We start from the raw sequence: 72,089 nt of genomic DNA, 5'->3' as shown, positions 1-72,089 counted from the left end.
TCATAAGGTACCTGTAAATACAGTAGTTAATCACCTTTCATAAGGTACCTGTTAATACAGATAGTTAATCACCTTTCATAAGGTACCTGTAAATACAGGTAGTTAATCACCTTTCATAAGGTACCTGTAAATACAGGTAGTTAATCACCTTTCATAAGGTACCTGTAAATACAGTAGTTAATCACCTTTCATAAGGTACCTGTAAATACAGTAGTTAATCACCTTTCATAAGGTGCCTGTTAATACAGATAGTTAATCACCTTTCATAAGGTACCTGTAAATACAGTAGTTAATCACCTTTCATAAGGTACCTGTTAATACAGATAGTTAATCACCTTTCATAAGGTACCTGTAAATACAGGTAGTTAATCACCTTTCATAAGGTACTTGTAAATACAGTAGTTAATCACCTTTCATAAGGTACCTGTAAATACAGTAGTTAATCACCTTTCATAAGGTACCTGTAAATACAGTAGTTAATCACCTTTCATAAGGTACCTGTTAATACAGATAGTTAATCACCTTTCATAAGGTACCTGTAAATACAGGTAGTTAATCACCTTTCATAAGGTACCTGTAAATACAGGTAGTTAATCACCTTTCATAAGGTACCTGTAAATACAGTAGTTAATCACCTTTCATAAGGTACCTGTAAATACAGTAGTTAATCACCTTTCATAAGGTACCTGTTAATACAGATAGTTAATCACCTTTCATAAGGTACCTGTTAATACAGTATTTAATCACCTTTCATAAGGTACCTGTAAATACAGGTAGTTAATCACCTTTCATAAGGTACCTGTAAATACAGGTAGTTAATCACCTTTCATAAGGTACCTGTAAATACAGTAGTTAATCACCTTTCATAAGGTACCTGTAAATACAGTAGTTAATCACCTTTCATAAGGTACCTGTAAATACAGTAGTTAATCACCTTTCATAAGGTACCTGTTAATACAGTAGTTAATCACCATTCATAAGGTACCTGTTAATACAGTAGTTAATCACCTTTCATAAGGTACCTGTTAATACAGTAGTTAATCACCTTTCATAAGGTACCTGTAAATACAGGTCGTTAACTTCTTTGGGGTAGGGGGCAGTATTTTCACGGCCGGATAAAAACGTACCCGATTTAATCTGGTTACTACTCCTTCCCAGAAACTAGAATATGCATATAATTAATAGATTTGGATGGAAAACACTCTAAAGTTTCTAAAACTGTTTGAATTGTCTCTGTGAGTATAACAGAACTCATATGACAGGCCAAAACCTGAGAAGATTCCATACAGGAAGCGCCCTGTCTGACAATTTGTTGTCCTTCTGTTGCATCTCTATCAACATTACAGCATCTGTGCTGTAACGTGACACTTTCTAAGGCTTCCATTGGCTCTCTAAAGCCGCCAGAAAGTGGAATGGGGTGTCTGCTGTCTCTGGGCAAAGTACAGCAGCAGAGTTTGTAAGTGGTCAGCCTGGGGACAGTGAGACTGGAGATGCGCAGTCACGAGAACTCGCCATGTTTTTCTTTCAGTCTTTGAATACAAAGTTGCCCGGTTGGAATATTATCGCTATTTTATGAGAAAAATAGCATAAACATTTATTTTAAACAGCGTTTGACATGCTTCTAAGTACGGTAATGGAATATTTTGCATTTTTTTGTAACAAAATGCGCTCGCGCATCACCCTTCGGATACTGACCTGAACGCACTAACAAAACGGAGCTATTTGAATATAACTATGGATTATTTGGAACCAAAACAACATTTGTTGTTGAAGTAGAAGTCCTGGGAGTGCATTCTGACGAAGAACAGCAAAGGTAATCCAATTTTTCTAATAGTAATTCTGAGTTTAGGTGACACCGAAGTTGGCGGATGTCAAAATAGCTAGCCGTGATGGCCGAGCTATGTACTCAGAATATTGCAAAATGTGCTTTCGCCGAAAAGCTATTTTAAAATCGGACATAGCGATTGCATAAAGGAGTTCTGTATCTATAATTCTTAAAATAATTGTTATGTATTTTGTCAACGTTTATCATGAGTAATTTAGTAAATTCACCGGAAGTTTTCGTTGGGTATGCTAGTTCTGAACATCACATGCTAATGTAAAAAGCTGGTTTTTGATATAAATATGAACTTGATTGAACGGTCCATGCACCGGCAGAACAGAGATGCTACCTCTGGTAAGACGAGGGGTGGGGGGTGTCTATTTGTCAATAACAGCTGGTGCACGATATCTAATATTAAAGAAGTCTCGAGGTATTGCTCGCCTGAGGTAGAGTACCTCATGATAAGCTATAGACCACACTATCTACCAAGAGAGTTCTCATCTGTATTATTAGTAGCCATCTACTTACCACCACAGACCGATGCTGGCACTAAGACCACACTCAACCAACTCTATAAGGCCATAAGCAAACAAGAAAATGCGGAAGCCAGAAGCAGTGCTCCTAGTGGCCGGGGACTTGCCTAATGCAGGCTTAAATCAGTTTTACCAAATTTTTACCAGCATGTCACATGTGCAACCAGGGGAGTGTAAGGGTGCGTGCTGGTGGCAGGAAAGTCAGGCGCAGGAGATCGAACTTGGTATAAAACGGAGCAGTTTAATAAGTGCCCAAAAACTCAGAAAACCAAAATATGCAAAATAATACAAGTGGGTACAAAACCCGTCGCACACCAGAACATATCTTGCACATAGCTTACAAACAAACAATCACCGACATGTAATGAATGAGATTGGAACCAGGTGTGATACAAGACAAGACAAAACCAAAGGAAAATGAAAAGAGGATCAGCGATGGCGATGGCGACTTCGACCGCCGAACGCCGCCCAAACAAGGAGAGGGACCATCTTCAGCGGAAGTCGTGACAGGGAGAAAAGAATCCTACAGAACCTTTACTCCACACACAGAGATGCATACAAAGCTCTCCCTCGCCCTCCATTTGGCAAATATGACCACAATTCTATCCTCCTGATTCCTGCTTACAAGCAAAAACTAAAGCAGGAAGTACCAGTGACTCGCTCAATATGGAAATGGTCAGATGACGCGGATGCTACACTACAGGACTGTTTTGCTGCACAGACTGGAATATGTTCCGGGATTCATCCAATGGCATTGAGGAATACACCACCTCAGTCATCAGCTTCATCAATAAGTGCATTGATGATGTCGTCCCCACAGTGACTGTACGTACATATCCCAACCAGAAGCCATGGATTACAGGCAACATCCGCATCGAGCTAAAGAGTAGAGCTGCCGCTTTCAAGGAGCGGGAGACTAATCCGGATGCTTATAAGAAATCCCACTATGCACTCAGACGAACCATCAAACAAGCAAAGCGTCAATACAGGATTAAGATTGAATCCTACTACACCGGCTCTGACGCTCGTCGGATGTGGCAGGGTTTGAAAACTATTACGGACTACAAAGGGAAATCCAGACGTGAGCTGCCCAGTGACACGAGCCTACCAGACGAGCTAAATGCCTTTTATGCTCGCTTTGAGGCAAGCAACATTGAAGCATGCACGAGAGCACCAGCTGTTCTGGATGACTGTGTGATAATGCTCTCGGTAGCAGATGTGAACAAAACCATAAAACAGGTCTACATTCACAAAGCTGCTGGGCCAGACGGATTACCAGGACATGTACTCAAAGCATGCGCTCAAGTCTCTTCAATGACATTTTCAATCTCTCCAGGACCGAGTCTGTAATGCTTGTTTCAAGCAGACCACCATAGTCCCTGTGCCCAAAGAAGCAAAGGTAACCTGCCTAAATGATAGCCAACGCATGGCACTCACGTCGGTATCCATGAAGTGCTTTGAAAATCTGGTCATGGCTCACATCAACAGGATCCTCCAGGACACCCTAGACCCACTCCAGTTCGCATACCGCCCCAACAGATCCACAGATGACTCAATCTCAATTGCACTCCACACTGCCCTTTCTCACCTGGACAAAAGGAACACCTATGTGAGAATGCTGTTCATTGACTACAGCTCAGTGCTCAACACCATAGTGCCCACGTAGTTCATCACTAAGCTAAGGACTCTGAGACTAAACACCACCCTCTACAACTGGATCCTGGATTTCCTGACAGGTCGCCCCCAGGTGGTAAGAGTAGGCAACAGCACGTCTGCCACGCTGATCCTCAACACTGGGGCCCCTCAGGGGTGTGTACTTAGTTCCCTCCTGTATTCCCTGTTCACCCACAACTGCATGGCCAAACATGACTCCAACACCATCATTAAGTTTGCTGACGACCCAACAGTAGGCTTGATCACCGACAACGTTGAGACGGCCTATAGGGAGTAGGTCAGAGAACTGGCAGTGTGGTGCCAGGACAACAACCTCACCCTCAATGTGAGCAAGACAAAGGATCTGATTGTGGACTACAGGAAAAGGCGGGCCTAACAGGCCCCCATTAACATAGACGGGCCTGTAGTGGAGCGGATTGAGAGTTTCGAGTTCCTTGGTGTCCACATCACAAACAAAATATCATGATCCAAACATACCAAGACATTCATGAAGAGGGCACTACAAAACCTTTTCCCCCACAGGAGACTGAAAAGATTTGGAATGAGCCCCCAGATCCTCAAAAGGTTCTACAGCTGCACCATCGAGAGCATCCTGACCAGCTGCATCACCGCCTGGTATGGTAACTGCTCGGCATCTGACCGTAAGGCACTACAGAGGGTGGTGCGTATGGCCCAGTACATCACTGGGGCCAAGCTTCCTGCCATCCAGGATCTATATAATAGGCGTCAGAGGAAAGCCCATAAAATTGTCAGAGACTCCAGTCACCCAAGTTATAGACTGTTTTCTCTGCTACCGCACGGCAATCGGTAGCGGAGCACCAAGTCTAGGACCAAAATGCTCCTCAACAGCTTCTACCCCTAAGCCATTAGACTGCTGAACAATTCATAAAAATCGACACCGGACAATTTACATTGACCCCCCCCCCTTGTACACTGCTGCTACTCGCTGTCTGTTTGTTACCTATAATAGTCACTTCGCCCCGACCTACATGTTTATTATTATTTGTATTTTTTTTCACCAGGTGGCCAGTTGAGAACAAGTCCTTTATTTAACCAGTTAGGCCAGTTGAGAACAAGTTCTCATTTACAACTGCGACCTGGCCAAGATAAAGCAAAGCAGTGCGACAGAATCAACAACACAGAGTTACACATGGAATAAACAAGCGTACAGTCAATAACACAATAGAAAAAAAAGAACATCTATATACAGTGTGTGCAAATGGCATGAGGAGGTAAGGCAATAAATAGGCCATAGTAGCAAAGTAATTACAATTTAGCAGATTAATATTGGAGTGATAGATGAGCAGATGATAATGAGCAGATGATGGTGTGTAAGTAGTGATACTGGTGTGCAAAAGAGCAGCAAAGTAAATAAAAACAATATGGGGATGAGGTAGGTAGATTGGGTGGGCTATTTACAGATGGACTATGTACAGCTGCAGCGATCGGTTAGCTGCTCAGATAGCTGATGTTTAAAGTTAGTGAGGGAAATATAAGTCTCCAGCTTCAGCGATTTTTGCAATTTGTTCCAGTCACTGGCAGCAGAGAACTGGAAGGAAAGGCGGCCAAAGGAGGTGTTGGCTTTGGGGATGACCAGTGAGATATACCTGCTGGAGCGCGTGCTACGGGTTGGTGTTGTTATCGTGACCAGTGAGCTGAGATAAGGCGGAGCTTTACCTAGCATAGACTTATAGATGACCTGGAGCCAGTGGGTCTGGCGACGAATATGTAGCGAGGGCCAGCCGACTAGAGCATACAGGTCGCAGTGGTGGGTGGTGTATGGGGCTTTGGTAACAAAACGGATAGCACTGTGATAGACTGCATCCAATTTGCTGAGTAGAGTATTGGAAGCTATTTTGTGGATGACATCGCTGAAGTGGAGGATCGGTAGGACAGTCAGTTTTACTAGGGTTTGGTGGCGTGAGTGAAGGAGGCTTTGTTGCGAAATAGAAAGCCGATTCTAGACTTGAATTTGGATTGGAGATGTTTGATATGAGTCTGGAAGGAGAGTTTACAGTCTAACCAGACACCTAGGTATTTGTAGTTGTCCACATATTCTAAGTCAGAACCGTCCAGAGTAGTGATGCTGGACGGGCGGGCAGGAGCAGGCAGCGAACGGTTGAAAAGCATGCATTTGGTTTTACTTGCATTTAAGAGCAGTTGGAGGCCACGGAAGGAGTGTTGTATGGCATTGAAGCTCGTTTGGAGGTTAGTTAACCTCTACGGGCCACGGGGGCAGTATTGAGAATTTTGAAAAAAATATGTGCCCATTTTTAACTGCCTCCTACACCAACTCAGAAGCTAGGATATGCATATTATTAACACATTCGGATAGAAAACACTCTGAATTTTCTAAAACAGTTTGAATGGTGTCTGTAAGTATAACAAAACTCATATTGCAGGCAGAAACCTGAGAAAAATAGATAAAAAAAAATGAGAATTTTGTGGCTGTACTATTTAGTGTCATTGTTTTAAAGATACCACAGTGAGAAAGGATTCAGTTCGCAACTCCTACTGCTTCCACTAGATGTCAACGATCTTTAGAAAGTTGTTTGAAGCATCTGTGATAAATACACACCGAATTAGAAAGCTTACAAGTTGACACGTCATCACTTCATTTTTTGCGCCTGCGCATGAATCTGAGAAGAGTGCCTTTGTCATTATCGTTTATTCTAGACACTTGATAGGTTGTGTGAAAATATTACTGATGTTTACTGATGTTTCACGTTAAAAATGGAACAAAAGATTAGTGCTAAACAACGTTTGACATGTTTAAACAAACGTAAATAGATTATTTACTAGGTTTTCTTTAGTTTTTCGACGTGACTTTACACTGCCCACCTCATTTTGTGGGAGCCTACTGAACGCTAACTATTTGGACATAAATTATGAACTTTGTCAAAAGAAACCACATTTGTTCTGGACCTGGGATCTCTGGCAGCGCCTTCTGATGGAGATAATCAAAGGTAAGGGGATATTTAGAATGTTATTATCGATATTAGATGATGCTAATGCTAACGGTATAGCTTAGCTTAGCTTAGCATATAGCTTATTGTTGTTAGCATAGTACCCAGTTTATACAAAATGTGATTTCCCAGTAAAGTTATTTTGAGATCTGGCCCTTCGGTAGCAATTACGAGATGATAATATATTATTCTTTGAATGACAATATTATAATTTACCAATGTTTTCGAATAGTAATTCCGTGATTTGTAATGCTGGATTCACTGGGTGCATTCGAGCCGAAAAAAATTCTGAATTTCACCGCGACTGTAAATGCTGTTATTGGATATAAATATGAACTTGATGGAACTAAAAATGCATGTATTGTATAACATAATGTCCTATGAGTGTCATCTGATGCAGATTGTCAAAGGTAAGTGCATAATTCTAGCTAGTTTTCTGTCTGTTGATGCCCTTCTTTGAATTGGCTAAACATTACACGCAGCTATTGTCAATGTACTCTCCTCACATAACCTAACTTTATGCATTCTCCGTAATGCCTCTGAAAATCGGACAGCGTGGTTAGATTTAGGAGATATATCTTTCAAATGGAGGAAAATAGTTGATTATTTGATTTTTTGAAATGATTACTCTTGCAGTTTTGAATTCCCCGCCATGGTCACATGACAATGAATCCCAATACCGGGATAAGATCGGGATAAGATCCTCAACAGGTTAACACAGTGTCCAAAGAAGGGCCAGATGTATACAGAATGGTGTCATCTGCGTAGAGGTGGATCAGGGATCACCCGCAGCAAGAGCGACATCGTTGATATATACAGAGAAAATAGTCGGCCCGAGAATTGAACCCTGTGGCACCCCCACAGAGACTGCCAGAGGTCCAGACAACAGGCCCTCCGATTTGACACACTGAACTCTGTCTGAGAAGTAGTTGGTGAACCAGGCGAGGCAATCATTTGAGAAACCAAGGCTATTGAGTCTGCCGATAAGAATACGGTGATCGACAGAGTCGAAAGCCTTGGCCAGGTTGATGAAGACGGCTGCACAGTACTGTCTTTTATCGATGGCGGTTATGATATCGTTTTATACCTTGAGCGTGGCTGAGGTGCACCCATGACCAGCTCAGAAACCGGATTGCACAGCGGAGAAGGTATGGTGGGATTTGAAATGGTCAGTGATCTGTTTATTAACTTGGCTTTCAAAGACTTTAGAAAGGCAGGGTAGGATAGATATAGGTCTGTAGCAGTTTGGGTCTAGAGTGTCTCCCCCTTTGAAGAGGGGGATGACTGCGGCAGCTTTCTAATCTTTAGGGATCTCGGACGATATGAAAGAGAGGTTGAACAGACTGATAATAGGGGTTGCAACAATGGCGGTGGATCATTTTAGAAAGAGAGGGTCCAGATTGTCTAGCCCAGCTGATTTGTACGGGTCCAGGTTTTGCAGCTCTTTCAGAACATCTGCTATCTGGATTTGGGTGAAGGAGAAGTGGGGGAGGCTTGGGCAAGTAGCTGCGGGGGGCGGAGCTGTTGGCCGGGGTTGGGGTAGCCAGGTGGAAAGCATGGCCAGCCGTAGAGAAATGCTTATTGAAATTTTCGATTATCGTGGATTTATCGGTGGTGACCGTGTTACCTGGCCTCAGTGCAGTGGGCAGCTGGGAGGAGGTGCTTTTGTTCTCCATGGACTTTACAGTGTCCCAAAACGTTTTGGAGTTACAGCTACAGGATGCAAATTTCTGTTTGAAAAAGCTAGCCTTTGATTTCCTGACAGACTGTGTGTATTGGTTCCTGACTTCCCTGAAAAGTTGCATATCGCGGGGGCTATTCGATGCTAATGCAGTACGCCACAGGATGTTTTTGTGCTGATCAGGGGCAGTCAGGTCTGGAGTGAACCAAGGGCTATATCTATTCTTAGTTCTACATTTTTTGAAAGGGGCATGCTTATTTAAGATGGTGGTCGTTTGACCGCGGACCCATTACGGAAACAGGCAATGAGGCAGTGATCCCTGAGATCCTGATTGAAAACAGCAGAGGTGTATTTGGAGGGCAAGTTGGTTAGGATAATATCTATGAGGGTGCCCATGTTTACGGATTTAGGGTTGTACCAGGTGGTTTCCTTGATAATTCGTGTGAGATTGAGGGCATCTATTTTAGATTGTAGGACTGCTGGGGTGTTAAGCATATCCCAGTTTAGGTCACCTAACAGAACGAACTCTGAAGATAGATGGGGGGCAATGTACAGATTACCTCAACTAGCCTGTACCCCTGCACATTGACTCTGTACCGGTACCCCCTGTACCCCTGCACACTGACTCTGTACCGGAACCCCCTGTATATAGCCTCCACATTGACTCTGTACCGGTACCCCCTGTATATAGCCTCCACATTGACTCTTTACCGGTACCCCTTGTATATAGCCTCCACATTGACTCTGTACCGGTACCCCCTGTATATAGCCTCCACATTGACTCTGTACCGGTGCCCCCTGTATATAGCCTCGTTATTGTTATTGTGTTACTTTTTATTTTAGTCTACTTGGTAAATATGTTCTTCTTGAACTGCACTGTTGGTTAAGGGCTTGTAAGTAAGCATTTCACGGTGAAGTCTACACTTGTTGTATTCGGCGCATGTGGCAAATAAAGTTTGATTTGATTGAGTCTTTGAATGACGAGATAAAACTGTCCATTTTGAGTGTTTTTTTGCATCTCCTTCCAGTCACTTTGCATGATGTGTTGTTGTCTCTACCTTCTTGCCCTGTGTGCTGTTGTCTGTGCTTAATAATGTTTGTACCATGTTTTGTGCTGCTACAATGTTGTGCAGCTGCCATGTTGTGTTTCTACCATGTTGTTGTCATGTTGTGTTGCTACCATGCTGTATTTTCATGTGTTGCTGCCATGCTATGTTGTTGTCTTAGGTCTCTTTTTATGTAGTGTTGTGGTGTCTCTCTTGTCGTGATGTGTGTTTTGTTTATTTTTAATCCCAGACCCCGCAGGAGGCCTTTTGATAGGCCGTCATTGTAAATAAGAATTTGTTCTTAACTGTCTTGCCTAGTTTTTTTTTTTAAACGTGGGAGAGCTGCTCTTTTGTAACACTAAGACTCTGTCTCCATCTTGTGGCCGACTCATGCTAGTACACCTTTATTATGATAACGATAATCACATTTTATTTGTCACAGTGAAACACTTACTTACGGGCCCTTCCCAACAATGTAAAGAGAAGAAATAGAGAAATAACAGAAAAACACAAGGAATAAATACACAATGAGTAACGATAACTTGGCAATATACACGGGGTAGCAGTACTGAGTCCATGTACGAGGTAGCTGATGTAGATATCACTACATGACCAAAAGTATGTGGACACCTGCTCGTTGAACATCTCATTCCAAAATCATGGGCTTTAATATGGAGTTGGTCCCCCCTTTGCTGCTATAACAGCCTCCACTCTTCTGGGAAGTCATTAATAAGGAGTTGGTCCCCCTTTGCTGCTATAACAGCCTCCACTCCTCTGGGAAGTCATTAATATGGAGTTGGTCCCCCCTTTGCTGCTATAACAGCCTCCACTCTTCTGGGAAGGCTTTAATATGGAGTTGGTTCCCCCCTTTGCTGTTATAACAGCCTCCACTCTCTTCTGGGAAGGCTTTCCACTAGATGTTGGAACATTGCTGCTATAACAGCCTCCACTCTTCTGGGAAGGCTTTCCACTAGATGTTGGAACATTGCTGCTATAACAGCCTCCACTCTTCTGGGAAGGCTTTCCACTAGATGTTGGAACATTGCTGCTATAACAGCCTCCACTCTTCTGGGAAGGCTTTCCACTAGATGTTGAAACATTGCTGCTATAACAGCCTCCACTCTTCTGGGAAGGCTTTCCACTAGATGTTGAAACATTGCTGTGGGGACTTGCTTCCATTCAGTCACAAGAACATTAGTGAGGTTGGCCACTGATGTTCACCATCCAACAGGACAACGACCGTAGGAGGTGAGCCAAGCTTGTAGCGTCATACCCAAAAAGACTCGAGTCTGTAATCGCTGCCAAAGGTGCTTCAACAAAGTACTGAGTAAAGGGTCTGAATACTTATGTAAATGTAATATTTCAGTTTTTTTATATATATCTTTTTTTTGCTGTGTCATTGTGGGGTATTGTGATGTCATTGTGGGGTATTGTGATGTCATTGTGGGGTATTGTGATGTCATTGTGGGGTATTGTGATGTCATTGTGGGGTATTGTGTGTAGATTGTGGGGGAAAAATATTTATTCAATTTTAGAATAAGGCTGTAACATAATAAAATGTGTAAAAAGTCAAGGGTTCTGAATACTTTCCCAAGGCACTGTAGGTAGGGATAGTGACTATGCAACAGGATAGATAATAGACAGTAACAGCAGTATACTGTAGGTAGGGATAGTGACTATGCAACAGGATAGGTAATAGACAGTAACAGCAGTATACTGTAGGTAGGGATAGTGACTATGCAACAGGATAGGTAATAGACAGTAACAGCAGTATACTGTAGGTAGGGGTAAAGGATAGATAATAGACAGTAACAGCAGTATACTATAGGTAGGGGTAAAGGATAGGTAATAGACAGTAACAGCAGTTTACTGTAGGTAGGGGTAAAGGATAGATAATAGACAGTAACAGCAGTATACTGTAGGTAGGGGTAAAGGATAGATAATAGACAGTAACAGCAGGATACTGTAGGTAGGGGTACAGGATAGATAATAGACAGTAACAGCAGTATACTGTAGGTAGGGGTAAAGGATAGATAATAGACAGTAACAGCAGTATACTGTAGGTAGGGGTAAAGGATAGATAATAGACAGTAACAGCAGTATACTGTAGGTAGGGGTAAAGGATAGATAATAGACAGTAACAGCAGTATACTGTAGGTAGGGGTAAAGGATAGATAATAGACAGTAACAGCAGTATACTGTAGGTAGGGGTAAAGGATAGATAATAGACAGTAACAGCAGTATACTATAGGTAGGGGTAAAGGATAGGTAATAGACAGTAACAGCAGTTTACTGTAGGTAGGGGTAAAGGATAGATAATAGACAGTAACAGCAGTATACTATAGGTAGGGGTAAAGGATAGATAATAGACAGTAACAGCAGTATACTATAGGTAGGGGTAAAGGATAGATAATAGACAGTAACAGCAGTATACTGTAGGTAGGGGTACAGGATAGATAATAGACAGTAACAGCAGTATACTGTAGGTAGGGGTAAAGGATAGATAATAGACAGTAACAGCAGTATACTGTAGGTAGGGGTACAGGATAGATAATAGACAGTAACAGCAGTATACTGTAGGTAGGGGTAAAGGATAGATAATAGACAGTAACAGCAGTATACTGTAGGTAGGGGTAAAGGATAGATAATAGACAGTAACAGCAGTATACTGTAGGTAGGGGTAAAGGATAGATAATAGACAGTAACAGCAGTATACTGTAGGTAGGGGTAAAGGATAGATAATAGACAGTAACAGCAGTATACTGTAGGTAGGGGTAAAGGATAGATAATAGACAGTAACAGCAGTATACTGTAGGTAGGGGTAAAGGATAGATAATAGACAGTAACAGCAGTATACTATAGGTAGGGGTAAAGGATATATAATAGACAGTAACAGCAGTATACTATAGGTAGGGGTAAAGGATAGATAATAGACAGTAACAGCAGTATACTGTAGGTAGGGGTACAGGATAGATAATAGACAATAACAGCAGTATACTGTAGGTAGGGTAAAGGATAGATAAAAGACAGTAACAGCAGCGTATGTGATGAGTCAAAAGAGTTCATGCAAAAAGGGTCAATGCAGATAGTTAAAAAATAAATCAACTAGCAGACTAACTATTCAGCAGTCTGTTGGTTTGGCAGAAGTTGTTCCTGTTGTTTCCTGCTACTGCTTGCCGTACGGTAATAGAGAGAACAGTCAGTCTCCCAAGGGGGAAGAGGCCTTGTTGAGCCTTCTTCATGACTGTGTAAGTGAACCATGATATTCCTTAGGGACGTGGACACCGAGAAACTTCAAGCTCTGACCCGCTCCACTACCACCCCGCTCCGCTACCACCCCGCTCCGCTACCACCCCGCTCCGCTACCACTCCGCTCCGCTACCACCCCGCTCCGCTACCACCCCGCTCCACTACCACCCCGCTCCACTACCACCCCGCTCCACTACCACCCCGTCAATGTGGATGAGGGAGGAGAGAACAAGGTGGAACTAGAGAGAGGGGAAATTAGAGGAGGGGGGAACAAGAGGACAGGGGAACTAGAAGAGGAGGAACTAGAGGAGGGGGATCTAGAGGAGGGGGAACTAGAGGAGGGGGAACTAGAGGAGGGGGAACTAGAGGAGGGGGAACTAGAGGAGGGGGAACTAGAGGAGGGGGGACATTGGAGGGGGGAACTAGAGGAGGGGGGAACTAGAGGAGGGGGGACATTGGAGGGGGGAACTAGAGGAGGGGGGACATTGGAGGGGGAACTAGAGGAGGGGGGACATTGGAGGGGGGAACTAGAGGAGGGGGACATTGGAGGGGGGAACTATAGGAGAGGGAAACCTTGAAGGGGGGAACTAGAGGAGGGGGGAACTATAGGAGAGGGAAACCTTGGAGGGGGGAACTAGAGGAGGGGGGAACTATAGGAGAGGGAAACCTTGAAGGGGGGAACTAGAGGAGGGGGACATTGGAGGGGGGAACTAGAGGAGGGGGGACAGGGTTCAGGGAGGATTTTATCTGGCGTAGCGACTTACATTAGTAAATGCACTAACGTAAGTCGCCCTGCATATAGTACATGACTAAAATGTACAGTGCAGTAAAAAAGTATTTGCTCCTTTCTAATATTAGGTTTTGGTTGATGATCTGATAACATTCAGTATACATATCCCAAAATAAATAAATGATCTCACTCCAATAGATTTTAATAGTAAGTTAGCAAAAATAGATAAGATCTTGCTACCATGGAAAGGTAACTCAAATCAAATCAAATGTTATTTGTCACATGCGCCAAGTACAACAGCTGTAGACCTTATAGTGAAATGCTTACATACATGAAGGGACGTCGCGTGCGCCATCCGTATGGTTAGTGAGAAAGTCCATGTTGCAAATGTACCCTCCCTTACTAGACGTCCGACCACGTCCGATAAATCCGCGGACGGCGTCGGGCCGCTCGCGGGGGCCGGATCTTCCAGGAAGTCATCGAACGGAGTCTCTCGGACCTTCGGTTTCCGTTTAATTAAATTTTCAAATTTTGGTCATTTCCTTGCAGTCCCGGATTATTCCACGAGAGGGCGTATGGAATCATATTGCAAATGTAACATATATCACCAAATGCGACACGGCTTTTTCTCCTAAACCGAAGATAATTCGAAGACAAAACTCGGTCTGCGTGGGTTTGGCATAATGGGCAGTTGGCCCCGAACAGGATGGAGTCGAGGCCTCGACGCTTTTCGAGTTAAGGCTATTTTTCTGGGATTGAAAGTCAAACAGGAAAATAGAGTGCTGATTTGACCGCTTCACATCAAACTACATGAGCCTACGGTGTCAGGAGAAAAGGAACCATGCATTTACCAATGTTCATTTCAGAGAAATTGTACAATGACACATTGGTGATATTCAACAACAAGAGGTTTTTTTTCAAAAACGTTACATATCCAGTTGCAGCGTGTTCAGATGAGTCCGTTAAGGCAGGTTTCGGAGCTCTGCGAGATTTCTGTGATTTTCTGTGATTTTCTGAAACAACACACACTTGTTCAACCCTCTGTAAATAAGTCAGTTCTTAACAGAAACACTTAAAACTCAATATTCTATAAGAGCCTAACGTTCAGATTCCTGTGTCAACCAGAAATGCCTTATAATGGTGTCATAGGGGCTGTTTTGAAGGGTTAAAAAGGTCAGATCTTTCCACAACTTCATATGTGTGACTAGGCAACCCTCATGAACTGTAAATCAGTCATTTATCCCATCAGATGTCAAAGAAAAGCTCTCTCAAACACACACACAGCAAGGACGGAGTGACACAGTGCGGTGCTTAACCTGTTTGGTATAGGGGGCAGTATTGAGAATTTTGGAAAAAATATGTTCCCATTTTTAACGGCCTCCTACACCAACTCAGAAGCTAGAATATGCATATTATTGTTCAGGTTTGGATAGAAAACACTCTGAATTTTCTAAAACTGTTTGAATGGTGTCTGTGAGTATAACAGAACTCCTATGGCAGGCAAAAACCTGACAAGGTTTCAAGCAGGAAGTACCCTGTCTGACAAGGAGTCGTGCGTCTTACCTCTTTTTATTGAAAAGTAAGGATCTTAGCTGTAACGTGACAATTCCCAGGGCTCCAATAGGCTCTCAGAGCCCGCGAAATAACTGAAGGTTTACGAGGGAACCTCAGGTTGAAATATATTATCGCCTTTTGTAAGTGGATGCTCGGAGGACCTTTCAATGATGCGCGTGCATGAGTCGCTTCTGAGGAGAAATTTTATTCGGCTGTTTAGGCTCAATGCATACTCCCGGTCGGAATATTAACACTTCTCTATGACATAAATGGCATAAAAATTGGTTTTAAACAGCGGTTGACATGCTTCGAAGTACGGTAATGGAATATTTAGACATTTTTGACACGCCAATGCGCCATGCGCGACACCGCGAAAAAGCATTCTAGAACTCACGAACAAAACGTCGCTGTTGGAACATAACGATGGATTATTTGGGACCAAACCAACATTTGTTATTGAAGTAGAAGTCCTGGCAGTGTATTCTGATGAAGAACAAGCAAGGTAAGAACATTTTTCTTATAGGAAATGTGATTTTGGTGGAGGCTGAACTGGGTGGGTATCTAAATAGCTAGCCCTGTAACGCCGGGCTATGTACTTACATTATTGCAAAATGTGCTTCATCCGAAAAGCTATTTTAAAATCGGACATATCGAGTGCATAGAGGGGTAATGTATCTATAATTCTTAAAATAATTGTTATGCTTTTTGTGAACGTTTATCGTGAGTAATTTAGCAAACTGTTAGTAAATTCACCGGAAGTTTGCGGTGGTTATGCTTTTTCTGAACGTCACATGCTAATGTAAAAAGCTGGTTTTTGATATAAATATGAACTTGATTGAACAGACATGCATGTATTGTATAACACAATGTCCTAGGTGTGTCATCTGATGAAGATTATAAAAGGTTAGTGCTGCATTTAGCTGTGGTTTGGGTTTATGTGACATGATATGCTAGCTTGAAAAATGGCTGTGTGATTATTTCTGGCTGGGTACTCTGCTAACATAATCTAATGTTTTGCTTTTGTTGTAAAGCCTTTTTGAAATCGGACAGTGGGGTTAGATTAACGAGATTCTTGTCTTTAAATAGCTGTGAAATAGTCATATGTTTGAGAAATTGAAGTTATAGCATTTCTAACGATTCAAAAATCGCGCCACTGGATTTCAGTAGCTGTTACGTAGGTGGGACGAGTTCGTCCCACATGTACTAGAGAGGTTAAAGACACAAAGAGCCTGCAATGGCATTACCATTGTCTCTAGGCTGAGACAAGTTCAATGAGACGCCCCTCTTGACCGTAGCTTGCTCGGTATGAGCGCAGCGACCGTGAGAAAACTAGGCCCAAAATGAGGCCTGCACCAATATGTCAAGTGCTTATGGGTGACAGTGAGAGAACCATTAGGGTTAGAAGCACAATTCAACCTGAGGAGCGTTCCTGAGGTCCTCCCGATCTGTGCAAGCCTAACCTTGACCCTGTGGCATTAACCCTTCACAGTGAAAAGAAGGTGTTTAGATCAAACTGTGTGCAATGACTTCTCTCCCCATAGGAATACATTGACAATTCTCTTAAATTCAACCTGAAGTCTATGTGGGTTATGAATGCCTTATGAACCTGTCTTCTATAACAATCCATCAGGCTACTGTGAGGTCTACCTGTGTCGATTCTAAGGTTCCTGGAGCAACCGGAAGTTGTTAAAAACAGCCAAGAGCTATTGTCATATGGTCAACCTGCATATGGTGAAAATCACGCAACTCAACCATCTGTTATTCAGTCAATTCTTAAGGTAGAGACTTCATATTCAGGATTCTGTTTATGTCTAACCCAAAGACAACGTGTGTTGAGCAAGAGCTTCCTGTGACAACCGGAAGTGGTTAAAAACAGCCAAGAGCTATTGTCATATAACCTGCACATAGTGAAAATCACGCAACTCAACCCTATGTCATCCAGCCAATTCTTTAGGTAGAGACTTCATATTGAGGATTCTGTATATGCCTACCCCAAAGACAACGTGTGTCTATTCTTTTTGCAAAAAAAAACAAAAACACACACACACAATTTGGCCATAGGGACATAGTGTGGGGCTTAGAGTCTTATACCGCCTTCAATAGTTACTTTCGTTCAAACGATTCAAGAACCGTCAGACCTAGAGCTCCGAAATTTTAGAAACCTGTTCTAGAGCTCAAGTCGATAGTGCACAGTGATTTATGGGGCTCTAGAAGGTTCTCTGACCGAGAAACCGCCTCGTACATTTGCAATATTTTCAATTCATTTTGAATATCACGTACATGGCGTCATGTAGAAATGTCCCAGAGTCACAAGACTAGGTGCATTGAAACCGCCTCGGCCCATAGAGGCGGACCCCAATGTCTCTGTCCGATAGCTCATTCAGGGACCCCGTAGTAACGCCCTGAAAAAGTGGATTTTCAGCACCAATTAAGGCCATTGCTCGAGCACCGAATGACCTATCGAGCCGAAACTTGGGATTCGGGGTCGCCTCACATAGGCCTACACATAATGTCAGAGCTGGACCCGCAGCTATAACGTAACTATGTGTTTTATGTTTTTTTATGGTTAAAATTGAAAGCACTGTGAATTATGGGCCTTCTCTGACATATGTGATAGTTGGCTTCTATACGAGTTGGAAAAAGTGGATTTGGTGTCAGATGCTATCAGTTTGGTGTCAGAATGACAACTAATTGACTGATGGACGCTGACTGCTGGGTGACGAGCAATGGAGATTAACCACAGTCACTGCCCGGCCATCCCGAGTTCATCGGGCCAGTCAATTATGCATTTCTGCAGGATTTTTGAGCATGCCTAAATTTGTAATGCTAAATGCCCATTAAATCATATTGCAAACGTAACGCGCTATATTGCAAACGTAACGTGCGTTTGCAATATGATTCAACAGCAGAAAATATCACCAAAGTTGACATGATGAAATCAACACAATGAGCGACAGAGAGGAACCACAGTCACTGCCCGGCCATCCCGAGTTCATCAGACCAGTCAATTATGCATTTCTGCAGTATTTTTGAGCATGCCTAAATTTGTGATGCTAAATGCCCATTAAATCATATTGCAAACGTAACGCGCTATATTGCAAACGTAACGTGCGTTTGCAATATGACTCAACAGCAAAAAATATCACCAATGTTGACATGATGAAATCAACACAATGAGCGATAGAGAGGAACCACAGTCACTGCCCGGCCATCCCCAGTTCATCGGGACAGTCAATTTTGCATATCTTTAGTGTTTTTGAGCATGCCAAATTCGTGATGTTGAGGCCCGTTGAATCATATTGCAAATGCGCATCCGTGCACATGGTGACCCGAAATGGGTTACCAGGAGTAATTTTTTAGAATGGTTTTAAATGCCTTTAGGGTGGTGCAAGGGGTGCACGGTTGGGTAGGGAGCACCTTCCATCAGTGCCCATCCAGTATAAGGCGCCCCTAGTCATTTTGGACATTTTTCAAAAAATCGCTAAAAATCGACAGTCCCACTTCTCTCATGTCACCATCAAGCCATGGAGAGGAACCACAGTCACTGCCCGGCCATTCCCAGTTCATCGGGACAGTCAATTTTGCATATCTTTAGTGTTTTTGAGCATGCCAAATTCGTGATGTTGAGGCCCATTGAATCATATTGCAAATGCGCATCCGTGCACATGGTGACCCGAAATGGGTTACCAGGAGTAATTTTTTAGAATGGTTTTAAATGCCTTTAGGGTGGTGCAAGGGGTGCACGGTTGGGTAGGGAGAACCTTCCATCAGTGCCCATCCAGTATGGGGCGCCCTTAGTCATTTTGGACATTTTTTTTTTTTAAATCGCTAAAAAACGACAATCCCACTTGTCTCATGTCACCATCAAGCCATGGAGAGGAACCACAGTCACTGCCCGGCCATCACCAGTTCATCGGGACAGTTAATTTTGCCTTTCTGCAGTGTTTTTGAGCATGCCAAATTCGTGATGTTGAGGCCCATTGAATCATATTGCAAATGCGCATCAGTGCACATGGTGACCCGAAATGGGTTACCAGGAGTAATTTTTTAGAAGGCTTTTAAATGCCTTTAGGGTGGTGCAAGGGGTCCACGGTTGGGTAGGGAGAACCTTCCATCAGTGCCCATCCAGTATGGGGCGCACCAAGTCATTTTGGACATTTTTCAAAAAAATCGCTAAAAAACGACAATCCCACTTGTCTCATGTCACCATCAAGCCATGGAGAGGAACCACAGTCACTGCCCGGCCATCACCAGTTCATCGGGACAGTTAATTTTGCATTTCTGCAGTGTTTTTGAGCATGCCAAATTCGTGATGTTGAGGCCCATTGAATCATATTGCAAATGCGCATCAGTGCACATGGTGACCCGAAATGGGTTACCAGGAGTAATTTTTTAGAAGGGTTTTAAATGCCTTTAGGGTGGTGCAAGGGGTCTACGGTTGGGTAGGGAGCACCTTCCATCAGTGCCCATCCAGTATGGGGCGCACCTAGTCATTTTGGACATTTTTCAAAAAATCTCAAAAAAAACTCACCATCAAGCCATGGAGAGGAACCACAGTCACTGCACAGCCATCCCCAGTTCATCGGGACAGTCAATTATGCATTTCTGCAGTGGTTTTGAGCATGCCAAAGTTGTGATGCTAAATGCCCATTGAATCATATTGCAAACGTAACACGCAATATTGCAAATGTAACGCGCATTTGCAACATGATTCAACAGCAAAAAATATCACCAAAGTTGACATGATGAAATCAACACAACGAGCGATCGAGAGGAACCACAGTCACTGCACGGCCATCCCCAGTTCATCGGGACAGTCAATTATGCATTTCTGCAGTGGTTTTGAGCATGCCACATTTGTGATGCTAAATGCCCATTGAATCATATTGCAAACGTAACATGGAATATTGCAAATGTAACGCGCATTTGCAACATGATTCAACAGCAAAAAACATCACCAAAGTTGACATGATGAAATCAACACAACGAGCGATGGAGAGGAACCACAGTCACTGCACGGCCATCCCCAGTTCATCGGGACAGTCAATTATGCATTTCTGCAGTGGTTTTGAGCATGCCAAAGTTGTGATGCTAAATGCCCATTGAATCATATTGCAAATACGCATCCGTGTATTTGTAATATGATTCAACAGAAAAAATTGTCACCAAAGTTGACATGATGAAATCAACACAACGAGCGATTGAGATGAACCACAGTCACTGCACGGCCATCCCCAGTTCATCGGGACAGTCAATTATGCATTTCTGCAGTGGTTTTGAGCATGCCAAAGTTGTGATGCTAAATGCCAATTGAATCATATTGCAAATGCGCATCCGTGTATTTGCAATATGATTCAACAGCAAAAAATATCAGCAAAGGTGACATGATGAAATCAACACAACGAGCGATGGAGAGGAACCAGGAGCGTTCCTGAGGTCCTCCCGATCTGTGCAAGCCAACCTTGACCCTGTGGCATTAACCCTTCACAGTGAAAAGAAGGTGTTTAGATCAAACTGTGTGCAATGACTTCTCTCCCCATAGGAACACATAGACTATTCTACAAAATTCAACCAGAAGCCTATGTGGGTTATGAATGCCTTATGAACCTGTCTTCTACAACAATCCATCAGGCTACTGTGAGGTCTACCTGTGTCGATTCTAAGGTTCCTGTGACAACTGGAAGTGGTTAAAAACACCCAAGAGCTATCGTCATATAACCTGCACATAGTGAAAATCACGCAACTCAACCATCTGTTACTCAGTCAATTCTTAAGGTAGAGACTTCATATTCAGGATTCTGTTTATGTCTACCCCAAAGACAACGTGTGTGAAGTAAGAGCTTCCTGTGACAACCGGAAGTTGTTAAAAACAGCCAAGAGCTATTGTCATATGGTCAACCTGCATATAGTGAAAATCACGCAACTCAACCATCTGTTACTCAGTCAATTCTTAAGGTAGAGACTTCTTATTCAGGATTCCGTTTATGTCTACCCCAAAGACAACGTGTGTGAAGCAAGAGCTTCCTGTGACAACCGGAAGTGGTTAAAATCACCCAAGTGCTATTGTCATATTACGTGCGCATAGTGAAAATCATGCAACTCAACCATCTGTTACTCAGTCAATTCTTAAGGTAGAGACTTCTTATTCAGGATTACGTTTATGTCTACCCCAAAGACAACGTGTGTGAAGCAAGAGCTTCCTGTGACAACCGGAAGTGGTTAAAATCACCCAAGTGCTATTGTCATATTACGTGCGCATAGTGAAAATCATGCAACTCAACCATCTGTTTCTCAGTCAATTCTTAAGGTAGAGACTTCTTATTCAGGATTCTGTTTATGTCTACCCCAAAGACAACGTGTGTTGAGTAAGAACTTCCTGTGACAACGGGAAGTGGTTAAAACAGCCTAGAGCTATTGTCATATTAAGTGCGCATAGTGAAAATCACGCAACTCAACCATCTCTTACTCAGTCAATTCTTAAGGTAGAGACTTCTTATTCAGGATTCTGTTTATGTCTACCCCAAAGACAACGTGTGTGAAGCAAGAGCTTCCTGTGACAACCGGAAGTGGTTAAAATCACCCACGAGCTATTGTCATATTACGTGCGCATAGTGAAATTCACGCAACTCAACCATCTGTTTCTCAGTCAATTCTTAAGGTAGAGACTTCTTATTCAGGATTCTGTTTATGTCTACCCCAAAGACAACGTGTGTGAAGCAAGAGCTTCCTGTGACAACCGGAAGTGGTTAAAATCACTCAAGAGCTATTGTCATATTACGTGCGCATAGTGAAAATCACGCAACTCAACCATCTGTTTCTCAGTCAATTCTTAAGGTAGAGACTTCTTATTCAGGATTCTGTTTATGTCTACCCCAAAGACAACGTGTGTTGAGTAAGAACTTCCTGTGACAACGGGAAGGGGTTAAAACAGCCTAGAGCTATTGTCATATGGACAACCTGCATATAGTGAAAATCACGCAACTCAACCATCTGTCATTCAGTCAATTCTTAAGGTAGAGACTTCTTATTCAGGATTCCGTTTATGTCTACCCCAAAGACAACGTGTGTGAAGCAAGAGCTTCCTGTGACAACCGGAAGTGGTTAAAAACACCCAAGAGCTATTGTCATATTGCCACCTGCAGATAGTGAAAATCACGCAACTCAACCATCTGTTACTCAGTCAATTCTTAAGGTAGAGACTTCATATTCAGGATTCTGTATATGCCTACCCCAAAGACAACGTGTGTCTATTCTTTTTGCAAAAAAAAACAAAAACACACACACACAATTTGGCCATAGGTACATAGTGTGGGGCTTAGAGGCTTATACCGCCTTCAATAGTTACTTTCGTTCAAACGATTCAAGAACCGTCAGACCTAGAGCTCCGAAATTTTAGAAACCTGTTCTAGAGCTCAAGTCGATAGTGCACGGTGATTTATGGGGCTCTAGAAGGTTCTCTGACCGAGAAACCGCCTCGTACATTTGCAATATTTTCAATTCATTTTGAATATCACGGACATGGCGACATGTAGAAATGTCCCAGAGTCGCAAGACTAGGTGCATTGAAACCGCCTTGGCCCATAGAGACGGACCCCAATGTCTCTGTCCGATAGCTCATTCAGGGACCCCGTAGTAACGCCCTGAAAAAGTGGATTTTCAGCACCAATTAGGCCATTGCTCGGGCACCGAATGACCTATCAAGCCGAAACTTCGGATTCGGGGTTGCCTCACATAGGCCTACACATAATGTCAGAGCTGGACCCGCAGCTATAACGTAACTATGTGTTTTAGGTTTTTTTATGGTTAAAATTGAAAACACTGTGAATTATGGGCCTTCTCTGACATATGTGATAGTTGGCTTCTATACGAGTTGGAAAAAGTGGATTTGGTGTCAGATGCTATCAGTTTGGTGTCAAAATGACATCTAATTGACTGATGGACGCTGACTGCTGGGTGACGAGCAATGGAGAGGAACCACAGTCACTGCCCGGCCATCCCGAGTTCATCGAGCCAGTCAATAATGCATTTCTGCAGTATTTTTGAGCATGCCTAAATTTGTGATGCTAAATGCCCATTGAATCATATTGCAAACGTAACGCGCAATATTGCAAATGTAACGCGCATTTGCAAGATGATTCAACAGCAAAAAATATCACCAAAGTTGACATGATGAAATCAACACAACGAGCGATGGAGAGGAACCACAGTCACTGCACGGCCATCCCGAGATCATCGGGCCAGTCAATTATGCATTCTGAGCATGTCAAATTCGTTAAAAATGTTAAAAGCAACAGAGTCCCACTTCTCCCTCATCATACATGACAAGTAGACCATCTGCGTTGATTGATGGCTCAACATAGGGATATATATCATTTGGGCAGTATAAATGCCATTTGGACCATGGTTCACTGACTTTTGGGTTTGGAAACCGACTTCCTATGATCGTACATGGCAAACGGACAAACATACTGATTTGGCACATTCAATACTTTCATACATGTATAATTGACAAAAAAAGAATTGGACATTTCATTTGCACATTTCTAATGGCATTTGGCAAAAAATATAAATTTGTCACTTTTGACTTCCTATGAAATCATATTCCAAATGCACAAATCATATGCCTTATGCACAAGCAAATATGCCACTTTTGACTTCCTATGAAATCATATTCCAAATGCACAAAACATATGCCTTATGCACAAGCAAAAACAACCCAAAAAATTATGTCAATAAAATATGTCAAAAGTATGTCCATACAGCTCTTATACATGTGTAATTGACATAAAAATCAAAAAAAATTCGAAAAACGGTCCAGAAACCACTTTTTTAGGGTTGAAAAGTTTTCAAAAAACATGTCATTTTTTCAAAATTTGACACTTGGGACTTGAATTGTGTTACATTTGCAATATGAAAATTCACTGCGGAGAGCTCTAGCTATCTTTTGGATATTTGCTGTAATTTGGCACTTGCAATACTTCCACAAGTGACCAAAAAAAGCATTGGATATGTCATTTTGCAAAAAAAATGAAAAAAAAAATGTCACTTTTTTCCTATGAAATCATATTCAAAATGCACAAATCATATGCCTTGCGCACAAGCAAAAGCAACCCAAAAAACGACATCAATAAAAAACGTCAGAAGCATGTTCATACAGCTCTTATACATGTGTAATTGACATAACAATCGAAAAAAATTCAAAAAACGGTCCAGAAACCACTTTTTTACAAGATGCTAAGTTTTCAAAAAAAATATCATTTTATCAAAATCTGAGACTTGGGTAAGAATTGGGTATCATTTGCTGTATGAAAAACCAAGGTGGAGCACGCTCGCCATCTAAAGGAAATTTGGGGTGTTACAATTGGCAATTGCCATCGGAAAATTGCCATATGATTGGCCCGGAGATGGGCCGCTTTGGGTGGTTTTTGCAATCGTGTGTATGATTCGTGCTATGCCAATATGTTGCCATGTTATTTTGTCCAAATCAGGGGGGTAATCCCTTACTTAGAAGCCCTTAACCAACAATGCAGTTTTAATAAAATACCCCCCAAAAAGTAAGAAATAAAAGTAACAAATATTTGAAGAGCAGCAGTAAAATAACAATAGCGAGGCTATATACAGGGGGTACCGGTACAGAGTCAATGTGGAGGCTATATACAGGGGGTACCGGTACAGAGTCAATGTGGAGTCTATATACAGGAGGTACCGGTACAGATTCAATGTGGAGGCTATATACAGGGGGTACCGGTACAGAGTCAATGTGGAGGCTATATACAGGGGGTACCGGTACAGAGTCAATGTGGAGGCTATATACAGGGGGTACCGGTACAGAGTCAATGTGGAGGCTATATACAGGGGTACCGGTACAGAGTCAATGTGGAGTCTATATACAGGAGGTACCGGTACAGATTCAATGTGGAGGCTATATACAGGGGGTACCGATACAGAGTCAATGTGGAGGCTATATACAGGGGGTACCGGTACAGAGTCAATATGGAGGCTATATACAGGGGGTACCGGTACAGAGTCAATGTGCACCGGTTAGTCGAGGTAATTGAGGTAATATGTACATGTAGGTAGAGTTGACTATGCATAGATAATAACAGAGTAGCAGCAGCATAGAAGGGGGGGGGGCAATGCAAATAGTCTGAGGAGCTATTTTGATTAGATGTTCAGGAGTCTTATGGCTTGGGGGTAGAAGCTGTTTAGAAGCCTCTGGGACCTAGACTTGGCGCTCCGGAACCACTTGCCGTGCGGTAGCAGAGAGAACAGTCTATGACTAGGGTGGCTAGAGTCTTTTGACAATTTTTAGGGCCTTCCTCTGACACCGCCTGGTATAGAAGTCCTGGATGGCAGGAAGCGAGGTCCTGGATGGCAGGAAGCTTGGCCCAGTGATGTACTGGGCCGTACGCACTACCCTCTGCACTGCCTTGCGGTCGGAGGCCGAGCAGTTGCCATACCAGGCAGTGACTTTATGCCCTTAGCAAAGTGAAGATACTACCAGATGCATTACCTGTCAAATCATCTTAGATCACCTCAAGTGCTTAAGGTGTAGGGTTTAGGGTTTAAGGGTCCATTTGGGACTGGACCCAGTTAGTCAAACAGCCCAGTTAAACCACTGGCCACATTCCAGCTAACCTTCTGATGTCCCACTGAGCAGTCAATGACGTGGCCCACAACCACTGGTTGATGTAATACAACATCTGCAATGTAGTCAGCCTATTCCCTATATAGTGCACTACTTTAGACCACTAAATAGGGAATAGGGTTCCATAGGGCTCTGGTCTAAAGTAGTGCACTATATAGGGAATAGGGTTCCATAGGGCTCTGACATAAAGTAGTGCACTATATAGGGAATAGGGTTCCATAGGGCTCTGGTCTAAAGTAGTGCACTATATAGGGAATAGGGAGCCATAGGGCTCTGGTCTAAAGTAGTGCACTATATAGGGAATAGTGTGCCATAGGGCTCTGGTCTAAAGTAGTGCACTATATAGGGAATAGGGTGCCATAGGGCTCTGGACTAAAGTAGTGCACTATATAGGGAATAGGGTGACTACATTGCAGATGTTACATTACATCATTGACTGCTCAGTGGGACATCAGAAGTTTGTATCAGCTGATATGTTAAACATCTATCCTGGCTTTGATGGAAGGCTTCTGCAGTATAGTCAGGCTGGAATGTGGCCAGTGGTTTAGCTGGGATGGGCATTTTTGGGCTGGGCATTTTTGGGAACGCAACTCACTTCTGGACCAAAGATCCTATTTAAGCGACCATCTCTGGAGTTCCCCTTTTAGTGAGAGATGTTAGTGACTCTGAGACAAACGACAGAAGTACGACAACATTCAGAACAAAAATATATCTATACACTGTCCTGCCAACAAGAGGTGCTCAATGGGATGGGGAGTGAGGGGTGTAGGGGCTACGGAGTAGGGGCTAGGGAGTAGGGGCTAGGGAGTAGGGGCTAGGGAGTAGGGGCTATGGAGTAGGGGCTAGGGAGTAGGGGCTAGGGAGTAGGGGCTAGGGAATAGGGGCTACAGAGTAGGGGCTAGGGTGTAGGGGCTACAGAGTAGGGGCTAGGATGTTGGGGCTAGGGTGTAGGGGCTAGGGTGTAGGGGCTAGGTAGTAGGGGCTACAGAGTAGGGGCTACAGAGTAGGGGCTAGGGAGTAGGGGCTAGGGAGTAGGGGCTAGGGAGTAAGGGCTAGGGAGTAGGGGCTAGGGAGTCGGGGCTACAGAGTAGGGAGTAGGGGCTAGGGAGTAAGGGCTAGGGAGTAGGGGCTAGGGAGTAGGGGCTAGGGTGTAGGGGCTAGGGTGTAGGGGCTAAGGGAGTAGGGGCTAAGGGAGTAGGGGCTAGAGAGCTGGGGCTACCTAGTAGGGGCTACAGAGTAGGGGCTAGGGTGTAGGGGCTAGGGTGTAGGGGCTAGGATGTAGGGGCTAGGGAGTAGGGAGTAGGGGCTATGGAGTAGGGGCTAGGGAGCAGGGGCTACAGAGTAGGGGCTAGGGAGTAGGGGCTAGGGAGTAGGGGCTACAGAGTAGGGAGTAGTATTATTATTATTATTCAGATGGTAGATGGTTACATATTATTATTATTATTATTACTATTCAGATGGTAGATGGTTACATATTATTATTATTATTATTATTCAGATGGTAGATGGTTACATATTATTATTATTATTATTCAGATGGTAGATGGTTACATATTATTATTATTATTACTATTCAGATGGTAGATGGTTACATATTATTATTATTATTACTATTCAGATGGTAGATGGTTACATATTATTATTATTATTACTATTCATATGGTAGATGGTTACATATTATTATTATTATTATTATTATTGAGATGGTAGATGGTTACATATTATTATTATTATTATTATTATTATTATTACTATTCAGATGGTAGATGGTTACATATTATTATTATTATTACTATTCAGATGGTAGATGGTTACATATTATTACTATTCAGATGGTAGATGGTTACATATTATTATTATTATTACTATTCAGATGGTAGATGGTTACATATTATTATTATTATTTAGTATTTAGTATTCAGATGGTTACTTATTATTAAAGATCGAATCCCCGAGCTGACAAGGTAAATATCATTCTGCCCCTGAACAAGGCAGTTAACCCACTGTTCCTAAGCCATCATTGAAAATAATGATTTGTTCTTAACTGACTTGCGTAGTTAAATAAAGAAAAAATATAAATAAAATGTAAAAAAAATACTATTATTATTATTAATACCACTATTCAGATGATTTCTTATTATTATTACTATTCAGATGGTTACATATTATTATTATAATTAGTATTATTTAATTATTCAGATGGTTACATATTATTATTATTAGTAGTAGTATTCAGATTGTGACATATTGCTTTTATTATTATCATCATCACCATTACTATTCAGATGGTTATATATTATTATAATTACAAATCAGATGGTTACACACTATTATTATTATTATTATTACTATTCAGATGGTTAGTTATTATTACTATTACGATCAGGATAGATACATAGTATTATTAGTATTACTATTAGAATAGTTACATATTATTATTAGTATTACTATTAGGATAGTTACACATTATTATTAGTATTACTATTAGGATAGTTACATATCATTATTATTGTTACTATTACTATTAGGATAGTTACATATTATTATTATTGTTGTTACTATTACTATTAGGATAGTTACACATTATTATTATTGTTACTATTAGGATAGTTACATATTATTATTATTATTGTTACTATTACTATTAGGATAGTTACACATTATTATTATTATTATTATTATTATTACATTCAGATGGTTACATATTATAATTATTATAATTATTATTACTATTCAGATGGTTACTTATTATTAGTATTACTATTAGGATGGTTACATATTATTATTAGTATTACTATTAGGATAGTTACATATTATTATTACTATTACGATTAGGATAGTTACATATTATTATTAGTATTACGATTAGGATAGTTACATATTATTATTACTATTACGATTAGGATAGTTACATATTATTATTACTATTACTATTAGGATAGTTACATATCATTATTATTGTTACTATTACTATTAGGATAGTTACATATTATTATTACTATTACTATTAGGATAGTTACATATTATTATTATTAGTATTATAATTAGTATTACTATTCAGATGGTAGATCATTAACCCTTCATATACTGTACTGATAGTAGTATAATACACAGCCTTCCATTTTTAATTACTGTTCAGTACTATAAATCTATCTACTTCTAAAACTCACCCTTTACTGACATGATATAACCTTTTTTTCAGCCTTTCCTCCCTCCTCTCCTCCCCTTGTACTCCCTCCCTCCCTCTCCTCCTCCTCCCCCCCTCTCCTCACCTCGTCCAGTTCTTTGCGTGTGTCGTCCTCCTCCCTCTCCTCCTCCTCCCCCCCTCTCCTCACCTCGTCCAGTTCTTTGCGTGTGTCCTCCTCCTCCTCCCCTCTCCTCACCTCGTCCAGTTCTTTGCGTGTGTCCTCCTCCTCCCCCCCTCTCCTCACCTCGTCCAGTTCTTTGCGTGTGTCGTCCTCCTCCCTCTCCTCCTCCTCCCCCCCTCTCCTCACCTCATCCAGTTCTTTGCGTGTGTCCTCCTCCTCCTCCCCTCTCCTCACCTCGTCCAGTTCTTTGCGTGTGTCGTCCTCCTCCCTCTCCTCCTCCTCCCCCCCTCTCCTCACCTCATCCAGTTCTTTGCGTGTGTCCTCCTCCTCCTCCTCCTCCCCTCTCCTCACCTCGTCCAGTTCTTTGCGTGTGTCGTCCTCCATCCGACGGATGTCCTCCATGGTGAGTTCGATCCACTTGTCGATCCAGCAGAACAGCTGACGGTGGAAGTTGGTGAACAGACGCTTCTCTTGCTGAGAGGGAAGGAGGGACGGAGAGAAAAGAGAGAGATAACAAAAGAATGAGAAACAGAGACAGAGCTTCAATATTTAAATGATGTTCAATATTCTCATGAGATACTGCTTTAATACCACATAATACTATAAGAGTATAATACTAAATAATACTATAATTGTATAATACCACATAATACTAAATAATACCAAATAATACTATAATTGTATAATACCACATAATACTATAATAGCATAGTACTAAATAATACCAAATAATACTATAATTGTATAATACCACATAATACTATAATAGCATAATACTAAATAATACCAAATAATACTATAATTGTATAATACCACATAATACTATTATAGCATAATACTAAATACTACCAAATAATACTATAATAGTATAATACCGAGTTAATCCTATAATAGTATAATACCGAGTAATACTATAATAGTATACTACTAAATAATACTATAATACAAATAGATTGAGTCCAGCAGAGATTAGAAGAAATATGATCTGAAGACCACAGTAGGAAATGATATCCCCAGGTAACACAGGTAACACAGGTAACCCAGGTAACACAGGTAACCCAGGTAACCCAGGTAACACAGGTAAAACCCCACCAGGCCACAGGAGAACAACAAAAACTGATGAACAGCCACTCTACTCTACTACCATAGACATGTCCAGCTACTCTACTCTACTACCATAGACATGTCCAGCTACTCTACTCTACTACCATAGACATGTCCAGCTACTCTACTCTACTACCATAGACTTGTACAGCTACTCTACTCTACTACCATAGACATGTCCAGCTACTCTACTCTACTACCATAGACATGTCCAGCTACTCTACTCTACTACCATAGACATGTCCAGCTACTCTACTCTACTACCATAGACATGTCCAGCTACTCTACTCTACTACCATAGACATGTCCAGCTACTCTACTCTACTACCATAGACATGTCCAGCTACTCTACTCTACTACCATAGACATGTCCAGCTACTCTACTCTACTACCATAGACATGTCCAGCTACTCTACTCTACTACCATAGACATGTCCAGCTACTCTACTCTACTACCATAGACATGTCCAGCTACTCTACTCTACTACCATAGACATGTCCAGCTACTCTACTCTACTACCATAGACATGTACAGCTACTCTACTCTTCCAGTCAGAACCTTTAGACTCCTCACCCCTCCTCTCCTCCTCCTGCCTCCTCACCCCTCCTCTCCTCCCTCCTCCTCCTTCTCACCCCTCCTCTCCTCCTCCTCCCCCCTCCTCCTCCCTCCTCCTCCCTACCCCTCCTCTCCTCCCTCCTCCTCCTTCCCCCTCCTCCTCCCTCCTCCTCCCTCCACCATCATCCCAGTCATTATTATATTGTACCTTCTGAATGAAGTTCTCCACTTTGTTCTGCAGGCCCCACCACTTGAACCTGACTGTCACCAGCTTGTAGGCACACATGTGTGGGCAGTCTGTCTTCTTAGGGAGCTCCTTCTGCAAACACACACACACACACACACACACACACACACACACACACACACACACACACACACATACACACACACACACACACACACACACACACACTCTCCCTCCCCACTGCACCTTCCAGTCTGGTCCTAGAGGGCCTCGACCAGTCTTCCTCTGGCTTATAGTCCTGGAAACAGAGAAATTGAGAGACCGGAGAAAAAGACATAGAGAGGGAGAGAGAGAGACAGAGAGGCAGAGAGAGACAGAGAGACAGAGAGACAGAGAGACAGAGAGGCAGAGAGAGACAGAGAGACAGAGAGACCGAGACAGAGACAAAGTGAGGAAGGGGTGGAGGAAGATACATTATTGAGGCACTGTATTTAAACACATTACCCACAATGCCAGTGGCAGGTCATTTAGTAAAGATTGAAAAAAGTAAAGGGCCTAAACAGCTGCCTTGGGGAATTCCTGATTCTACCTGTATTATGTTGGAGAGGCTTCCATTAAAGAACACCCTCTGTGTTCTGTTAGACAGGTAACTCTCAATCCACATTATAGCAGGGGGTGTAAAGCCATAACACATACGTTTTGCCAGCAGCAGACTATGATCCATAATGTCAAAAGCCGCACTGAAATCAATTTCTCTCAGCCAATCATCAGTCATTTGTGTAAGTGCTGTGCTTGTTGAATGTCCTTCACTATAAGCATGCTGAAAGTCTGTTGTTAATTTCTTTACTGCCATAACAAACAGGTTGAATGCTTACTGACTCAAGACCTTTTAGCTTGTCATTTTTTATTAATTAGTAAACATTTCTAAAAAACATAATTCCTCGTTGACATTATGGGATGTTAATTCCACTTTGACATTATGGGATATTAATTCCACTTTGACATTATGGGATATTGTGTGGAGGCCAGTGGCAAAAATCTCTTTCACACTCACTTTACGGAATTCATAATTACAATGTTTGTCTTTCATAATTTGGTCAGTTATGCATGGATGTGTGGGTTCAGAATTTGTTGTTGGCATGTCATGCCTAAGTTTGCTAATCATTCCAATGCAAAAGTCATTAAAGTAGTTGGTAATATCAGTGGGTTTTGTGATGAATGAGCCATCTGATTCAATGAACGATGGAGCTGAGTTTGCTGTTTTGCACAAAATGTAATTTAGCTTTTTACTATCATTCTTTATATAATTTCTTTGTTTCATATTATCTTCTTCTTTTTGTTCACTTTAATCACATTATTTCTAAATTTGCAGTATGTTTTATAATCAGCTTTGCCATACCTTTTGCCTCATCCCTCTCAACTAGGGATGAAGCGGTTACCGGTTTCACAATAAACCACGGTAAAATTCCCGAAGGTTAGTATTACTGTTTCAAATGTTAATTATCATTAAAACCGTGTTTGAAAAACTCACGGTAAATACTGTCCAGCATCAACCAAAGTTAGCAACAGTCTGACGCCGGCGCAGCTGCAACGTGGGGGTTTGTTTTGAATGAAAACACGGCGGAAGGCAGTGACAGCGCTCGGGAGAGTTTTCAGCCTTCTAAGACGACCAGATCTGAAGTGTGGTCGTATTTTGGGTTTTACAAGAGTGCTGAGGGAAACTTAAATCGAAGATGGTCACCTTGTCTGCAGAACATGAAAAATGTAAAAAATAGAAAATCACTGCGAAAGGGGGCAACACTTCAAATCTCTTGAGTCCACTTCGTGACCACCACCCACTACTTTATAGCGATTGCAAGGTAAGTTAACGTTTAGCTCAATGCATGATGTGGGGACTTGGGAATGGGGGAAAATGTCATGGTTTGTCTGTCTAACTTGCTAATAGCATGTCAATAATGTAAACTGAAGCTTTCAGTCTTACCTATTCTTGTAAAAACACTACACGTTGTTCTGCTGCTGTATGCGTCGTGTGTCTGCAGACTCTATTCGCCCATTGCACACGATAACACGTTATGTAGTTTAGTCACCCAACCAACATATTTTATTCATTTAAAATCTGTCAGTCATCGACTTGGTTGTAAAAGTGTTCCAATGGAAGAAACACTATAGACTCCCCTGCAAGACTCCTCTACAAGACTCCTCTACAAGACTCCCCTACAAGACTCCCCTACGAGACTCCCCTACGAGACTCCCCTACGAGACTCCCCTACGAGACTCCCCTACGAGACTCCCCTACGAGACTCCTCTACGAGACTCCTCTACGAGACTCCCCTACGAGACTCCCCTACAAGACTCCCCTACAAGACTCCTCTACAAGACTCCTCTACAAGACTCCTCTACAAGACTCCTCTACAAGACTCCCCTACAAGACTCCCATACGAGACTCCCCTACGAGACTCCTCTACGAGACTCCCATACAAGACTCCCATACAAGACTCCCCTACAAGACTCCTCTACAAGACTCCCATACGAGACTCCCCTACGAGACTCCTCTACGAGACTCCCCTACAAGACTCCCTTACAAGACTCCTCTACAAGACTCCTCTACAAGACTCCTCTACAAGACTCCTCTACAAGACTCCCCTACAAGACTCCCCTACAAGACTCCCCTACAAGACTCCTCTACAAGACTCCTCTACAAGACTCCTCTACAAGACTCCTCTACAAGACTCCTGTATTTATGTCAATTGTTGGGCTCATTGCAATTACTATCACTGTCTTCTTAAGACTAATTTGTATTTATGTAAATTGTGCATGGGGTCATTGCATATTCTCAAATGCAACACAGAAGATGCGGTGTGTGTGACTGTTTACCTTGGTATCCACCTGGCTGTGGTCTGTCTGTGAGACTGTTTACCTTGGTGTCCACCTGGCTGTGGTCTGTCTGTGAGACTGTTTACCTTGGTATCCACCTGGCTGCGGTGTGTGTGTGAGACTGTTTACCTTGGTGTCCACCTGGCTGCGGTCTGTGAGACTGTTTACCTTGGTATCCACCTGGCTGTGGTCTGTGTGTGAGACTGTTTACCTTGGTATCCACCTGGCTGCGGTCTGTGTGTGAGACTGTTTACCTTGGTATCCACCTGGCTGCAGTCTGTGTGAGACTGTTTACCTTGGTATCCACCTGGCTGCAGTCTGTGTGAGACTGTTTACCTTGGTATCCACCTGGCTGCAGTCTGTGTGAGACTGTTTACCTTGGTATCCACCTGGCTGCGGTGTGTGTGAGACTGTTTACCTTGGTATCCACCTGGCTGAGGTGTGTGTGTGAGACTGTTTACCTTGGTATCTACCTGGCTGCGGTCTGTGAGACTGTTTACCTTGGTATCCACCTGGCTGCGGTCTGTGTGTGAGACTGTTTACCTTGGTATCCACCTGGCTGCGGTCTGCGATATCGATCTGAACAACATCCACCTTCTTCCAGGTGTCTGCATCCAGACCATGGACCTGGACAGGTATCAACAGAGTACAGTTATACGCGCACACACACACACACACACACACACACACACACACACACACACACACACACACACACACACACACACACACACACACACACACACACACACACACAAAGGTTACAGTAATACGCAGGCAAGAACTACACACACACGCAGCCACAGAACCACACGCACACACACACGCACACACACTCACGTTTTCCTGCTGTCCTAGATCAGGTTTGTGCCACGTCTCAATCTTGATCAGGAAGTTATCTTTCATGAACTCATTCTACAGGAGAGAGAGAGAGCAATAACCATCCTGGATCAATCATGAATAATGATGAGTGAGAAAGTTAGACGGACAAACATCATACCCCCAAGACATGCTAACCTCTCACCATTACAATAACAGGGGAGGTTAGCATTTTATAGCATACCCCAAGACATGCTAACCTCTCACCATTACAATAACAGGGGAGGTTAGCATTTTATATCATACCCCCAAGACATGCTAACCTCTCACCATTACAATAACAGGGGAGGTTAGCATTTTATATCATACCCCCAAGACATGCTAACCTCTCACCATTACAATAACAGGGGAGGTTAGCATTTTATATCATACCCCCAAGACATGCTAACCTCTCACCATTACAATAACAGGGCAGGTTAGCATTTTATATCATACCCCCAAGACATGCTAACCTCTCACCATTACAATAACAGGGGAGAATTGCATTTTTGGGGGGGTATGATAGAAACAGACCCTGCACATGATACATTTATGAAATGGCAAATTCCAGTTGCTAATAAGCATGCACCTATTAAGAAAATTACTGAAATCTGTTATATCTACTTGGATTGGTAATGGCGCCGACAGCGTTCTTAGGACTATGCCCTCGAAGCTCATCAATAAGCTAAGGACCCTGGGACTAAACAAATTCCTCTGCAACTGGATCCTGGACTTCCAGACGGGCCGCCCCCAGGTGGTGAGGGTAGGTAACAACATATCCGCCACGTTGATCCTCAACACGGGGGCCCCTCGGGTGCGTGCTCAGTCCCCTCCTGTACTCCCTGTTCACTCATGACTACACGGCCAGGCACGACTCCAACACCATCATTAAGTTTGCCGATGACACAACAGTGGTAGGCCTGATCACCGACAATGACGAGACAGCCTATAGGGAGGAGGTCAGAGAAAAGAGGCCCGAGCACGCCATTCTCATTCTCATCGACGGGGCTGCAGTGGAGCAGGTTGAGAGCTTCAAGTTCCTTGGTGTCCACTTCACCAACAAACTAGAATGGTCCAAACACACCAAGCCAGTCGTGAAGAGGGCACGACAAAACCTATTCCCCCTCAGGAGCCTGAAAAGATTTGGCATGGGTTCTCAGATCCTCAAAAGGTTCTACAGCTGCACCATCAAGAGCATCCTGACTGGTTACATCACTGGGGCTAAGCTGCCTGCCATCCAGGACCTCTACACCAGGCGGTGTCAGAGGAAGGCCCTAAAAATTGTCAAAGACCCCAGCCACCCTCTACTGCCGCATGGCAAGCGGTACCGGAGTGCCAAGTCTAGGAAAAAAAGGCTTCTCAACAGTTTTTTCGATCATAGTCTGCTGCTGGAAAAACTTATGTTATGGCTTTACACCACCTGCTATAATGTGGATAGAGTTACCTGTCTAACAGAACACAGAGGGTGTTCTTTAATGGAAGCCTCTCCAACATAATCCAAGGTAGAATGAGGAATTCCCCAGGGCAGCTGTCTAGACCAATTACTTTATTAAATCTTTACTAATGACATGCCACTTTGAGTAAAGCCAGTGTGTCTATGTACGCGGATGACTCAACACTATACATGTCAGCTACTACAGCGACTGAAATGACTGGAACACTTAACAAAGAGCTGCAGTTAGTTTCAGAATGGGTGGCAAGGAATAAGTTAGTCCTAAATATTTCTTAAACTAAAAGCATCGTATTTGGGACAAATCACTCACTAAACCCTAAACCTCAACTAAATCTTGTAATAAAAAAAAATTGGAAATTGAGCAAGTCAAATCAAATCAAATTATATTTGTCACATACACATGGTTAGCAGGTGTTAATGCGAGTGTAGCAAAATGCTTGTGCTTCTAGTTCCGACCGCGCAGTAATATCTAACAAGTAATCTAATCTAACAATTTCACAACAACTACCTTAAACACACAAGTGTAAAGGAATGAATAAGAATATGTACATATAAATATATGGATGAGCGATGGCTATGCGGCATAGGCGTGATGCAGTAGATGGAATAGAGTACAGTATATACATATGAGATGAGTAATGTAGGGTAAGTAAACATTATATAATATAAAGTGGCATTGTTTAAAGTGGCTAGTGATACATTTATTACATCAATTTTTCCATTATTAAAGTGGCTAGAGATTTGAGTCAGTATGATGGCAGCAGCCACTCAATGTTAGTGATGGCTGTTTAACAGTCTGATGGCCTTGAGATAGAAGCTGTTTTTCAGTCTCTCGGTCCCCGCTTTGATGCACCTGTACTGACCTCACCTTCTGGATGATAGCGGGGTAAACAGGCAGTGGCTCGGGTGGTTGTTGTCCTTGATGATCTTTTTGGCCTTCCTGTGACATCGGGTGGTGTAGGTGTCCTGGAGGGCAGGTAGTTTGCCCCCGGTGATGCGTTGTGCAGACCACACCACCTTCTGGAGAGCCTTGCGGTTGAGGGCGGTGCAGTTACTGTACCAGGCAGTGATACAGCCAGACAGAATGCTCTCAATTGTGCATCTATAACAGTTTTTTTTGACAAGCCAAATTTCTTCAACCTCCTGAGGTTGAAAAGGCGCCGCTGCGCCTTCTTCACCATGGTGTCTGTGTGGGTGGACCATTTCAGTTTGTCCGTGATGTGTTCGCCGAGGAACTTAAAACTTTCCACCTTCTCCAATACTGTTCCGTCAATGTGGATCGGGGGCTGCTCCCTCTGCTGTTTCCTGAAGTCCACGATCATCTCCTTTGTTTTGTTGACATTGAGTATGAGGTTATTTTCCTGACACCACACTCCGAGGGCCCTCACCTCCTCCCTGTAGGCCGTCTCGTCGTTGTTGGTAATCAAGCCTACCACTGTAGTGTCGTCTGCAAACTTGATGATTGAGTTGGAGGCATGCATGGCCACGCAGTCGAGGGTGAACAGGGAGTACAGAAGAGGGCTGAGAATGCACCCTTGTGGGGCCCCAGTGTTGAGGATCAGCGGGGTGGAGATGTTGTTACCTACCCTCACCACCTGGGGGCGGCCCGTCAGGAAGTCCAGGACCCAGTTGCACAGGGTGGGGTCGAGACCAAGGGTCTCGAGCTTAATGACGAGTTTGGAGGGTACTATGGTGTTAAATGCTGAGCTGTAATGCTGAGCTGTAATCAATGAACAGCATTCTTACATAGGTATTCTTCTTGTCCAGATGGGTTAGGGCAGTGTGCAGTGTGCAGTGTGATTGCGATTGCGTGTTCTGTGGACCTATTGGGGCGGTAAGCAAATTGGAGTGGGTCTAGGGTGTCCAGGTAGGGTGGAGGTGATATGGTCCTTGACTAGTCTCTCAAAGCACTTCATGATGACGGAAGTGAGTGCTACAGGGCGGTAGTCATTTAGCTCAGTTACCTTAGCTTTTCTTGGGAACAGGAACAATGGTGGCTCTCTTGAACCATGTGGGAACAGCAGACTGGGATAAGGATTGATTAAATATGTCCGTAAACACCAGCAAGCTGGTCCGCGCATGTTCTGAGGACGCGGCCGGGGATGCCGTCTGGGCCTGCAGCCTTGCGAGGGTTAACACGTTTAAATGTTTTACTCACGTTGGCTGCAGTGAAGGAGAGCCCGCAGGTTTTGGGAGCTGGCCGTGTCAGTGGCACTGAATTGTCCTCAAAGCGAGCAAAGAAGTTGTTTAGTTGGTCTGGGAGCAAGACAACGGTGTCCGTGACGGAGCTGGTTTTATTTTTGTAATCCGATTGACTGTAGACCATGCCACATACGTCTCGTGTCTGAGCTGTTGAATTGTGACTCCACTTTGTCTCTGTACTGATGCTTAGCTTGTTTGATTGCCTTGCAGAGGGAATAGCTACACTGTTTGTATTCGGACATGTTTCCGGTCACCTTGCCCTGATTAAAAGGTGTGGTTTGCGCTTTCAGTTTTGCTCGAATACTGCCATCAATCCACGGTTTCTGGTTGGGGAAGGTTTTAATAGTCACCGTGGGTACAGCATCACCGATGCACTTGCTAATAAACTCGCTCACCGAATCAGCGTATACATCAATGTTGTTGTCCGACGCTATCCGGAACATATCCCAGTCCACGTGATCGAAGCAATCTTGAAGCGTGGAATCCGATTGGTCGGACCAGCGTTGAACAGACCTATGCATGGGTGCTTCCTATTTTAGTCTCTGTCTATAGGCTGGGAGCAACAAAATGGAGTCGTGGTCAGCTTTTCCGAAAGGAGGGCAGGGGAGGGCCTTATATGCGTCGCGGAAGTTAGAATAACAATGATCCAGGGTTTTGCCAGCCCGGTAGACTCAGGATATGTGGTTTCCAGATTACATAGAGTCAAATTAAGTTCTTTCAGGGCCGTCGAGGTGTCTGCTTAGGGGGGAATATACACGACTGTGATTATGATGAAAGAGAATTCTCTTGGCAGATAACGCGGTCGGCATTTTATTGTGAGGAATTCTAGGTGAGGTGAACAAAAGGACTTGAGTTCCTGTATGTTGTTATGATCACACCACGTCTCGTTAATCATAAGGCATACACCCCCACCCTTCTTCTTACCAGAGATGCTTGATTCTGTCGGTGCGATGCGTGAAGAAACCAGGTGGCTGTACCGACTCTGATGACGTACCCTGAGTGAGCCATGTTTCCGTGAAACAAAGAACGTTACAGTCTCTGATGTCTCTCTGGAAGGCAACCCTTGCTCGAATTTCATCTACCTTGTTGTCAAGAGACTGGACATTGACGAGTAGTATGCTCGGGAGCGGTGCGCGATGTGCCCGTCTACGGAGCCTGACCAGAAGACCGCTCCATCTGCTCCTTCTACGGCGCCGTTGTTTTGGGTCGCCTGCTGGGATCCGATCCATTGTCCTGGGTGGTAGGTAGGCCAAACAGAGGATCCTCTTCGGGAAAGTCGTATTCCTGGTCGTAATGTTGGTGAGTTGACGTTGCTCTTATATCCAATAGTTCCTCCTGACTGTATGTAATAAAACCTAAGATTACCTGGGGTAACATTGTAAGAAATAATACATTAAAAAAACGAAATACTGCATAGTTTCCTAGGAACGCGAAGCGAGGCGGTCATCTCTGTTGGCGCCAGAAGTCATCCAAGTTGAGGTGACTAAACTACTTGGAGTAACCCTGGATTGTAAACTGTCATGGTCAAAACATATTGATACAACAGTAGCTAAGATGGGGAGAAGTCTGTCTATAACAAAGCGCTGCTCTGCCTTCTTAACAGCACTGTCAACAAGGTAGGTCCTACAGGCCCTAGTTTTGTCGCACCTGGACTACTGTTCAGTCGTGTGGTCAGGTGCCACAAAAAGGGACTTAGGAATTTTGCAATTGTCTCAGAACAGGGCAGCCCTTGGATGTACACAGAGAGATAATATTAATAATATGCATGTCAATCTCTCCTGGCTCAAAGTGGAGGAGAGATTGACTACCTCACTACTTTTATTTTATCGGTGTTGAATGCACCGAGCTGTCTGTCTAAACTACTGGCACACAGCTCAGACACCCATGCATACCCCACAAGACATGCCACCAGAGGTCTTTTCACAGTCCCCAAGTCCAGAACAGACTATGGGAGGTACACAGTACTACATAGAGCCATGACTACATGGAACTCTATTCCACATCAGGGAACTGATGCCAGCAGTAGAATCAGATTTAAAAAGCAGGTAAAAATACACCTTATGGAACACGGGGGACTGTGAAGCAACACAAACATAGGCACAGACAAATGCATACACACACATGATAACATACGCACTATAATAACACATACACATGGATTTTGTACTGTAGATATGTGGTAGTGGTGGAGTAGGGGCTTGAGGGCACACAGTGTGTTGTGAAATCTGTGAATGTATTGTAATGTTTTTAAAATGGTATAAACTGCCTTAATGTTGCTGGACCCCAGGAAGAGTAACTGCTGCCTTGGCAGGAACTAATGGGGGCCCATAATAAACCCCAGGAAGAGTAGCTGCTGCCTTGGCAGGAACTAATGGGGATCCATAATAAACCCCAGGAAGAGTAACTGCTGCCTTGGCAGGAACTAATGGGGATCCATAATAAATACATCAGTATTTGTCAATACTTTGAAGAAGCAGCGATTACAGCTGTGAGTCTTTCTGGGTAAGTCTCTAAGAGCTTTCCGCACCTGGTGGGTGCAATATTTGCCAATTATTATTTTCAAAATTCTTCAAGCTCTGTCAAAATGGTTATTGATCATTGTAACTACAATGTTGTTGAACCATCCCCTGTTTTCTATCACAACCATTAAACTCTTTAACTGTCTTAAAGTTACCATTGGACTCCTGGTGAAATCCCTGAGCGGTTTCCTTCCTCTCCGGTAACTGAGTTAGGAAGGATGCCTGTATCTTTGTAGTGACTGGGTGTCTTGATATATAAAAAGTGTTTGAAATTCACTGAATGTGTGGGTAGTCATTCAAAAATCATTTTAAACACCAATATACACAGTCAGTTAGGAAAGCTAAGGCTAGCTTTTTCAAACAGAAATTTGCATCCTGTAGCACAAATTCCAAAACGTTTTGGGACACTGTAAAGTCCATGGAGAATAAGAGCACCTCCTCTCAGCTGCCCACTGCACTGAGGCTAGGAAACACCACCGATAAATCTACGATAATCGAAAATATCAATAAGCATTTTGCTACGCCAACAGCTCTGCACCCACCACAGCAACTTACCCAAGCCTCCCCCGCTTCTCCTTCACCTAAATCCAGATAGGAGATGTTCTGAAAGAGCTGCAAAATCTGGATCCCGACAAATCAGCTGGGCTAGACAATCTGCACCCTCTCTTTCTAAAATGATTGTTGCAACCCATATTACTAGCCTATTCAACCTCTCTTTCGTATCATCTGAAATCCCTAATGATTGGAAAGCTGGCGTGGTCATCCCCCTCTTCAAAGGGGGAGACACTCTAGACCCAAACTGTTACAGACCTATATCTATCCTACCCTGCATTTCTAAAGTCTTCGAAAGCCAAGATAACAAACAGATCACTGACCATTTCGAATCCCACCGTACCTTCTCCGCTATGCAATCTGGTTTCTGAGCTGTTCATGGGTGCACCTCAGCCAGCCTCAAGGTCCTAAACAATATCATAACCGCCATCGATAAAATACAGTACTGTGCAGCCGTCTTCATCGACCTGGCCAAGGCTTTCGACTCTGTCAATCACCGCATTCTTATCGGCAGACTCAATAGCCTCGGTTTCTCAAATGATTGCCTCGCCTGGTTCACCAACTACTTCTCAGACAGAATTCAGTGTGTCAAATCGGAGGGCCTGTTGTCCGGACCTCTGGCAGTCTCTATGGGAATGCCACAGGGTTCAATTCTCTGGCCGACTCTTTTTTCTGTATATATCAATGATGTCACTCTTGCAGCTGGTGATTCTCTGATCCACCTCTACGCAGACGACACCATTCTGTATACATCTGGTCCTTCATTGGACACTGTGTTAAAAAACCTCCAAACGAGCTTCAATGCCATACAACACTCCTTCCGTGGCCTCCAACTGCTCTTAAATGCTAGTAAAACTAAATGCATGCTCTTCAACTGATCGCTGCCCGCACCTGCTCGCCCGACTAGCATCACTACTCTGGACGGTTCTAACTTAGAATATGTGGACAACTACAAATACCTAGGTGTCTGGTTAGACTGTAAACTCTCCTTCCAGGCTCACATTAAGCATCTGCAATCCAGAATTAAATCTAGAATCGGCTTCCTATTTCGCAACAAAGCCTCCTTCACTCATGCTGCCAAACATACCCTCGTAAAACTGTCTATCCTACCGATCCTTGACTTCAGCGATGTCATTTACAAAATAGCTTCCAACACTCTACTCAGCAAATTCTATCACAGTGCCATCCGTTTTGTCACCAAAGCCCCATATACTACCCACCACTGCAACCTGTATGCTCTCGTTGGCTGGCCCTCGCTTCATATTCGTCGCCAAACCCACTGGCTCCAGGTCATCTATAAGACCCTGCTAGGTAAAGCCCCACCTTATCTCAGCTCACTGGTCACCATAACAAAACCCACTCGTAGCACGCGCTCCAGCAGGTATATCTCACTGGTCACCCCCAAAGCCAATTCCTCCTTTGGCCGCCTTTCCTTCAAGTTCTTTGCTGCCAATGACTGGAATGAACTGCAAAAATCACTGAAGCTGGAGACATATATCTCCCTCTCTAACTTTAAGCATCAGCTGTCAGAGCAGCTTACCGATCATTGCACCTGTACACAGCCCATCTGTAAATAGCCCATCCAACTACCTACCTCATCCCCATATTGTTATTTATTTTTGCTCTTTTGCACCCCAGTATCTCTACTAGCACATTCATCTTCTGCACATCTATCACTCCAGTGTTATATTGCTAAATTGTTTATTTCGGCTTACCTCCCTTATCTTACCTCATTTGCACACACTGAATATATACTTTTTTCTATTGTCTTGTTAAATGTATGTTTGTTTATTCCATGTGTAAATCTGTGTTGTTGTTTGTGTCGCACTGCTTTGCTTTATCTTGGCCAGGTCGCAGTTGTAAATGAGAACTTGTCCTCAACTGGCCTACCTGGTTAAATAAAAAATAAATGAAGAAATATTATGCTGCTTTACAGTCTGTCTGTCTGTCTGTCTGTCTGTCTGTCTGTCTGTCTGTCTGTCTGTCTGTCTGTCTGTCTGTCTGTCTGTCTGTCTGTCTGTCTGTCTGTCTGTCTGTCTGTCTGTCTGTCTGTCTGTCTGTCTGTCTGTCTGTCTGTCTGTCTGTCTGTCTGTCTGTCTGATGCTGCTTTACTGTGTGTGTGTGTGTGTGTGTGTGTGTGTGTGTGTGTGTGTGTGTGTGTGTGTGTGTGTGTGTGTGTGTGTGTGTGTGTGTGTGTGTGTGTGTGTGTGTGTGTGTGTGTGTGTGTGTGGCTAAGGTGTAAGGTGTACTTACGGTGATAACTGCAGGGCCAAAGGCAGAGAAGGGCCGAAGCAGGAGAGATGGAAAAGAGAGGGCAGAGAGAGAGGTTAGAGAGAGAGAGAGAGGGGGGGGGGGGCAGAAAGAGAGATAGAGAGAGAGGGGGCAGAAAGAGAGAGAGAGAGGGCCAGAAAGAGCGATAGGGAGGATAGAGAGAGAACAGAGAGAGCGAGAGAGGACAGAGAGATAGAGAGAGAGAGAACAGAGAGAACAGAGGACAGAGAAACATATATATATAGAGAGAGAGATGATCAACATCCAGAAAAGAGACATTAAATTCTACAACCACCAAAAAGAAAGCGATTCCCAAACCTTCCATAACAAAGCCATCACCTACAGAGAGATGAACCTGGAGAAGAGTCCCCTAAGCAAGCTGGTCCTGGGGCTCTGTTCACAGACAGACCCCACAGAGCCATCACCTACAGAGAGATGAACCTGGAGAAGAGTCCCCTAAGCAAGCTGGTCCTGGGGCTCTGTTCACAAACAGACCCCACAGAGCCATCACCTACAGAGAGATGAACCTGGAGAAGAGTCCCCTAAGCAAGCTGGTCCTGGGGCTCTGTTCACAAACAGACCCCACAGAGCCATCACCTACAGAGAGGTGAACATGGAGAAGAGCTAAGCAAGCTGGTACTGGGGCTCTGTTCACAAACAGACCCCACAGAGCCATCACCTACAGAGAGGTGAACCTGGAGAAGAGTCCCCTAAGCAAGCTGGTCCTGGGGCTCAGTTCACAGACAGACCCCACAGAGCCATCACCTACAGAGAGATGAACCTGGAGAAGAGTCCACTAAGCAAGCTGGTCCTGGGGCTCTGTTCACAAACAGACCCCACAGAGCCATCACCTACAGAGAGATGAACCTGGAGAAGAGTCCCCTAAGCAAGCTGGTCCTGGGGCTCAGTTCACAGACAGACCCCACAGAGCCATCACCTACAGAGAGATGAACCTGGAGAAGAGTCCCCTAAGCAAGCTGGTCCTGGGGCTCAGTTCACAAACAGACCCCACAGAGCCATCACCTACAGAGAGATGAACCTGGAGAAGAGTCCCCTAAGCAAGCTGGTCCTGGGGCTCAGTTCACAGACAGACCCCACAGAGCCATCACCTACAGAGAGGTGAACATGGAGAAGAGCTAAGCAAGCTGGTACTGGGGCTCTGTTCACAAACAGACCCCACAGAGCCATCACCTACAGAGAGGTGAACCTGGAGAAGAGTCCCCTAAGCAAGCTGGTCCTGGGGCTCTGTTCACAAACAGACCCCACAGAGCCATCACCTACAGAGAGATGAACCTGGAGAAGAGTCCCCTAAGCAAGCTGGTCCTGGGGCTCAGTTCACAGACAGACCCCACAGAGCCATCACCTACAGAGAGGTGAACATGGAGAAGAGCTAAGCAAGCTGGTACTGGGGCTCTGTTCACAAACAGACCCCACAGAGCCATCACCTACAGAGAGGTGAACCTGGAGAAGAGTCCCCTAAGCAAGCTGGTCCTGGGGCTCAGTTCACAGACAGACCCCACAGAGCCATCACCTACAGAGAGGTGAACATGGAGAAGAGTCCCCTAAGCAAGCTGGTCCTGGGGCTCTGTTCACAAACAGACCCCACAGAGCCATCACCTACAGAGAGGTGAACATGGAGAAGAGCTAAGCAAGCTGGTACTGGGGCTCTGTTCACAAACAGACCCCACAGAGCCATCACCTACAGAGAGGTGAACCTGGAGAAGAGTCCCCTAAGCAAGCTGGTCCTGGGGCTCTGTTCACAAACACAAACAGACCCCACAGAGTCATCACCTACAGAGAGGTGAACCTGGAGAAGAGTCCGCTAAGCAAGCTGGTCCTGGGGCTCAGTTCACAGACAGACCCCACAGAGCCATCACCTACAGAGAGATGAACCTGGAGAAGAGTCCCCTAAGCAAGCTGGTCCTGGGGCTCAGTTCACAGACAGACCCCACAGAGACATCACCTACAGAGAGATGAACCTGGAGAAGAGTCCCCTAAGCAAGCTGGTCCTGGGGCTCAGTTCACAAACAGACCCCACAGAGCCATCACCTACAGAGAGATGAACCTGGAGAAGAGTCCCCTAAGCAAGCTGGTCCTGGGGCTCAGTTCACAGACAGACCCCACAGAGCCATCACCTACAGAGAGGTGAACATGGAGAAGAGCTAAGCAAGCTGGTACTGGGGCTCTGTTCACAAACAGACCCCACAGAGCCATCACCTACAGAGAGGTGAACCTGGAGAAGAGTCCCCTAAGCAAGCTGGTCCTGGGGCTCTGTTCACAAACAGACCCCACAGAGCCATCACCTACAGAGAGATGAACCTGGAGAAGAGTCCCCTAAGCAAGCTGGTCCTGGGGCTCAGTTCACAGACAGACCCCACAGAGCCATCACCTACAGAGAGGTGAACATGGAGAAGAGCTAAGCAAGCTGGTACTGGGGCTCTGTTCACAAACAGACCCCACAGAGCCATCACCTACAGAGAGGTGAACCTGGAGAAGAGTCCCCTAAGCAAGCTGGTCCTGGGGCTCAGTTCACAGACAGACCCCACAGAGCCATCACCTACAGAGAGGTGAACATGGAGAAGAGTCCCCTAAGCAAGCTGGTCCTGGGGCTCTGTTCACAAACAGACCCCACAGAGCCATCACCTACAGAGAGGTGAACATGGAGAAGAGCTAAGCAAGCTGGTACTGGGGCTCTGTTCACAAACAGACCCCACAGAGCCATCACCTACAGAGAGGTGAACCTGGAGAAGAGTCCCCTAAGCAAGCTGGTCCTGGGGCTCTGTTCACAAACACAAACAGACCCCACAGAGTCATCACCTACAGAGAGGTGAACCTGGAGAAGAGTCCCTTAAGCAAGCTGGTCCTGTGGCTCTGTTCACAGACAGACCCCACAGAGCCATCACCTACAGAGAGGTGAACCTGGAGAAGAGTCCCCTAAGCAAGCTGGTCCTGGGGCTCTGTTCACAAACAGACCCCACAGAGCCATCACCTACAGAGAGGTGAACCTGGAGAAGAGTCCCCTAAGCAAGCTGGTCCTGGGGCTCTGTTCACAGACAGACCCCACAGAGCCATCACCTACAGAGAGATGAACCTGGAGAAGAGTCCCCTAAGCAAGCTGGTCCTGGGGCTCAGTTCACAAACAGACCCCACAGAGCCATCACCTACAGAGAGGTGAACATGGAGAAGAGCTAAGCAAGCTGGTACTGGGGCTCTGTTCACAAACAGACCCCACAGAGCCATCACCTACAGAGAGGTGAACCTGGAGAAGAGTCCCCTAAGCAAGCTGGTCCTGGGGCTCTGTTCACAAACACAAACAGACCCCACAGAGTCATCACCTACAGAGAGGTGAACCTGGAGAAGAGTCCCTTAAGCAAGCTGGTCCTGTGGCTCTGTTCACAGACAGACCCCACAGAGCCATCACCTACAGAGAGGTGAACCTGGAGAAGAGTCCCCTAAGCAAGCTGGTCCTGGGGCTCTGTTCACAAACAGACCCCACAGAGCCATCACCTACAGAGAGGTGAACCTGGAGAAGAGTCCCCTAAGCAAGCTGGTCCTGGGGCTCTGTTCACAGACAGACCCCACAGAGCCATCACCTACAGAGAGATGAACCTGGAGAAGAGTCCCCTAAGCAAGCTGGTCCTGGGGCTCAGTTCACAAACAGACCCCACAGAGCCATCACCTACAGAGAGATGAACCTGGAGAAGAGTCCCCTAAGCAAGCTGGTCCTGGGGCTCTGTTCACAGACAGACCCCACAGAGCCATCACCTACAGAGAGGTGAACCTGGAGAAGAGTCCCCTAAGCAAGCTGGTCCTGGGGCTCTGTTCACAGACAGACCCCACAGAGCCATCACCTACAGAGAGATGAACTTGGAGAAGAGCTAAGCAAGCTGGTACTGGGGCTCTGTTCACAAACAGACCCCACAGAGCCCCAGGACAGCAACACAATTAGACCCAAACAAATCATGAGAAAACAAAAAGATAATTACTTGACACATTGAAAAGAATTCACAAAAAAACAGAGCAAACTAGAATGCTATTTGGACCTAAACAGAGAGTACACAGTGGCAGAATACCTTACCACTGTGACTGACCCAAACTTAAGGAAAGCTTTGACTATGTACAGACTCAGTGAGCATAGCCTTGCTATTGAGAAAGGCTGCCGTAGGCAGACCTGGCTCTCAAGAGAAGACAGGCTATGTGCACACTACCCACAAAATGAGGTGGAAACTGAGCTGCACTTCCTAACCTCCTGCCAACCTCCAAGAAAAGGTCAACCAGTGAAGAACAAACGCCATTGTAAATAAAACCCATATTCATGTTTATTTTCCATTTTTGTACTTTAACTATTTGCACATTGTTACGACACTGTATATAGACATAATATGACATTTGAAATGTTTTTATTGTTTTGGAACTTCTGTATGTTAAATGTTTACTGTTCATTTATTGTTAATTTACTTTTGTTTACCATCTATTTCAATTGCTTTGGCAATGTAAACACATATGTTTCTTATGCCAATAAAGCCCTTGAATAGAGTTCTAAACTCCCAGCATCTGTATGAACAAAAAATGTTTGTTAGATCCAGTAATGTAATGAAATATTTAGGTCATATTAATTTAATGAACATTTAGTCATATTAATGTAATGAAATATTTAGACCAAATAGGGGTATGCCTGTGTGTGTGTTACCTGTACGACAGTAGGGGTATACCTGTGTGTGTGTGTGTGTGTGTGTGTGTGTGTGTGTGTGTGTGTGTGTGTGTGAGAGTGTGAGTGTGTGTGTACTACCTGTACGACAGTAGGGGTATGCCTGTGTGTGTGTGTGTGTGTGTGTGTGCTACTTGTACGACAGTAGGGGTATGTGTGTGTGTGTGTGTGTGTGTGTGTGTGTGTGTGTGTGTGTGTGTGTGTGTGTGTGTGTGTGTGTGTGTGTTACCTGTACGACAGTAGGGGTATGCCTGTGTGTGTGTGTGTGTGTGTGTGTGTGTGTGTGTGTGTGTGTGTGTGTGTGTGTGTGTGTGTGTGTGTGTGTGTGTGTGTGTGTGTGTGTGTACCTGTACGACAGTAGGGGTAGGCATTCCAGGCCTTCTCATGGATGTTGAGGGCCGATGCTGGAGCTAGAATTCTGACGAACGATGGAACTTTACTGTAGGAGGGAGAGAAAGAGGGAGACAGAGAGAGAAAGAGTGAGAGAAAGAGGGAGAGAAAGAGGGAGAGAAAGAGGGAGACGGAGGGAGAGAGAGGGAGACGGAGGGAGAGAGAGGGAGACGGAGGGAGACAGAGAGAGAGAAAGAGGGAGACGGAGGGAGAGAAAGAGGGAGACGGAGGGAGACGGAGCGAGAGAAAGAGGGAGACGGAGGGAGACGGAGAGAGAGAAAGAGGGAGACGGAGCGAGAGAAAGAGGGAGACGGAGGGAGACGGAGAGAGAGAAAGAGGGAGACGGAGGGAGAGAAAGAGGGAGACGGAGGGAGAGAGAGGGAGACGGAGGGAGAGAAAGAGGGAGACGGAGGGAGAGAAAGAGGGAGACGGAGGGAGACGGAGCGAGAGAAAGAGGGAGACGGAGGGAGACGGAGAGAGAGAAAGAGGGAGACGGAGCGAGAGAAAGAGGGAGACGGAGGGAGACGGAGAGAGAGAAAGAGGGAGACGGAGAGAGAAAGAGGGAGACAGAGGGAGACGGAGAGAAAGACAGAGGGAGACGGAGGGAGAGACAGAGGGAGACGGAGGGAGACGGAGAGAGAGAAAGAGGGAGACGAAGGGAGAGAGAGGGAGACGGAGCGAGAGAAAGAGGGAGACGGAGCGAGAGAAAGAGGGAGACGGAGGGAGACGGAGAGAGAGAAAGAGGGAGACGGAGAGAGAAAGAGGGAGACGGAGGGAGAGAGAGGGAGACGGAGGGAGACAGAGAGAGAGAAAGAGGGAGACGGAGGGAGAGAAAGAGGGAGACGGAGGGAGACGGAGCGAGAGAAAGAGGGAGACGGAGGGAGACGGAGAGAGAGAAAGAGGGAGACGGAGCGAGAGAAAGAGGGAGACGGAGGGAGACGGAGAGAGAGAAAGAGGGAGACGGAGGGAGAGAAAGAGGGAGACGGAGGGAGAGAGAGGGAGATGGAGGGAGAGAAAGAGGGAGACGGAGGGAGAGAAAGAGGGAGACGGAGGGAGACGGAGCGAGAGAAAGAGGGAGACGGAGGGAGACGGAGAGAGAGAAAGAGGGAGACGGAGCGAGAGAAAGAGGGAGACGGAGGGAGACGGAGAGAGAGAAAGAGGGAGACGGAGAGAGAAAGAGGGAGACAGAGGGAGACGGAGAGAGAGACAGAGGGAGACGGAGGGAGAGACAGAGGGAGACGGAGGGAGACGGAGAGAGAGAAAGAGGGAGACGAAGGGAGAGAGAGGGAGACGGAGCGAGAGAAAGAGGGAGACGGAGCGAGAGAAAGAGGGAGACGGAGGGAGACAGAGAGAGAGAAAGAGGGAGACGGAGAGAGAAAGAGGGAGACAGAGGGAGAGAAAGATGGAGACGGAGGGAGAGAAAGAGGGAGACGAAGGGAGAGAGAGGGAGACGGAGCGAGAGAAAGAGGGAGACGGAGGGAGAGAAAGAGGGAGACGGAGGGAGAGAGAGGGAGACGGAGGGAGAGAAAGAGGGAGACGGAGGGAGAGAAAGAGGGAGACGAAGGGAGAGAGAGGGAGACGGAGCGAGAGAAAGAGGGAGACGGAGCGAGAGAAAGAGGGAGACGGAGGGAGAGAAAGAGGGAGACGGAGGGAGAGAAAGAGGGAGACGGAGGGAGACGGAGAGAGAGAAAGAGGGAGACGGAGCGAGAGAAAGAGGGAGACGGAGGGAGAGAAAGAGGGAGACGGAGGGAGAGAGAGGGAGACGGAGGGAGACAGAGAGAGAGAAAGAGGGAGACGGAGGGAGAGAAAGAGGGAGACGGAGGGAGACGGAGCGAGAGAAAGAGGGAGACGGAGGGAGACGGAGAGAGAGAAAGAGGGAGACGGAGCGAGAGAGAGAGGGAGACGGAGCGAGAGAAAGAGGGAGACGGAGCGAGAGAGAGAGGGAGACGGAGCGAGAGAAAGAGGGAGACGGAGCGAGAGAAAGAGGGAGACGGAGGGAGAGAAAGATGGAGACGGAGAGAGAAAGAGGGAGACAGAGGGAGACGGAGAGAGAGACAGAGGGAGACGAAGGGAGAGAGAGGGAGACGGAGCGAGAGAAAGAGGGAGACGGAGGGAGACGGAGAGAGAGAAAGAGGGAGACGGAGGGAGACGGAGAGAGAGAAAGAGGGAGACGAAGGGAGACGAAGGGAGAGAGAGGGAGACGGAGCGAGAGAAAGAGGGAGACGGAGCGAGAGAAAGAGGGAGACGGAGCGAGAGAAAGAGGGAGACGGAGGGAGACGGAGAGAGAGAAAGAGGGAGACGAAGGGAGAGAGAGGGAGACGAAGCGAGAGAAAGAGGGAGACGGAGCGAGAGAAAGAGGGAGACGGAGCGAGAGAAAGAGGGAGACAGAGGGAGACGGAGAGAGAGACAGAGGGAGACGAAGGGAGAGAGAGGGAGACGGAGCGAGAGAAAGAGGGAGACGGAGGGAGAGAAAGAGGGAGACAGAGGGAGACGAAGAGAGAGACAGAGGGAGACGGAGCGAGAGAAAGAGGGAGACGGAGGGAGAGAAAGATGGAGACAGAGGGAGACGGAGAGAGAGACGGAGGGAGACGGAGCGAGAGAAAGAGGGAGACGGAGCGAGAGAAAGAGGGAGACGGAGCGAGAGAAAGAGGGAGACAGAGGGAGACGGAGAGAGAGACAGAGGGAGACGAAGGGAGACGGAGAGAGAGAAAGAGGGAGACGAAGGGAGAGAGAGGGAGACAGAGGGAGACGGAGAGAGAGACAGAGGGAGAGAGAGGGAGACGGAGGGAGAGAAAGATGGAGACGGAGGGAGACGGAGAGAGAGACAGAGGGAGACGGAGAGAGAGAAAGAGGGAGACGGAGGGAGAGAAAGAGGGAGACGGAGAGAGAGAAAGAGGGAGACGGAGGGAGAGAAAGAGGGAGACGGAGAGAGAAAGAGGGAGACAGAGGGAGACGGAGAGAGAGACAGAGGGAGAGAGAGGGAGACGGAGGGAGAGAAAGATGGAGACGGAGGGAGACGGAGAGAGAGACAGAGGGAGACGGAGAGAGAGAAAGAGGGAGACGGAGGGAGAGAAAGAGGGAGACGGAGAGAGAAAGAGGGAGACAGAGGGAGACGGAGAGAGAGACAGAGGGAGACGAAGGGAGACGGAGAGAGAGAAAGAGGGAGACGAAGGGAGAGAGAGGGAGACGGAGCGAGAGAAAGAGGGAGACGGAGCGAGAGAAAGAGGGAGACGGAGCGAGAGAAAGAGGGAGACGGAGGGAGACGGAGAGAGAGACAGAGGGAGACGGAGAGAGAGAAAGAGGGAGACGGAGGGAGAGAAAGAGGGAGACGGAGAGAGAAAGAGGGAGACAGAGGGAGACGGAGAGAGAGACAGAGGGAGAGAGAGGGAGACGGAGGGAGAGAAAGATGGAGACGGAGGGAGACGGAGAGAGAGACAGAGGGAGACGGAGAGAGAGAAAGAGGGAGACGGAGGGAGAGAAAGAGGGAGACGGAGAGAGAAAGAGGGAGACAGAGGGAGACGAAGGGAGAGAGAGGGAGACGGAGCGAGAGAAAGAGGGAGACGGAGAGAGAGAAAGAGGGAGACGAAGGGAGAGAGAGGGAGACGGAGCGAGAGAAAGAGGGAGACGGAGCGAGAGAAAGAGGGAGACGGAGCGAGAGAAAGAGGGAGACGGAGCGAGAGAAAGAGGGAGACGAAGGGAGAGAAAGAGGGAGACGGAGAGAGAGAAAGAGGGAGACGAAGGGAGAGAAAGAGGGAGACGGAGGGAGAGAAAGAGGGAGACAGAGGGAGAGAAAGAGGGAGACGGAGAGAGAGAAAGAGGGAGACGAAGAGAGAGAAAGAGGGAGACGGAGGGAGAGAAAGAGGGAGACAGAGGGAGAGAAAGAGGGAGACAGAGGGAGACGGAGAGAGAGACAGAGGGAGACGAAGGGAGAGAGAGGGAGACGGAGCGAGAGAAAGAGGGAGACGGAGGGAGAGAAAGAGGGAGAGAGAGGGAGACGGAGCGAGAGAAAGAGGGAGACGGAGCGAGAGAAAGAGGGAGACGAAGGGAGAGAAAGATGGAGACAGAGGGAGACGGAGAGAGAGACAGAGGGAGACGAAGGGAGAGAAAGATGGAGACAGAGGGAGACGGAGAGAGAGACGGAGGGAGACGGAGCGAGAGAAAGAGGGAGACGGAGCGAGAGAAAGAGGGAGACGGAGCGAGAGAAAGAGGGAGACGGAGAGAGAGAAAGAGGGAGACGGAGAGAGAAAGAGGGAGACAGAGGGAGACGGAGAGAGAGACAGAGGGAGACGGAGCGAGAGAAAGAGGGAGACGGAGCGAGAGAAAGAGGGAGACGGAGGGAGAGAAAGATGGAGACGGAGGGAGACGGAGAGAGAGACAGAGGGAGACGGAGAGAGAGAAAGAGGGAGAACCACCAACTCTGGAACTCTGGAACTTTGGAACCACCAACTCTTCCTAGAGCTGGTCGCCCGGCCAAACTGAGCAATCAGGGGAGAAGGGCCTTGGTCAGGGAGGTGACCAAGAACCCAATGGTCACTGACAGAGCTCTAGAGTTCCTCTGTGGAGATGGGAGAACCTTCCAGAAGGACAACCATCTCTGCAGCAATCTACCAATCAGGCCTTTATGGTAGAGTGGCCAGACGGAAGCCAATCCTCAGCTAAAGGCACCTAAAGGACTCTCTCATGAAAAATTACAAAATGAGTCATGCTCAGCCTAGTGGTTAGAGCACTGAGCCAGTAACCGTAAGGTTGCAAGATCGAATCCTGAGCTGACAAGGTAAAAATCTGTCGTTCTGCCCCTGAACAAGGCAGTTAACCCACTGTTCCCCAGTAGGCCATCATTGTAAATAAGAACTTGTTCTTAACTGACATGCCTAGTTAAACAAAAATAAAATATCCCATGTTTTAACGCTTAAATAATTGTGTCTGTTGTTATAATGTGTTTTATTCTAACCTGATACAAACTTGTCTTCCTGTGACGTAAAGCTGAGATCCGTTCGGGTGAGACATCCTGTGGTTTTACTATCTGCACGAAGGAACACATTATAGTGTGAACTGTGACAAAATGCAGGTTCAGCCCTCGTGTGATCTCAATCTGCACAGATAAACCAAACGCCTTCTTCACTATGTTCCGCCCCTTTTTCCACACATCTACTAAACTGCCACGAAGACAAGGTTGGACTTCTATAAAAGCGGAGAGCCAACTCTGTTCGTTAGGCTGAGGGCTATTTGATTCCTCCATTTTTGCAAATCTTATAATAAAATTGTTGTTGGAATAATCTACAGTCCCTCTCCTTTTGATTTGAATATCCACTACAACTCTTACCATGAGAAACAAGATTCTCTGGTCTGATGAAATCAAGATTGAACTCTTTGGCCTGAATGCCAAGCGTCACGTCTGGAGGAAACCTGGCACCATCCCTATGGTGAAGCATGGTGGTGGCAGCATCATACTGTGGGGATGTTTTTCAGCGGCAGGGACTGGGAGACTAGTCAGGATTGAGGGAAAGATGAACAGAGCAAAGTACAGAGAGATCCTTGATGAAAACCTGCTCTAGAGCACTCAGGAACTCAGACTGGGGTGAAGGTTCATCTTCCAACAGGACAACGACCCTAAGCACACAGCCAAGACAACACAGGAGTGGCTTCAGGACAAGTCTCTGAATGTCCTTCAGTGGCCCTGCCAGAGACCAGACTTGAACCCGATCGAACATCTCTGGAGAGACCTGAAAATAGCTGTGCAGCAACGCTCCCCATCCAACCTGGCAGAGCTTGAGAGGATCTGCAGAGAAGAATGGGAGAAACTCCCCAAATACAGGTGTGCCAAGCTTGTAGCGTCATACCCAAGAAGACTCGAGGCTGTAATCGCTGCCAAAGGTGCTTCAATAAAGTACTAAAAGGTAAATAGAGGGTCTGAAGATTTACCTAAATGGGATGCTTCAGTTTTTATTTTTAATCAATTTGCAAATATTTAGAAAATACTGTTTTTGCTTTGTCATTATGGGGTATTGTTTGTAGATTGTTGAGGAAAATTTTTTATGTTATCCACTTTAGAATCAGGCTGTAACGTAACAAAATGAGGAAAAAGTCAAGGGGTCTGAATACTTTCTGAATGCTAAAATCCCCCAAAGTACCAACAACGACAGTAAAACAAGCAGAATTCTCCCTCGTGGGGACATTTCCCACATCCCCATGAGGACCAAGGCTATTTAAAGCTTAGGGGTTAGGTTTAGGGTTAGGGATGAAATTAGGGTTAGTGGTTAGGTTTAGAGTTAGAGTTAGGTTTAGAGTTAGGGATGAAATTAAGGTTAGGGGTTAGTATAAGAGTTAGGTTTAGAGTTAGAATGGAATTAAAATGTTAATCCCCACAAGAAGAAGAAGATAACGTGTGTGTGTGTGTGTGTGTGTGTGTGTGTGTGTGTGTGTGTGTGTGTGTGTGTGTGTGTGTGTGTGTGTGTGTGTGTGTGTGTGTGTGTGTACCTCTGCAGGTGGTATATCTTGTGTGTGTACTGTCCCTTCTCCCCGTCCTTCTCGTACGGTTCATTCTTCAACACCTCCACTCCCTCTCCTCCTCCCGTCTCGTTCTTACTGGCTTCGGCTACTGAGTACAGCTGACCCACCTGGTACTGAAGGGAGGGGATGTTGTGTTATTGTTCTGACTGGCCTCTGCTACTGAGTACAGCTGACCCACCTGGTACTGAAGGGAGGGGATGTTGTGTTATTGTTCTGACTGGCCTCTGCTACTGAGTACAGCTGACCCACCTGGTACTGAGTACAGCTGACCCACCTGGTACTGAGTACAGCTGACCCACCTGCTACTGAGTACAGCTGACCCACCTGCTACTGAGTACAGCTGACCCACCTGGTACTGAGTACAGCTGACCCACCTGGTACTGAAGGGGGGAGGATTTCGTCACACAGCAGCAACTCCCCTCAGCAGGAAGGAGGAACTCCCCTCAGCAGGAAGGAGGACCTCTCCTCAGCAGCACAATGAGGAACTCCCCTCAGCAGGAAGGAGGAACTCTCCTCAGCAGGAAGGAGGACCTCCCCTCAGCAGGAAGGAGGAACTCCCCTCAGCAGGAAGGAGGAACTCCCCTCAGCAGCACAAGGAGGAACTCCCCTCAGCAGGAAGGAGGAACTCCCCTCAGCAGGAAGGAGGAACTCCCCTCAGCAGGAAGGAGGAACTCCCCTCAGCAGCACAAGGAGGAACTCCCCTCAGCAGGAAGGAGGAACTCCCCTCAGCTGGAAGGAGGACCTCCCCTCAGCTGGAAGGAGGACCTCCCCTCAGCTGGAAGGAGGAACTCTCCTCAGCAGGAAGGAGGAACTCCCCTCAGCAGGAAGGAGGAACTCCCCTCAGCAGGAAGGAGGAACTCCCCTCAGACTAAGTGTTTGTGTGTGACCTGAAATGGACCACTAGACATAGGGAGAGACATCTCCATAGCTAGCTGGACCTCTCTACCCAGAATTCCCTGCTGTATGAAAGGACCCAGGAATAGTAAAGGAGGGGAGAGAGAGAGAGAGAGAGAGAGAGAGAGAGAGAGAGAGAGAGAGAGAGAGAGAGAGAGAGAGAACTTTGGCAATGTTAACACATGTTTCCCATGCCAATAAAGCCCCTTGGAGGGAGAGAGAGGAGGGGGTAGAGAGAGAGAGAGAGAGAGAGAGAGAGAGAGAGAGAGAGAGAGAGAGTGCCTGCAGCATTTGAGTGCCTGCAGCATTGAGTGTTTCTCATTGGGATGCTGGAATCTTTGATTTGTTTAACCCCGCCCATTTCCTCTTGTATAAAGATGAATCAGTGAAGTTAGAGAGGCTTTTTATAGGACACACACACACAAGTACTAAAACAGAACTCACCTCTTCCACTGATATGGGCAGAATAACTCGACTGGAAGAGAGAGAGAGGAGGGTAGAGAGAGAGACAGAGAGTGTGGGGGTAGAGAGAGAGAGAGGAGGGGGTAGAGAGAGAGAGGGGGGTAGAGTGAGAGAGAGAGAGAGGGGGGTGGAGTGAGAGAGAGAGAGAGAGAGAGAGAGAGAGAGAGAGAGAGAGGGGGGAAGAGAGAGAGAGTGTGGGGGTAGAGAGAGAGAGGGGGGTAGAGTGAGAGAGAGAGGAGGGGGGTAGAGAGAGAGAGAGAGTGTGGGGGTAGCGAGAGAGAGAGAGAGAGGGGGGGAGTGAGAGAGAGAGGAGGGGGTAGAGAGAGAGAGAGAGAGCGAGAGAGGGGGGGGGAGAGAGAGAGACAGAGAGAGAGAGACAGAGAGAGAGGTATTAGAAAAAGCAGTTTTTTCCAACAGAACATCCTCCCTGCATCCCACTGCCTCTGAAGATGAGCAGGATGGAAACTCTGGACATATTTAAAAGAGATCTCAAAACACATTTTAGCTTTGCTTTTCCTCAGGGTGCTTCTTAGTTGTTCAGTTTGTGTCACTCTTGAGTCTTTTCCTGTAAAGCACATTGCGTTGCAGTCCGAAACGTGCTGTATAAATAAAGCTTGATGTGATTTGATCAGTACCTGGATGGGAGACCAGATGTTGCTTGATGTGATGAATGAATAACTGTGGTGTCCTCTCACCTCTCTTCAGATACATGTAAGTATGTGGCCTTCAAATTAAAGGATTCGACTATTTCAACCAAACCCGTTGCTGACAGGTGTATAAAATCACAGCTTTGCAATCGCCATAGACAAACATTGGCAGTAGAATGGTCCATACTGAAGAGCTCAGTAAGATCAAACGTGGTACTGTCATAGGATGCCACCTTTCCAACAAGTCAGTTCGTCAAATATCTGTCCTGCTAGAGCTGCCCCCCGGTCAACTGTAAGTGCTGTTATTATGAAGTGGAAACATCTAGGAGCAATAACGGCTCAGCCGCAAAGTGGTAGGCCACACAAGCTCACAGAACGGGACCGCCGAGTGCTAAAAATCATCTGTCTTTGGTTGCAACACTCACTCACCGAGTTCCAAACTGCCTCTGGAAGCAACGTCAGCACAATAACTGTTTGTCGGGAGCTTCATTAAATGGGTTTCCATGGCCGAGCAGCTGCACACAAGCCTAAGATCACCATGTGCAATACCCAGAGTCGGCTGGAGTGGTGTAAAGCTCCCCAGCATTGGACTCTGGAGCAGTGGAAACGCGTTCTCTGGAGTGATGAATCACGCTTCACCATCTGGCAGTCCGACGGATGAATCTGGGTTTGGCGGATGCCAGGAGAACGCTACCTGCCCTAATGCATAGTGCCAAGTTTGGTGGCGGAGGAATAATGGTCTGGGACTCATTTTCATAGGCGCCTTAGTTCCTGTGAAGGGAAATCTTAACAGTACAGCATACAATGACATTATAAACGATTCTGTGCTTCCAACGTTAAAGCAACAGATTGGGGAAGGCCCTTTCCTGTTTCAGCATAAAAATGCCCCTGTGCACAAAGTGAAGTCCAAACAGAAACGGTTTGTTGAGATCGGTGTGGAAGAACTTGACTGGCCTGCACAGAGCCCTGACCTCAACCCCATCAAACACCTTTGGAATGAATTGGAAAGCCGACTGTGAGCCAGGCCTAATCGCCAAACATCAGTGGCCGACCTCACTAATGCGCTTGTGGCGAGAGGGAGGAAAACAGGAAGCAACATGAAGCTCTCCCCTGATGTCCTGGTGAAGATCAGCTAAACAGGAAGCAACATGAAGATCACCCCTGATGTCCTGGTGAAGATCAGCTAAACAGGAAGCAACATGAAGATCACCCCTGATGTCCTGGTGAAGATCAGCTAAACAGGAAGCAACATGAAGATCTCCCCTGATGTCCTGGTGAAGATCAGCTAAACAGGAAGCAACATGAAGATCTCCCCTGATGTCCTGGTGAAGATCAGCTAAACAGGAAGCAGCATGAAGATCTCCCCTGGTGTCCTGGTGAAGATCAGCTAAACAGGAAGCAACATGAAGATCACCCCTGATGTCCGGGTGAAGATCAGCTAAACAGGAAGCAACATGAAGATCTCCCCTGGTGTCCTGGTGAAAATCAGCTAAACAGGAAGCAACATGAAGATCACCCCTGATGTCCTGGTGAAAATACAGGAAGCAACATGAAGATCTCCCCTGAGGCACGCGTGCTTGTGTGTCCGTTCAGCATTCCATCGTGACCGATTTAATTAATTTCCAGTCTGTCTCCTCGGGGCTCTAATCGGTTCAGATCTGTCAGACCGCAGTCAGCCTCTCCCACCTCCTCTTCTCTCCCTCACTAGATAGGCTACAGCACTGCTAGTGACTGAATATACAGAGCCTTCGGGAAGTATTCAGACCCCTTGACTTTTTCCACATTTTGCCTGATTCTAAAATACCCCATAATTACAAAGCGAAAACGGGTTGAGAAATTTTTGCAAATGTATTAAAAATAAAAAACAGAAACACCTTATTTATTATTTACATAAGTCTTCAGACCCTTTGCTATGAGACTCTAAATTGAGCTCAGGTGCATTCTGTTTCCATTGATCATCCTTGAGATTTTTCTACAACTTGATTGGAGTCCACCTGTGGTAAATTCAACTGATTTTCCAAATCATGTCCAGGCACACACCTGTCTATATAAAGGTCCCACAGTAGACAGTGCATGTCAGAGCAAAAACCAAGCAATGAGGTTGAAGGAATTGTCCGTAGAGATCCGAGACAGGATTGTGTTGAGGCACAGATCTGGGGAAGGGTACCAAAACATTTCTGCAGCATTGAAGGTCCCCAAGAACACAGTGGCCTCCATCATTCTGAAATGGAAGAAGTTTGGAACCACCAAGACTCTTCCTAGAGCTGGCTACCTGGCCAAACTGAGCAATCAGGGGAGAAGTAAAGGCACACGACAGCCCGCTTGAAGTTTGCCAAAAGGCACTCAAACTATAAGAAACAAGATTCTCTGGTCTGATGAAACCAAGATTGAACTCTTTGGCCTGAATGCCAAGCGTCACGTCTGGATGAACCTGGCACCATCCCTACGGTGAAGCATGGTGGTGGCAGAGCGCTCAGGACCTCAGACTGGGGCGAAGGTTCACCTTCCAACAGGACAATGACACTAAGCACACAGCCAAGACAACGCTGGAGTCGCTTTGGGACAAGTCTCTGAATGTCCTTGAGTGACCCAGCCAGAGGACAGACTTGAACCCAATCAAACATCTCTGGAGAGACCTGAAAATAGCTGTGCAGCAACGCTCCCCATCCAACCTTACAGAGCTTGAGAGGATCTGCAGAGAAGAATGGGAGAAACTCCCCCAATACAGGTGTGCCAAAGCTTGAAGCATCATACCCAAGAAGACTGGAGGCTGTAATCGCTGCTAAAGGTGCTTCAAAGTACCGTAAGTAACGGTCTGAATACTCATGTAAATGTAATATTTCTGGTTTTTTTAAATATTAATTAGCAAGAAATTCTAAACATATTTTTGCTTTGTCATTGTGGGGTTTTGTGTGTGTAGATTGAGGGGGGGGGGGGAATTCAAAACATTTTAGAATAAGGCTGTAACGTAACAACATTTAGAAAAAGCAAGGGGTCTGAATACTTTCTGAATGCACTGTAGGCCTCCTTTATACCAGCGTTGAGTGTTCAAAACGGTGCCTGTTAAAACAAACTGGTATGTCTACATTAGATGATCGTGGACTTCAGGAAACAGCAGAGGGAGCAGCCCCCTATCCACATCGACGGGACAGTAGTGGAGAAGGTGGAGAGTTTTAGGTTCCTTGGCGTACACATCACGGACAAACTGAAATGGTCCACCCACACAGACAGCGTGGTGAAGAAGGCGCAGCGGCGCCTCTTCAACCTCAGGAGACTGAAGAAATTCGGCTTGTCACCCAAAACCCTGACAAGCTTTTACAAATGCACAATCGAGAGCATCCTGTTGGGCTGTATCACAGCCTGGTACGGCAATTGCTCCGCCCTCAACCGGAAGGCTCTCCAGAGGTTAGTGAGGTCTGCACAACGCAACACCAGGAGCAAACTACCTGCCCTCCAGGACACCTACACCACCCGATGTCACAGGAAGGCCAAAAAGATCATCAAGGACAACAACCACCCGAGCCACTGCCTGTTTACCCCGCTATCATCCAGAAGGCGAGGTCAGTACAGGTGCATCAAAGCTGGGACCGAGAGACTGAAAAACAGCTTCTATCTCAAGGCCATTAGACTGTTAAACAGCCATCACTAACATTGAGTGGCTGCTGCCAACATACTGACTCAACTCAAGCCACTTTAATAATGGAAAATTGGATGTAATAAATGTATCACTAGCCACTTTAAACAATGCCACTTCATATAATGTTTAGATACCCTACATTACTCATCTCATATGTATAAACTGTACTCTATACCATCTATTACATCTTGCCTACGCTGTTCGGCCATCACTCATTTATATATTTTTATGTACATATTCTTATTCATTCCTTTACACTTATGTGTATAAGGTAGTTGTTGTGAAATTGTTAGATTACTTGTTAGATATTACTGCACGGTTGGAACTAGAAGCACAAGCATTTCGCTACACTCACATTAACACCTGCTAACCATGTGTATGTGACAAATAAATACATTTGATTTAAAACCATTAACTAGAGATACTGATGCATATAGTTTTGACCAGAGCAGGTATCCTACAAGCTAGCCTTTTAATAGGCCTACATTACATGTAGATGTTCTGGATGTGGAGTCCTGCATCATAGACAGACAGACAGACAGACAGACAGACAGACAGACAGACAGACAGACAGACAGACAGACAGACAGACAGACAGACAGACAGACAGACAGACAGACAGACAGACAGACAGACAGACAGGAAGATGGAGTCCTGCATCATAGACAGACAGACAGACAGACAGACAGACAGACAGACAGACAGACAGACAGACAGACAGACAGACAGACAGACAGACAGACAGACAGACAGACAGACAGACAGACAGACAGACAGACAGACAGACAGACAGACAGACAGACAGACAGACAGACAGGAAGATGGAGTCCTGCATCATAGACAGACAGACAGACAGGAAGATGGAGTCCTGCATGTGTTCTGGTCTGACTGAGACACAATAAAGGCCAATTATCTTCATAATAGAGGCTAATACACGCGTCAAGGTTTAAATATGTCCTCTTGATCTGGCCTCTTCATAGGCTCCTCACATCTAGCCATGTGAGCACCCGGGACCGGCGCTCCGGTAAACGGCAGTGCTAGAACATTTTCTCCCTACATCCATCCAGCTTTATGCTGACTCCATCCCTCCATACAGTTCCTCCGCTAGCGGAATGCTGTTTATGTCGTTTCACCTTCAACATGACCAAGGTGGTGCAAGGAGAGCACGCACTGCCTGCATCTTTCCTCTGTCCCAATAACGTTAAATGTTTTGGGAATTCTCTGTCCCTAAAATGAGAGTATTTTTCTGATATACTTCTATAATAAAGCGTAATGTTATCAGGCCATTACAGCAGCCTATCAGCGGTATGAAGGGCACCGCGGCGCCGAGCCAGCTGGTGATGGATGTAGGAAAATAACATCTAACTGGCATACAAAACATAATTTCTGGGTTAGGGACCTAAAAATACATTTAGAAAATGTAACATGAACCTATGCAAACTGACACCGTAAAAGGCTGGCCATGCGCCTGTAATTCCACTCTGTCCATCTCTCTCTCTCTCCCTCCCTAGCCGCTGCTGCTGCCGGGACGATGCTGAACCTCTCCGGGAGAACAGACCCACTGCGTCGGTACTTACAATTCCTTAATGAGCATTGTGGCAGTGCCGAGTTCTTCTCACGACGGAAGGCTGGCACTCCGGTGAAGATCCACAAATCTTTCCCTTAGTCAGACTCTCTCTCTCTCTCTCTCTCTCTCTCTCTCTTCTCTCTGTCTCTCTCTCTCTCTCTCTCTCTCTCTTCTCTCTGTGTCTCTGTCCTCTCTCTCTCTCTCTCTCTCTCTCTCTCTCTCTCTCTAACGCACCTCTCCCCTTCTTTCATCCTCTACCTCCAGTTTCTCTATTTTCCTTAAATTCCCTTCCTGGTCGGGGCCGAAGGGGGCGTGGCGCCTGGCGCGGTAACTACAAACCGAGTTCGTGTCGTCACACAGATGAAATGACGTCAAGGGAGATCAGGGTGACGTTTTGCTGAGGATCAGGCTGGGTGCCAGGACAAATACCACGTTCAAAACACTGGGAACGTATACCTTATACCATATATACCTTATACCATATATACCTTATACCCTATCATATCTCCCTTATACCATATATACCTTATACCATATATACCTTATACCCTATCATATCTACCTTATACCATATATACCTTATATCATATCTACCTTATACCATATATACCTTATACCCTATCATATCTACCTTATACCATATATACCTTATACCATATATACCTAATACCATATATACCTTATACCATATCTACCTTATACCATATATACCTTATACCATATATACCTTATACCCTATCATATCTACCTTATACCATATCTACCTTATACCATATATACCTTATACCATATCTACCTTATACCATATCATATATACCTTATACCATATATACCTTATACCATATCTACCTTATACCATATCATATCTACCTTATACCATATCTACCTAATACCCTATCATATCTACCTTATACCATATATACCTTATACCATATATACCTTATACCCTATCATATATACCTTATACCATATCTACCTTATACCATATCATATCTACCCTATACCATATCTACCTTATACCATATATACCTTATACCATATCTACCTTATACCATATCATATATACCTTATACCATATATACCTTATACCATATCTACCTTATACCATATCATATCTCCCTTATACCATATCTACCTTATACCCTATCATATCTACCTTATACCACATATACCTTATACCACATCATATCTACCTTATACCATATATATCTTATACCATATATACCTTATACCATATCTACCTTATACCATATCATATCTACCTTATACCATATATATCTTATACCATATATACCTTATACCATATCTACCTTATACCATATCATATATACCTTATACCATATATACCTTATACCATATCTACCTTATACCATATCATATCTACCTTATACCATATCTACCTAATAACCTATCATATCTACCTTATACCATATATACCTTATACCATATATACCTTATACCCTATCATATATACCTTATGCCATATCTACCTTATACCATATCATATCTACCCTATACCATATCTACCTTATACCATATATACCTTATACCATATCTACCTTATACCATATCATATATACCTTATACCATATATAACTTATACCATATCTACCTTATACCATATCATATCTCCCTTATACCATATCTACCTTATACCCTATCATATCTACCTTATACCACATATACCTTATACCACATCATATCTACCTTATACCATATATATCTTATACCATATATACCTTATACCATATCATATCTACCTTATACCATATATATCTTATACCATATATACCTTATACCATATCATATCTACCTTATACCATATATATCTTATACCATATATACCTTATACCATATCATATCTACCTTATACCATATATACCTCATACCATATCTACCTTATACCATATATACCTTATACCATATCATATCTACCTTATACCATATATACCTTATATCATATATACCTTATACCATATCATATATACCTTATATCATATCTACCTTATACCATATCATATCTACCTTATACCATATATACCTTATACCCTATCATATCTACCTTATACCATATATACCTTATACCATATCTACCTTATACCATATATACCTTATACCATATCATATCTACCTTATACCATATCTACCTTATACCATATCTACCTTTTACCATATATACCTTATACCATATCATATATACCTTATACCATATATACCTTATACCATATCATATATACCTTATACCATATATACCTTATACCATATCATATCTACCTTATACCATATATGCCTTATACCATATATACCTTATACCCTATCATATCTCCCTTATACCATATATACCTTATACCATATATACCTTATACCCTATCATATCTCCCTTATACCATATATACCTTATACCATATATACCTTATACCCTATCATATCTACCTTATACCATATATACCTTATATCATATCTACCTTATACCATATATACCTTATACCATATATACCTTATACCCTATCATATCTACCTTATACCCTATATACCTTATACCATATATACCTAATACCATATATACCTTATACCATATCTACCTTATACCATATATACCTTATACCATATATACCTTATACCATATCATATCTACCTTATACCATATATACCTTATACCATATATACCTTATACCCTATCATATCTACCTTATACCATATCTACCTTATACCATATATACCTTATACCATATCTACCTTATACCATATCATATATACCTTATACCATTGGCGGTGTTCGCTTCAGTAATCTTACTAGTATAAAGACCTCCTCCATTCCTGCCATTATTGAAAGAGATTGTGATACTTCACATCTCAAAATTGGGTTACTTAATGTTAGATCCCTCACTTCCAAGGCAGTTATAGTCAATGAACTAATCACTGATCATAATCTTGATGTGATTGGCCTGACTGAAACATGGCTTAAGCCTGATGAATTTACTGTGTTAAATGAGGCCTCACCCCCTGGTTACACTAGTGACCATACCCCCCGTGCATCCGGCAAAGGCGGAGGTGTTGCTAACATTTACGATAGCAAATTTCAATTTACAAAAAAAAAAACAATGACGTTTTCGTCTTTTGAGCTTCTAGTCATGAAATCTATGCAGCCTACTCAATCACTTTTTATAGCTACTGTTTACAGGCCTCCTGGGCCATATGTAGTGTTCCTTACTGAGTTCCCTGAATTCCTATCGGATCTTGTAGTCATAGCAGATAATATTCTAATTTTTGGTGACTAACATTCACATGGAAAAGTCCACAGACCCACTCCAAAAGGCTTTCGGAGCCATCATCGACTCAGTGGGTTTTGTCCAACATGTCTCTGGACCTACTCACTGCCACAGTCATACTCTGGACCTAGTTTTGTCCCATGGAATAAATGTTGTGGATCTTAATGTTTTTCCTCATAATCCTGGATTATTGGACCACCATTTTATTGCGTTTACAATTGCAACAAATAATCTGCTCAGACCCCAACCAAGGAAGATTAAAAGTCGTGCTATAAATTCTCAGACAACCCAAAGATTCCTTGATGCCCTTCCAGACTCCCTCTGCCTACCCAAGGACGTCAGAGGACAAGAATCAGTTAACCACCTAACCGAGGAACTCAATTTAACCTTGCGCAATACCCTAGATGCAGTTGCACCCCTAAAAATTAAAAACATCTGTCATAAGAAACTAGCTCCCTGGTATACAGAAAATACACGAGCTCTGAAGCAAGCTTCCAGAAAATTGGAACGGAAATGGCGCCACACTAAACTGGAAGTCTTCCGACTAGCTTGGAAAGACAGTACCGTGCAGTATCGAAGAGCCCTCACTGCTGCACGATCATCCTATTTTTCCAACTTAATTGAGGAAAATAAGAACAATCCGAAATTTCTTTTTGACACTGTCGCAAAGCTAACTAAAAAGCAGCTTTCGCAAATGGAGGATGGCTTTCACTTCAGCAGTAATCAATTTATGAACTTCTTTGAGGAAAAGATCATGATCATTAGAAAGCAAATTACGGACTCCTCTTTAAATCTGGGTATTCCTCCAGGGCTCCATTGTCCTGAGTCTGCACAACTCTGCCAGGACCTAGGATCAAGGGAGATACTAAAGTGTTTTAGTACTATATCTCTTGACATAATGATGAAAATAATCATGGCCTCCAAACCCTCAAGCTGCATACTGGACCCTATTCCAACTAAACTACTGAAAGAGCTGCTTCCTGTGCTTGGCCCTCCTATGTTGAACATAATAAACGGCTCTCTATCCACCGGATGTGTACCAAGCTCACTAAAAGTGGCAGTAATAAAGCCTCTCTTGAAAAAGCCCAATCTTGACCCAGAAATTATAAAAAACTATCGGCCTATATCGAATCTTCCATTCCTCTCAAAAATTTTAGAAAAAGTTGTTGCGCAGCAACTCACTGCCTTCCTGAAGACAAACAATGTATACGAAACGCTTCAGTCTGGTTTTAGACCCCATCATAGCACTGAGACTGCACTTGTGAAGGTGGTAAATGACCTTTTAATGACGTCAGACCGAGGCTCTGCATCTGTCCTCATGCTCCTAGATCTTAGTGCCGCTTTTGATACCATCGATCACCACATTCTTTTGGAGAGATTGGAAACCCAAATTGGTCTACATGGACAAGTTCTGGCCTGGTTTAGATCTTATCTGTCGGAAAGATATCAGTTTGTCTCTGTGAATGGTTCGTCCTCTGACAAATCAATTGTAAATTTCGGTGTTCCTCAAGGTTCCGTTCTAGGACCACTATTGTTTTCACTATACATTTTACCTCTTGGGGATGTCATTCGAAAACATAATGTTAAATTTCACTGCTATGCGGACGACACACAGCTGTACATTTCAATGAAACATGGTGAAGCCCCAAAATTGCCCTCGCTAGAAGCCTGTGTTTCAGACATAAGGAAGTGGATGGCTGCAAATTTTCTACTTTTAAACTCGGACAAAACAGAGATGCTTGTCCTAGGTCCCAAGAAACAAAGAGATCTTCTGTTGAATCTGACAATTAATCTGGATGGTTGTACAGTCGTCTCAAATAAAACTGTGAAGGACCTCGGCGTTACTCTGGACCCTGATCTCTCTTTTGAAGAACATATCAAGACTGCTTCAAGGACAGCTTTTTTCCATCTACGTAACATTGCAAAAATCAGAAACTTTCTGTCCAAAAATGACGCAGAAAAATTAATCCATGCTTTTGTTACTTCTAGGCTCGACTACTGCAATGCTCTACTTTCCGGCTACCCGGATAAAGCACTAAACAAACTTCAGTTAGTGCTAAATACGGCTGCTAGAATCCTGACTAGAACCAAAAAATTTGATCATATTACTCCAGTCCTAGCCTCCCTACACTGGCTTCCTGTTAAGGCAAGGGCTGATTTCAAGGTTTTACTGCTAACCTACAAAGCATTACATGGGCTTGCTCCTACCTATCTTTCCGATTTGGTCCTGCCGTACATACCTACACGTACGCTACGGTCACAAGACGCAGGCCTCCTAATTGTCCCTAGAATTTCTAAGCAAACGGCTGGAGGTAAGGCTTTCTCCTATAGAGCTCCATTTTTATGGAATGGTCTGCCTACCCATGTGAGAGACGCAGACTCAGTCTCAACCTTTAAGTCTTTACTGAAGACTTATCTCTTCAGTAGGTCCTATGATTAAGTATAGTCTGGCCCAGGAGTGTGAAGGTGAACGGAAAGGCTGGAGCAACGAACCGCCCTTGCTGTCTCTGCCTTGTCGGTTCCCCTCTTCCCACTGGGATTCTCTGCCTCTAACCCTTTTACAGGGGCTGAGTCACTGACTTACTGGTGTTCTTCCATGCCGTCCATGGGAGGGGTGCGTCACTTGAGTAGGTTGAGCCACTGACGTGGTCTTCCTGTCTGGGTTGGCGCCCCCCCCTTGGGTTGTGCCGTGGCGGAGATCTTTGTGGGCTATACTCGGCCTTGTCTTCGGACGGTAAGTTGGTGGTTGTAGATATCCCTCTAGTGGTGTGGGGGCTGTGCTTTGGCAAAGTGGGTGGGGTTATATCCTGCCTGTTTGGCCCTGTCCGGGGGTATCATCGGATGGGGCCACAGTGTCTTCTGATCCCTCCTGTCTCAGCCTCCAGTATTTATGCTGCAGTAGTTTATGTGTCGGGGGGCTAGGGTCAGTCTGTTACATCTGGAGTATTCTCTTGTCTTATTCGGTGTCCTGTGTGAATGTAAATATGCTCTCTCTAATTCTCTCTTTCTCTCTTTCTTTCTTTCTCTCGGAGTACCTGAGCCCTAGGACCATGCCTCAGGACTACCTGGCATGATGACTCTTTGCTGTCCCCAGTCCACCTGGCCATGCTGCTGCTCCAGTTTCAACTGTTCTGCCTGCGGCTACGGAACCCTGACCTGTTCACCGGACGTGCTTGTTGCACCCTCGACAACTACTATGATTATTATTATTTGACCATGCTGGTCATTTACGAACATTTTAACATCTTGACCATGTTCTGTTATAATATCCACCCGGCACAGCCAGAAGAGGACTGGCCACCCCTCATAGCCTGGTTCCTCTCTAGGTTTCTTCCTAGGTTTTTGGCCTTTCTCAGGAGTTTTTCCTAGGGAGTTTTTCCCAGCCACCGTGCTTCTTTCACATGCATTGCTTGCTGTTTGGGGTTTTAGGCTGGGTTTCTGTACAGCACTTTGAGATTTCAGCTGATGTACGAAGGGCTATATAAATAAATTTGATTTGATTTATACTTTCCCAGGTACAGTTTATGTCGTCCTGTCATCAGTCATAATGTCTCAGATGACAACCGCACTGACATCCATACTCATTACGTTCCAAAGCATATTTCCAACTGGTTTTATTACCAAAATATGGTTCCTTTCCCCATTTGTTTGATGTTCCCAGACTCTCTATATTTAACAGGACAGCAGTCCTTCAGGACAGCAGTCCTTCAGTAGGGTCAGAAAGAGAGGGGAAGGGAGAAAGGTATTTATGGGGGGGTCATAAACCTTACCCACAGGCCAACGTCATGACACCAGGCAAGCTAGATGGGCCCTTTCACCCGTTTCAGCTTCTCTCTCTCATATCGACCGGGATCCTAGAATGTCAAGCCGGATGTGCTGTTGCGCCGCTATAGCCCCACGACTACAACACCGAAACCTAAGACCATCCTTCCCACCTCGTGCCTGGCGATGGCACTCAGCTGGGGAATAGGAAAGCAGGTTTGTGAGGTGCAGCGTTCCCAGCCGAACCCAAGGGGGAGCCCAGATGACCAGATGTTTGTTCCTGACGCGGTCCGCTCCTTGGTCCTGGAGTGGGCCCACTCCTCCAGGCTTGCCTGCCACCCGAGCTCTTGTCGGACCCTGGCCTTTGTGCGACAATGCTTTTGGTGGCCTACCATGATTCTTGATGTCTCTGTGTTCATCTGTGTGCAGAACAAGACTCCTTGACAAACTCCGACTGATCTCCTTCAACCTCTGCTTGTCCCTCACTGTCCCTGGTCTCACAAAGCCCTGGATTTTGTCATGGTTCTCCCCCCATTTGATGTCAACACCGCCATCCTGACAGGATCGGTTTTCCAAAGCCGCTCACTTCATTCCTCTCCTCAAGCTACCCTCTGCCAAAGAGACGGCCAAGCTCATGGAGCAGTACGTCTTCCGGATCCATGGACTCTCAGTAGACATGGTCTCCGACCGGGATCCTCAGTTCTTGTCCCGGTTCTGGAAGGTGTTCTGCACACTCATTCGGTCGTTGTCCAGCCTGTCCTCCGGGTTCCACCCCTAGTCCAATGGCCAGATGGCGTGAGCCAACCAAGACTTGGAAACTTTTTGCTGCCTGATCTCCGCCAACCCAACCACCTGGAGCGAGCAACTAGTGTAGGTCGAATATGCCAGCAACACTCTTCCTTGCTCTGCCACGGGTCTCTTGCCCTTTGAGTGTTCCCTGGGCTATCAGGCCCCCGCTCTTCCCTGAGCAAGAGGTCGGCATACCTTCGGCCCAGATGATTGTCTGCCGCTGTTTTCGTACCTGGAAGAGACCCTGGTCGGCCCTTCTCAAGACCCCCTCCAGGTATCGACGATAAGCAGACCTCGGCTCCCCAATATCGTCTCGGGCAGAAGGTATGAGCTTCAATGCCATACAACACTCCTTCCGTGGCCTCCAACTGCTCTTAAATGCAAGTAAAACTAAATGCATGCTCATCAACCGATCGCTGCCCGCACCCTCCCGCCCGACTAGCATCACTACTCTGGACGGCTCTGACTTAGAATATGTGGACAACTACAAATACCTAGGTGTCTGGTTAGACTGTAAACTCTCCTTCCAGGCTCACATTAAGCATCTGCAATCGAAAATTAAATCTAGAATCGGCTTCCTATTTCTCAACAAAGCATCTTTCACTCATGCTGCCAAACATACCCTCGTAAAACTGACCATTCTACCGATCCTCGACTTCGGCGATGGCATTTACAAAATAGCCTCCAACACTCTACTCAGCAAATTGGATGTAGTCTATTACAGTGCCATCCATTTTGTCACCAAAGCCCCATATACTACCCACCACTGCGACCTGTATGCTCTCGTTGGTTGGCCCTCGCTTCATATTCATCGCCAAACCCACTGGCTCTAGGTCATATATAAGTCTTTGCTAGGTAAAGCTCCACCTTATCTCAGCTCACTGGTCACCATAGCAGCACCCACCCGTAGCACGCGCTCCAGCAGGTATATTTCACTGATCACCCCCAAAGCCAATTCCTCCTTTGGCTGCCAATGACTGGAACAAACTGCAAAAATCACTGAAGCTGGAGTCTTGTATCTCCCTCACTAACTTTAAGCATCAGCTGTCGAGCAGGTTACAGATCACTGTACCTGTACATAGCCCATCTGTAAATAGCCCACCCAACTACCTTATCCCCATATTGTTATTTATCTTCTTGCTCTTTTGCACCCCAGTATCTCTACTTGCACATTCATCTTCTGCACATCTATCACTCCAGTGTTAATGCTAAATTGTTTATTTCGCACTATGGCCTATTTATTGCCTTACCTCCCTAATCGTACTACATTTGCACACACTGTATATAAACCTTTTCTATTGTATTATTGACCGCATGTTTGTTTATTCCATGTGTAACTCTGTGTAGTTTTTTGTGTCGCACTGCTTTGCTTTATCTTGGCCAGGTCGCAATTGTAAATGAGAACTTGTTCTCAACTGGCCTACAAGGTGAAATAAATAAATAAAATATACCTAATAGCAGGTTTCTCGAACTGGCGGCCTTCGGGCCAAATCTGGCACCCCAAATTATGTAGCATCCTACATCAAACAATAATTTAAAGAAGAAAAAGGCGATGTCTGTGTCTGAATGTCTGTATCGGGATAGTCTGCTCCAGTAACAACAGAACAAAAGGAAAATACTGTCAGCTTGAGATGTAAATATCTCTGAATAAGCTCTCACGATAATGT

At 45.0% G+C, this 72,089-nt stretch overlaps 1 pseudogene; it reads right to left on the bottom strand.

Moving 5' to 3' along the window:
• Nucleotides 1-13,132: 13,132 nt before the first annotated feature.
• On the bottom strand, nt 13,133-62,739 carry LOC115155044 (phosphatidylinositol transfer protein alpha isoform-like; annotated as a pseudogene).
• Nucleotides 62,740-72,089: the final 9,350 nt, after the last annotated feature.

Source organism: Salmo trutta, chromosome 19, assembly GCF_901001165.1.
Source record: "Salmo trutta chromosome 19, fSalTru1.1, whole genome shotgun sequence".
NCBI classification, from domain to species: domain Eukaryota; kingdom Metazoa; phylum Chordata; class Actinopteri; order Salmoniformes; family Salmonidae; genus Salmo; species Salmo trutta.
This window is presented reverse-complemented; position numbering and strand designations above follow the sequence as displayed.